At 45.2% G+C, this 61,737-nt stretch overlaps 2 protein-coding genes across 4 annotated transcripts; both read left to right on the top strand.

Annotated features, from left to right (window-relative positions):
* Positions 1-9,000: 9,000 nt before the first annotated feature.
* APOLD1 (apolipoprotein L domain containing 1) lies at positions 9,001-23,915 on the top strand. Of its 3 annotated transcripts, XM_088652013.1 has the most exons (8): positions 9,001-9,174; positions 10,379-10,664; positions 11,550-11,701; positions 12,136-12,421; positions 13,510-13,661; positions 16,661-16,946; positions 18,043-18,194; positions 20,341-23,915. In XM_088652013.1, exons 1-8 carry the CDS (start codon positions 9,096-9,098, stop codon positions 20,385-20,387), a joined length of 1,440 nt encoding a protein of 479 aa, XP_088508139.1. In that variant the 5' UTR covers positions 9,001-9,095; the 3' UTR covers positions 20,388-23,915. The 3 variants fall into 3 exon arrangements, with proteins under 3 accessions (XP_088508139.1, XP_034983713.2, XP_088508140.1); XM_035127822.3 differs by lacking the exons at positions 9,001-9,174; positions 10,379-10,664; positions 11,550-11,701; ... (2 more) ...; positions 16,661-16,946; positions 18,043-18,194 and adding an exon at positions 18,899-18,954; XM_088652014.1 differs by lacking the exons at positions 9,001-9,174; positions 10,379-10,664; positions 11,550-11,701; ... (2 more) ...; positions 16,661-16,946; positions 18,043-18,194 and adding an exon at positions 19,081-19,104.
* A 2,746-nt stretch (positions 23,916-26,661) lies between these two features.
* On the top strand, positions 26,662-36,355 carry DDX47 (DEAD-box helicase 47). The gene is made up of 12 exons (XM_035127803.3): positions 26,662-26,747; positions 28,098-28,191; positions 29,510-29,698; positions 31,162-31,233; positions 31,973-32,091; positions 33,082-33,153; positions 33,262-33,378; positions 33,542-33,688; positions 33,953-34,090; positions 35,058-35,128; positions 35,339-35,468; positions 35,838-36,355. The coding sequence occupies exons 1-12, from the start codon at positions 26,697-26,699 to the stop codon at positions 35,964-35,966; spliced, it is 1,329 nt and encodes a 442-aa protein (XP_034983694.2). The 5' UTR covers positions 26,662-26,696; the 3' UTR covers positions 35,967-36,355.
* Positions 36,356-61,737: the final 25,382 nt, after the last annotated feature.

Below are 61,737 nucleotides of genomic sequence, written 5' to 3' on the forward strand. Positions count from 1 at the left end.
TGGATCACTGCTAGATCACTGGCACCCCCAAAAAAGCTCACCCAAAATTTTCCTCCTCCCTAAAAAAAGTTGAACAACTATGACCTGAAGTCCTAAACAAAAATGGGCCTCCCTCCCTCCTAAAAGAAGCTCAACAAGTTTGACCTAAACACCAAAAAACAGGGCTTCCCTTCCTTAAAAAAAACTCAACAGCTTTGACCTGAACCCCCCCAAAGGGGGTAGATCACTCCCAGTTTTTAACTCTGTGAGTAGATCACAGTCTCTTGGGAGTTGGCCACCCCTGCTGTATATGAATGTACTGTAACAGAGATGTAACACATGAAACCGGAGTGTGGCCCATGGGCTTTGTTTCCATGTAGAACATATATAGGAGAAAACCAGCCATGTTATTCTGGTGTGGAAAACACACACATTTGGCATGCGCAAAATGCTGATTCTGTCTAACAGGTGGGGCAAGAGTGTGGTTGTACCACTGAGCTTGGCTGTGGACCAGACTCTCCTGATTGGGTGTTGTCCAGATGTTGAACTACAACCCCAGGAGCCGCAGTCAGCTTGGTTGGAGGAGGTTACTGTAGGCCAGCGTTTCTCAACCGCTGTTCCGCGGCACACTACTGTGCCGCGAGGCGCTGGCTGGTGTGCCGCGAGCCTCTGGGATTGTTGCTGCTGCTGCTGGCTGCCGGAGGCTCGGGGTGCTCTGCGCGCGCTGCTGGGTGACGACCCAGCAAGCCTCCTCCTCCTCCTGCCAGCTCCCAGAGGCTCGGGGCACTCCACCATGCCTCAGCCCCCACCACACTGAGCGCGCCTCCTTCGCCTCCTCTTCCCCAGCCTGCGCTCGAGGCCGTGACGCCAGGGCCGAGCGTGCACTCCTCTCGCTGCTGCTGCTGTCCGGGAGAGTGACGAAGCTGAGCGAGATCCCCCCCAGTCCCGGTCCCATGGGGAGGCCTGACATCACCGGGGCCGGAATCTGCCCCTTGCTGCCTCCGGCTTCAGCCCCTGTGCGCCTTCTCCCGGGGAGCCTCGGCGCGGCGCTTTGCAGGCGGCCCCCGCGGGAAGCCTGCAGCTACGGCGGCGAAGGCGCCTTGTGTGGAGACCCGACCTAGCGGAGGCAGGCCTCCCGGGCCATTTGCATTTGCACGCGCCGCAGACGGGAGTGCATCAATTCCCGCAGGTTGCGCGTGCTCGCCCTGCCTGCTCTCTCCGCAGCCCAGAACCGGCGGCTGCTGCAGCGCAGAACGCTCGGAGAGCCCAGCAGCGCCGCGGAGCAGAGAGCCTGCGAGGAGGGAGGAGGAAGACTCCTCTGTGATGCTTGGCGGTGGCACATTACCAGTACGGTCATGGACACCCCGGGATAGGAGCCCTTCCTGACAGGGTGGCTGCGGCCCCTCAGCGCAAGCCGAGACCCAGTGTCGACGGGGTGCCCCCTCCCCAGCCCAGCCTGCTCCATCTGAACGCGGGGAGGAAGGGAAGGCATGGGCGTATGTGTGTGTGTGTGCCCGCCACAAGTTGTAATACTGTATTATACAAGTACTGTAATAAAAACAGTAATAAATTTTTTAAAAAGAAGACATCCCCTGACGGTGTCTTAAAAAGGGGGAAACACGGTAGTCAATATAGGGCAGCACAGAGTTAAATTTTTTAACTTTTTTAATGGTGGTGTGCCTCATGATTTTTTTCATGGAACAAGTGTGCCTTGGCCCAAAAAAGGTTGAGAAACACTGCTGTAGGCAATGGATCTTTGAGATCACAGATTGTTCTCTCCCTTCTTCCATTCTGAAGCTCCAGTGATGCCAACAGGATTTCCTAGGGCAGTTCACTGCATGTCGATTGGGGGCCCTGTGTCCACCTACACAATCCATTTGGCAAGAACTGCTGCTGATGTATCCTAGTCTGGTATAAGTTATCCTAGTCTGTCTCATGGGGCTTTTGCAAAGATAAAAAGAGGGGAGGACAAGGTACACAGCCATGAGATCTTGAGCTGAAAAGCAAAATACAAATATACAACAAGAATCAAGAACTATCAACAACAAGAATCAGAACTCTCATGGGGGCAAACACCCCCCACAATTTTGTCAACTTTAATAAACACAAAAAGCAACCTTATGTTAAAGTGCAGCCTATAGAAATTTTAACCTTCTGTAGCTGTAAGATGTGCAATGATTATAGCTGCATTTGCTGATTTTTAAAAATATATTTTACACTTTTAATTTTTGGTTAGTGCATATGAATCAGTAACAGCCCAGTGATGGCAAGCAAATCAGCAGTGGCTGTGTGGCTGACATGAAAAGCCACATTGGGGTGGGGTGGACACTGCAGTATAAAGTCATCATAACAATATCAAGTGAATCATACCCAAACTTTTGCTAGGTAGGAGAGGAGCCTCATTTATTCAAGAGAATTACTTGCAAGTACAGTGCCGTATTTGCTCAAGTCTAATGCGCCAGCGCCATTTTGTTTCAAAATCTTGAAATAAAAAGCTGTGGGAAGTGATCCCTGAGTTTTAATGGCAGAATGGGTGTCTTGTTGGGGAGTTATTTTTAGCTCAGCTTGTCCTTGAGCAAGGTAAGGAATGTTTCCAAAGGAGTGGACTGTAAATGGATAGACAATGAGGGCAGTTAATCTCTTCACACACCAGGTCTGGGAACAGAGTGTCAGAAGGGTTGCATGCGCGAAATGGATTTCTATATGTTTGGGAAACCACAATGGTGCTGACTGTATGGAAATAATAAAGGCCAGCTGTTATGTCGTGAGTGTGATTTCAGCTCTTCATGAAGTCAGCTCAGAATAGTGATTCAGCATACTAGCAAGGAACTGCTAGGAGTCAAGTATAACAAGAACAGTCTTCTTTATTGCAGTAGGAATCTTGACTGACTGGATGGAAAGGGTGAGCTCCTTTTATACTCTCAGGAGCAGGGGTTGGGGAAAGGATACATTTAGATTTTGGTGGGAACCTATCAGCGTGAGGATCCAAATTGTGCTAACAAGTTAACCAATAGCAACTGTCACCGCACCCATTTGAATCGCCCAGGAGCGGGAAAGGTAGTTACAGGACTAGCAGAGAAACTCATGAACACAGATTAAACCAGCGTTTCTCAACTGCTGTTCCGCGGCACACTACTGTGCCGCGAGGCGCTGGCTGGTGTGCCACGAGCCTCTGGGATTGTTGCTGCTGCTGCTGGCTGCTGGAGGCTCGGGGTGCTCTGCGCGCGCTGCTGGGTGACGACCCAGCAAGCCTCCTCCTCCTCCTGCCAGCTCCCAGAGGCTCGGGGCACTCCACCATGCCTCAGCCCCCACCGCACTGAGCGCGCCTCCTTCGCCTCCTCTTCCCCAGCCTGCGCTCGAGGCCGTGACGCCAGGGCCAAGCGTGCACTCCTCTCGCTGCTGCTGCTGTCCGGGAGAGTGACGAAGCTGAGCGAGATCCCCCCCCGGTCCCGGTCCCATGGGGAGGCCTGACATCACCGGGGCCGGAATCTGCCCCTCGCTGCCTCCGGCTTCAGCCCCTGCACGCCTTCTCCCGGGGAGCCTCGGCGCGGCGCTTTGCAGGCGGCCCCCGCGGGAAGCCTGCAGCTACGCCGGTGAAGGCGCCTTGTGTGGAGACCCGACCTAGTGGAGGCAGGCCTCCCGGGCCATTTGAACATGCCGCAGATGGGAGTGCATCAATTCCCGCAGGTTGCGCGTGCTCGCCCTGCCTGCTCTCTCCGCAGCCCAGAACCGGCGGCTGCTGGAGCGCAGAACGCTCGGAGAGCCCAGCAGCGCCGCGGAGCAGAGAGCCTGCGAGGAGGGAGGAAGAGGACTCCTCTGTGCTGCTTGGCGGTGGCACATTAGCAGCACGGTCATGGACACCCCAGGATAGGGGCCCTTCCTGACAGGGTGGCTGCGGCCCCTCAGCGCAAGCTGAGACCCAGTGTCGACGGGGTGCCCCCTCCCCAGCCCAGCCTGCTCCATCTGAACGCGGGGAGGGAGGGAAGGCATGGGCGTATGTGTGTGTGTGCGCGCACACACACACACGGTCCAGCCCGCCACAAGTTGTAATACTGTATTATACAAGTACTGTAATAAAAACAGTAATAAATTTTTAAAAAATAAGACATCCCCTGACGGTGTCTTAAAAAGGGGGAAACACGGTAGTCAATATAGGGCGGCACAGAGTTAAATTTTTTAACTTTTTTAATGGTGGTGTGCCTCGTGATTTTTTTCATGGAACAAGTGTGCCTTGGCCCAAAAAAGGTTGAGAAACACTGGATTAAACCAATACATAACACCAGCTATGACAATGGATTAAAACTTGCAGAAGGACGAGAAGGTGATGAAAAGAAGGAGGAATGTAGCAACAACAGGAGGAATTGGACATATGTTTGTAACACGAGTGTGAAATTATTTAAAAATTTGTATGAAATTTAAATAATTTGGACTCATTTGTTAAAATCTGGAAAACTAATAAAAGAATGAAAATATAAAAAAGAAACAAAAAAAGTATTTGCTGGTGAATGTAACGCGCATCTGCAAAATGTGCACTTTTTACAACAACGGGTTTCAGCCAACCCGCTGCCCGGACTGCATTCCGCCTTTCTTCCTTCTCCTCCTTACCCCGCCCCTCTCAGAACTTGTGCAAGTGGAGGGAGCCAGGTTTTAAAATACACACACACCAACACATTTCTCTCTGCTCCCCTCTGCTGTATCAACATTCCAAAATGGAACGGTGCCTGTAGCTGGCGTTGCCAGTTGCAAATTTTTTGGGGGGACGTGGCTTTTGATCTGTCACGCCTTCACCGCTGCCACCTCTTTTGTAAGCTATTTTTTAGAAAAGGATGGTTGGTTGGTTGTGTATGTATGTTCGTTTTTTTTTTTTTAAATCTCTCTCCATGTGCAATCTCTCTTAAAAACAAAAACATGCTGATGGAGCCAGAAGGGGAAGGTCTTGTGGAGGGGAAAGACGGCTTTCCCTTTCTCACTCTGTCAAAAGTTGTGGGTGCCTTTTTCTCTTCTTCTTTTAAACTTTTAACTAATTATTTAGATTTATTCCTGTTTAGTTTAAATCCTGCTACTTCCCCAAATTCCTGAATTTTCTCTATTACCTTGGGGAGAGAGTTTTTTTGGATCTTCTACTGTAATTACTAAATCATCAGCAAAAGCTTTGTTAACTTTTTTTTGACAAGTCCTCCTTTTCCATAATTTCATCTAAAAATTTTTTCCTTTCAATTGAATTTTGTTGCATAAACAGTCCCCTCATCACCACCTTACTTGCATCCCAGACTGTTTGTAATTTGATCTGACCCTGGAGGTTCATTTCAAAATAATCCCCCAGGGCCTTCTTTGCTTTTACCATGAAATTTTGATCTTCTAATAGGTCTTCATTCAATCTCCATCTAAATGTTGTTTGACTTTCCTTTTGAATTTCCATTATCATGGAATTGTGATCTGACAATGTCCTGGGATTAATTTTGATTTTTTTTTTTTACTTTGGATTCCAACTCTTTGGAAATCCATACAGCATCTATCCGTGAACTGCTATCATGAACATGAGAATAAAAAGTGAACTGTTTATCAAACAAATGTTTTACTCTCCAAATATCGATCAAATTTAGACTTTGGGCCTAGTCAAAAAAAGTTTTTGGTAATCTGCCTTCTTTGGTATCCATTTTCCTAGCTGATCTATCTTTTTCTAACGATGGAACTCCATTTAAGTCTCCCATTATGATTTTTTTTGGTCTGCATATTCCAGTAATTTTGTTTCCAGTGCTTTTTTCTCATTTGGGGCATATATTCCCACCAAAATTATCTTTCCCCCTTGGATTTTAATTTGTACTATTAAAATTCTGCCTTTCTCATCTTTTTGGATCAATTTGGGTTCAAGTGCAGGATTAATGTAGAAAGCAACTTCCCTCTTTTTTGCATTATCTGATGAGATGAAATCCATTCCTAATCTTATGTTAATTAAAACTCTTTTATGCTTGTATTCAGGGGCCTGGTAGGAATTTTTTCCATTTGGCTGATTGGCTGGTGCCATCTGTTTTTTTTGCCTACTGCATAGCAAATAGTCACAACTTGTAAGGTTGGCGGTTAGGCATTGGTTATTTTGGTTGTATTAAAGGATCTAATTGATTATGTTGGCCCCAAGTTTATGCCTGCGTGTTTGGGGAAATCCTGGTCAGGAATACAGGGGCTCTATGCTGTGTCCGTAACCCCAAGGTAGGGGGCCAGGACGACGTATTGAGGCCCCTGGGAGCCTGAAGGGAGAGGGGAGAGTTCATTGCACCCGGGTCCCCATCTCTCCCTGTAGGATTTCCCCATGTTGACAAGGCAAGTTATTATTATTTCTGTCCTTAGGTAACAGTTGAGAACCAATGCCTACGTAACCACTCACATGTTTGGTATTCAATAAAAGTTGTGGCCAAAATTCATGCCAAAAACCATTAAACAAAAATTCTGTCTATGTGGTGAGTTATTTGAGGGGTGGTTTTGGGGACCTCCACGCGCAAATATTTTGACAGCTTCCTTTGTTGGTTTGACTTTGTTGGCTTGCTTAACTTGTTCCAAGCTTTTTCTTTTTGCATTCTTGTAACCACCATACTTCCTATCAGATGGATCTACTTCATTTAATATTTTGAACTGAACTGTAGGGCAGATTCTTTTGCCTTTAATTCCTTTAATTCCTTTCAGCAACTCCCAGCCGAGTTGCTAAACTCCAGGCAGGACAAGTTTTTCTCTTGAGAAAAGCAAATTCGTGCAAGATGTTACAACATTCAACAGCTTTCTTACTTGAAGGAAACGGTAAGTTATAGCAAGAATAGGTAGAGAGTGACACGTCACACCACTCAGTCTCTGTACTCCATAGACAAATGGAGTTTTTATGGGTTTAAAATTCATTAAAACAGACTTCCAGGTGGCGATGATTCATTGGGCTGCAGATTTTGGATATAGTAAAGACCTGGCAGATTGGGAGAAATTATGGAACAATACGATTAAATTTTCAGCATGCTATATATTTGGAGAAAATATACTAAAGATGGTTTTTAGGTGGTACCTGATGCCCAGAAAATTAGTAAAGATAAATAAAGAGCATCTAACCAGTGCTGGATATGTATGGATGCATAAGGCATGTTAATCCACTTATGGTGGCAGTGCAAAAGTGCAAAAGCGTTTTGGGGGATGATTCATGAAGAACTTGCTCAAATGTTCATTCTCCCCAAAACCAGAAGCATTCCTGCTAGCCCTAATAGGACAGAAACTTCCAAACAAACTAAAAACATATTCCTCTATGCAACAGCTGAGGCAAGGATAACATATGTGGAAATGTGAAAAGAAAGAACAATTCTGACAAAAGATCAGTGGATGTTCAAACTAATAGAATTTATAGAATTAGCCAGTGTGACGACGATTACAATAGGGAATATAGAAAAGAAAATAATAATAATAAGTATGGTAAGTGGGAATTGCTATTTTAAAAAGAGCAGAATAATGATAAAAATACAAGCGGGGATAGATTTTTGAACACCAGTTTTAAAAAAGGGTAAAAGGATATGTAGGAAAAAAAGAAAATATAAACTAAGGAGTTGCAGCAAAATGAAAGGAAAATCTAGGATGTCAAGGAAAAATAGGTTGGGAAGTCTTCATATGATAGGATCTGATTGGAGATGTTTCATTGTTGTATTAGATGACTATTATTGTATTAGATGTAGATGTTTAGAAGAGGTGATAAGATAAACTAGAACAACACAGAGAAAGAAATGAATATGTATGTAGCTGAAAAATGCAAAAAGAAAAAGGGGAAAAAACAGACCTCCAGGACAGATGAAATCCAGACTTTTGTCCTCTGGTCTGCATTCTGTAAAATATTGATAAGACAAGTTAAAATCCTATCCACTCGATCCACAGGAGCCTGTCTTCATATGCAAGGGAGTCCCTAACACACCAAGGGTTTGGAACCCATCATCTACCCTCACCTGGTTTAGCCGGCCAGTGAAAACCATTTCCGGGATGTGGCTGCTGTTGCAGGCTGACAGTTTCAGTAACAACAGCTGAAACCCTGAGACAATGCCCCAGCCCAAGAGTCTGTTGAGCAGCCTCAGCTTCTACAGTTGGCATTAGTGCAGGTCCTCCTGTCTCAGGCCAGGTGGAAGAAGGACTGCAAGGCAGAGAGCAGGTCTTCCAATACTCAGAGCCAAGAAGGTCTCTTGGTTGGGAAAGCATGCGATCCTGTTTAGGTAATCTGCCCCAAAGGCTGCTAATGGATTTAAAGGTTAAAAACAGCACTTTGAATTGGGTACTGAAACAGACTGGCAGCCATCATTGACAGTCAATAATTGGTGTGACACGATCAAGATACAGTGGTACCTCTACTCATAGCTGCCAAGTTTTCCCTTTTCTCACGAGGAAGCCTATTCAGCATAATGGAAAATCCCTTTAAAAAAGGGATAACTTGGCAGCTATGCCTCTACTTACGAATTTAATGCGTTCCGAATGCACATTTGTAAGTCGAAAAAAATTGTAAGTCGAATCCCATAGGAATGCATTGGGAGAAAAAATTCGTAAGACGAAGCAACCCTATCTAAAAATTTGTAAGTAGTAAAAATCTAAACTGCATCCAAGATGGCGGACGGAGCTCCATCCGTAGGTAGAAACATTCGTAAGTAGAGTTATTCGTAAGTAGAGGTACCACTGTAGCTAAGAACAGGTGTTAGATCCTTCACATGACACAGCTCTATATAGGTTTGGAGCTGGAGGGATCTTCTTGTGGTGCGATAGTGTTTGTGTAACTTTGCTTTGAAAGAAATAACCAAACTCCTATTTATTTTCATTTAAGACCATGGTTCATGTACTCTTTCTGCTATTTTGTCCCATTTACCTCACACCCTTCCCCTTATCAACCCAATCTCCTCATGTTGTAATAACTGGCAAGAGGTCAAATATTTACTTTGACCACAAAATTGAAAGGAAACTTTGAGTGGTCTTCGTTATGAGTAGTTTTCTGATTGGAGGAGAGCAGCATCCTGGGAAGTTTAATAACTGCCTTCCCACTCTGTTTGGGGCACTCAAGTCAAGAGTGCTTCTCTCTGTGTGTAAGTCTTGTCTCCTGAGCCTTGCCAGAAAAGGACACAATGCTTCGAGGAAGGACTGTGAGATGCTGCCTTCTGCTGATGCTCTTGACCATCCTGCCTACACGGCCTGCATTGAAAGGTGCGTCACCAAGAATTGGGCGTCATTCCTTCCCTTATTTTTCTTTCCCCCCAATATTCACTGGTGCAAAGCCATAGAAGGCTGGCTTAATTCCCACTGGAAAAGAATATGACAAGTTAATTTGATATCCTGTCAATTTCAATAGGGCTTCCTATATGAGTGATCCGGGCCCCTCTTTTGGTTCAGAAATATTTCTTAATAGTAGTTAATCAGACTCTCAAGATAAATTCCTGAAGCGCTGAATCTGTCCTCTTCATTGGAAACTACTGTTGCTCGCCAGCTTTTGCCACCCGGGGCTCGTTGGAATATGGGTTACAGCTTTTCAGCAACAATTCATAATTATGGGAATTAATGGCAGCACTCCTAACCTCTTTACCTCAGAGTAAGTGGTATTGAATTTAATAGGACTCAGAGGGAGATTCTAACCATGTCTGCTCAGGGGTTAGTTTAATTGACAATGGAACTTGCATTAGTCATAACAACTTGTTCCTTTGGTTTCAATGGGGTTTTAGTGCCATTGAAGTAAAGCTCATTGAGTTCAAGGAGATTTACTCCAGGTAAGTGAGTACAAAAATGCAGTCTTTGCTACAACTAACCCCTACCCTTCAACATTCCTCATATGAAAATAGGAACATTTCTCAGTCCCCATAACAATTGACCCCATTCATCCACCCCATGGGGAAACCCTCTCATCCCAATGTTATCTTATTCCATTCTTTGGTAGATTTACAAAAAAATGAAAAACACATACCAATTAATAACTTTTAGAAAGGGGCAAGGTTAGACGTGGATGCACAAAGCATTTTAAAAATCAAGGCTCCTTGCACCCTGCTCCACACCCATGATTTCTAGGCAGAGGTATGTGATTTGTAGGCATGAGTACGAGTGAGTGGGGGTGTGGTCCCACCGCAGGAAACCCATTTGACTTTTGTTCTGATTTAGAGGTAAAGAGTGAGTTTTCCCACTAAAGTGGTGGCAAAATAAAGCCCCGTCTGGACATGTGTCTAGGCAATTGCTGGAAAAACTGGTGTGGATAGGTTAGAATTTATGTGAATGAATTAAGAATTAATTCAGCTCTCTTAGTTTTTCATGCCTTGCAGTTCAGTGGTTTAAGCTCAACAGCAACAAAACTTTCCCCTTTCTTTCTTTCTTTCTTTCTTTCTTTCTTTCTTTCTTTCTTTCTTTCTTTCTTTCTTTCTTTCAGACTCCAATGTGGCCCTCGCTGGAGAGGCTTCACAATCCAGCAACATCCACTCGCTAGGAGCAGCTGGAAATGCCATTGACGGTTCCACATCCAGTGATTTTATACGGGGATCCTGCACCCACACACATTCTGAAAGGAATCCATGGTGGATGGTAGACTTGAACGCACAGTATCAAGTATTCCGTGTCAGCATCACCAACCGGAAAGACTGCTGTGCTCACCGTCTTAATGGGGCTGAAATCCGAGTTGGGGACTCCGCAGAGAGAGGAGGCACCACAAATCCTAGGTACAGTATATGGACCAGATGCTTTGTAGCCAGGGAAGGGGAAGCTGCAACCCTCTAGGTGTTATTGGAGTACCACTCCCATCATCCTTAGCATGTCCATGTTAGTTTGAGCAGGGGGAGGTGGAGTCCAACAATATTTGGAGGGCCATGGGTTCCCCATCCTTTCCTTACATGTAGAGATGTTATAAGGCACGCTTTTCTGTTCTGCCCTGTTTTGGTCACATGCAGGACTGCTTCCGTTCCACTGCAGTTCACTTTCTGCCAAAAGCTATCTAATTCCGTCTTGCTGTCTGCTGTGGCAAAACTACATTAGTTATGTAATTTAGTATGTATATTAGGTAGGTTACATTGTCCTGTTATGCCACGCCAGCATAGCTCCAACAGTTGTACATGAGACTTTTAATCTCAGGGTCATGGCTTCAAGACACATACTGGGCAAAGGATTCCTAAATTGCAGGGGGTTGGACTAGATGATCCTCATAGTCCTTTCCAACTCTACTGTTTTATGATTCTATGATTTCATTGGAATGGAATGGAATGCAAATCGGGGAACATGATGTAATCAATTACATACTGTTTGTAGACTGATCATATCCACTGGATCAATTTCTGTTCCACTCATGGGGTGAATTTGTCAACATTGGCCATTTCCACTTCAGTTTTTGTCAACATTTTCTGGCATCCCTGCTTTACAGGAGTACCTTATGCACAGGGAGGACAATGGAGCGCAAATGTTCCAGACAGATCCCTAGCAATTTGATTTCCCCAAACATAGCAAATATTTGCTTTCTTTTCTTACTTTTTCCATGTGAGTTCAGGTTGTTGAAAAACATTCTTCCATTATTATTTAATGCTTTTTAAAAAAATGATTTGGTTCTTTTCTAGATGTGCTACAATAAGTTCTTTGGGTGCTGGGGAAACAGGCACTTTTAACTGTGAAGCATCGAAAGGGCAGTATGTGACTGTTACCCTACCTAGGAAAGAATACCTCACGCTTTGCGAAGTCCAGGTGTTTGGACAGAAGATAAAGTCCCCTGGTATGTAGGAAAAATGTCATCTATTTGTGTGCAAAGAGACTGAGGCTGTGGACGTACCCTGTATTTAAAGCACATTTAAATGCATGGCTTTCCCCCAAGAATCCTGGGATCTGGAGTTTATAAAAGGGTTTTGGCCACTTTAGCTCTGGGGGTGAATTACAGGTCCCAGGATTATCTACAGGAAGCTATGTCCTTTAAATGAATGTTGTGTACCCAGCGTAATATGCAGGAGAAACAGAGTGTCTATAATGCAGAGTTATTCATTAATGGTTGTTCAAGATGCTGTAGTGATCTCATGTGTTTTTGGACACCTGCTGAGATCATGGCGAGAACATTAATTAAGAATTAATTTAGCTCTCTTAGTTTTTCCTACCTTGCAGTTCAGTGGTTTAAGCTCAACAGCAACAAAATGGAAACTTTCCCCTTTCTTTCAGACTCCAATGTGGCCCTCGCCGGAGAGGCTTCACAATCCAGCAACATCCACCTGCTAGGAGCCGCCAGAAATGCCATTGATGGTTCCACATCCAGTGATTTTATACAAGGATCCTGCACCCACACAGATTCTGAAAGGAATCCATGGTGGATGGTAGACTTGAAGGCACAGTATCAAGTACTCCGTGTCAGCATCACCAATCGGAAAGACTGTTGTGCCCAGCGTCTTAATGGGGCTGAAATCCGAGTTGGGGACTCCGCAGAGAGAGGAGGCACCACAAATCCTAGGTATAGTATATGGACCAGATGCTTTGTAGCCAGAGAAGGGGAAGCTGCAACCCTCTAGGTGTTATTGGAGCACCACTCCCATCATCTTGAGCCATTGTCTATGTTGGTTCAAGCAGGAAGCAGGAGGAGTCCAACAATAATTGGAGGGCCATGGGTTCCCTATCCCTTTCTTTCATGAAGAGAAGATATGATTTTCTGTTCTGCCCTGTTTTTATCACATGCAGTTCATTGTCTGCTGCAGTTCACAGTCTGCCAAAAGCTGTGGCAAAACTCCTGTCATGAACACACCAGCTCCAAGTGTAATCTCGCAGCCAGCTGCAGAATGCAGTCAGGAAGAGGGAGGCTGGGCTTTCATGGCAGCATAGGAGAGCCTGCAGCTGCCAGCATTGAGTCCCCCTGACCTTGGACGTCTGGCTGAAAAAAGAAGAATGGAGAGCAGGCTGGAACACAGCCAAAGCTCCCCGGAAGCCCAAACAGGCGTGGAAAGTCACAGAGACAGCTTTTCAGAACAGGAAGGGGCTGCAGCTGACCAAATAAGTCCAAGATGTAGGCATATAGGAAGGCTGCTAGACAGGAAGCAAAATAAGAAATGTAAAGGTCGAAGGGTCAATCTCTTCTGTTGACACAGGACAAACTCCTCAGAAAGGTCAACTGAGTGATGGGGGCTGGAGGCTTGCTAGAGCCGTCCGGAAATAATTGCTTGTCTTTTTTGCAAAAAAATCCTCCTTTTTAATTACATACACTTACTGTGTTATCAAGCCGGGAACCTGGACTCCTAACTACATAACTTATGTAATTTATATAATTAAGTATGTAAATTATTTAGTTACATTGTTCTGTTATGCCACGCCAGCATTGCTCTTCCAGTAGAGCATGAGACTTTTAATCTCAGGGTCATGGGTTCAAGACCCACACTGGGCAAAAGATTCCTAAATTGCAGAGGGTTGGACTAGATGATCCTCATAGTCTTTTCCAACTCTACTGTTCTATGATTCTATGGCTTTTTTTTTTGCTGAAAAAAATTCTTCCACTATTGTTTAATGCTATTTTACATTATTTTTAAATGATTTTGTCCCCCCCCCCCCTAGATGTGCTACAATAAGTTCTTTGGGTGCTGGGGAAACAGACACTTTTAACTGTGAATCATCAACGGGCCAATTTGTGACAGTTACCCTACCTAGGAAAGATTACCTCACGCTTTGTGAAGTCCAGGTGTTTGGTCAGAAGATAGAGTCCACCGGTAGGTAGAAAATATATTGTCATCTATTTGTGTGCAAAGAGACTGAAGCTGTAGATGCACCCTGCATTTAAAGCACATTTAAATGCACGGCTTTCCCGCAAGAATCCTGGGATCTTTAGTTTATAAAAGGGTTTTGCCAACTGTAGCTCTGTGGGGGCAAATTACAGGTCCTTGGATTACTTACAGGAAGCTGTGAATAGATGGTGTGTAAAGGTAAAGGGTAAAGGGACCCCTGACCATTAGGTTCACTTGTGACCGACTCTGGGGTTGCGGCACTCATCTTGCGTTATTGGCCGAGGAAGCTGGCATACAGCTTCCAGGTCACGTGGCCAGCATGACAAAGCCGCTTCTGGCAAACCAGAGCAGGGCATGGAAACGCCGTTTACCTTCCCGCTGTAGCGGTACCTATTTATCTACTTGCACTTTTATGTGCTTTCGAACTGCTAGGTTGGCAGGAGCAGGGACCAAGCAACGGGAGCTCACCCCGTTGCGGGGATTCGAACTGCTGACCTTCTGATTGGCAAGCCCTAGGCTCTGTGGTTTAACCCACAGTGCCACCCACGCTGTGTGTGTACCCAGCCTCATATGCAGGAGATACAGAGTGTCTATAATACAGACTTATTGTCCTGCTGTGAGTCCTGAAGGCCACTCCCTGCAAGGCCTTTTCCCACCTGGCCTAGAGAGCAGGGACCAGACTCACCCTTCTTTGCTTTAACTCCTGAGAGGCTAGAGGGACAGTTCCCTGCTGCAAGTCCTGAAGAGCCCAGACTCACTGGAACAAATTCTGGGTTTGGGGCAAATGTCAAAAATGCTTTTAAATGCATTTAAATGTTTTCAAATAGTTTTTAATCCATGGCATTTAAATTTTGGTTTTTTGTTTTGTTTTTTGCTCTGTTGAGTGTGGGATAAACATTTAGTTGGGACTGGGGATTAGTTTAATTTTAGTATAATTGCAAAGTGTTTTCATTATTATTATTATTATTATTATTATTATTATTATTATTATTAGTTTCTACTGTTTTATTGGCTTATTGAATAGTTTGTATTCTGTTCTGAAAGCGAGAAGGTATGGGCTGCCTGGGAGTGGCCCTCCGCCAACAGAATGGCTGGGGCAGGTTCCACAGGGGCGGAGGGGATGATGTACTGGGACACCCATTGTCAGTGATGGTAGGTAGGTAGGAGGAATTACGCTAAGACCAGACCATGTCATTACCAAGGAGGCAAGTTTAGTCATTGTTTGAAGTCCATCCCTGCCTCTGGGTCTGGTCTAGACCAGAATACTGGAATCAACATGGGAGACCCATATGACCTTAAGGTGCTGCTGTGCAATGCCAGGTGAAGGATTCACAAGATGGCTATCATCCACAGCTTGGTCGTGGATGAAGGACTTGACCTGCCATGTGTAACAGAGACTTGGTTGGATGAAGCAGATGGGCCTGTCCTTGCCACTGCTTGTCTACCGCACAGCAACTCAGGACATATGGGCAGGCGGGTGCTGCAGTGATATTTAGAAAGTCATTCGCTTACAACAGGCATCCTCAGAAGACTCAGTTTTCTGAGTGCATGTTCTGGAAGGTGGGCAATAGGGGCAGTACAGGATTCCTTTTGGTGTACTGACTTCCCCGCCGCACCAAGGATTCCCTGTCCAAGCTGCTTTAGGTTGTGGTGGATGTTCTCCTGGAGACACCTAGTTTGGTTGTCCTAGGGGATTTTAACATCCATGCCGACACGATCTTACAGAGCTTCATGCAAAGTATGACCTCCATGGGGCTGTCCCTGAATAAGTTTGACCCAACTCATAGTCGCGGACATGCCTTAGACCTAGTGTTCACCTCTATGAATGTGGGTGATCTGACACTAAGGAAAAGCGAAACAAAAGAAGTTCCATGGTTGGATCACTTTCTGGTGCAACTGGACTTCTCCATGACCCTTCCCCTCTGCAGGGAGGTAGGGCCAAGTCATATGGTCCGCCCCCACCACTTAATGGATCCAAATGGTTTCCAGAGAGTGGTAGGGAATGTTTTATTCCATGTTGATGGTCTTTCAGCTGATTCCCTGGTGCCTCACTGGAATGTGGAGTTAACCAGGGCTATTGATTGTCTGGCTCTGAAGCACCCTCTCCGATTGCATGGAGCCTAGACAGCCCCATGGTTTCCCCAGAGTTGAGGGCAATGAAACAATCGCTGAGCTGGCTAGAGTGCTGGTGGCGGAAAACTCATTTTGAATTGGACCAGACATGGGTTAGAGCTGAACGTCGAGCCTACCAAGTGGCAATAGTGACAGCGTAGAGCAAAGGTCGGTGTGATGGCCTGGGACTTGGGCTCGGGCTCGGAGCTGGAGGAATCTCCTTGATCCTTGTCCATCCTGGCTCATAAAAGCGAGCTGGGAAGGGCTGGGTGATGGGCTCTGTGGGGTGGTGACCCAGTGCTGGACCTTGGGCACTCTGAGGTCACCATGCTCACAAGCACCAGAGTGAGAGTCTTTTGGTCTGGCGCTGTGGCACGAGGACTCGCTCCAGAGTGCTGAACCAAAAAAGGAGAGATCCGGCAATCTAACAGAAGCCGTCTTCTGTGATTCCGGAATTTCCAGCTTAAATGGGGCAGTTGACAGGTATAGTATAAAATACAGGCATAAACTCTTACTTTCCATGCTCTGCTGCTACTAAGCCTGCAACTGAAATAACAGCACATCTTCCCCTGATTGCACCCAGGCTCCCCTTCCTCACTTGTAGGGGATTCACCCATTGCTGAGATTTTGTTTCCGCACCAGACAAATACTATACCCTCCAACATGTTGAGTCTGAAAACGGGGATGCACATTTTTGGGCTCTAGGACCTCGCATATGATTGTAATCTCATGTGTTTTTGGGCACCTGCTGAGAGCATGGCGAAAGCATTGATTAAGAATTAATTCAGCTCTCTTAGTTTTTCCTACCTTGCAGTTCAGTGGTTGAAGCACAACAGCAACAAAATGGAAACTTTCCCCTTTCTTTCTTTCAGACTCCAATGTGGCCCTCGCCGGAGAGGCTTCACAATCCAGCAACATCCACTCGCTAGGAGCAGCTGGAAATGCCATTGACGGTTCCACATCCAGTGATTTTATACGGGGATCCTGCACCCGCACAGATTCTGAAAGGAATCCATGGTGGATGGTAGACTTGAATGCACAGTATCAAGTATTCCGTGTCAGCATCACCAACCGGAAAGACTGCTGTGCTCACCGTCTTAATGGGGCTGAAATCCGAGTTGGGGACTCCGCAGAGAGAGGAGGCACCACAAATCCTAGGTACAGTATATGGACCAGATGCTTTGTAGCCAGGGAAGGGGAAGCTGCAACCCTCTAGGTGTTATTGGAGTACCACTCCCATCATCCTTAGCATGTCCATGTTAGTTTGAGCAGGGGGAGGTGGAGTCCAACAATACTTGGAGGGCCATGGGTTCCCCATCCTTTCCTTACATGTAGAGATGTCATGAGGTACGCTTTTCTGTTCTGCCCTGTTTTGGTCACATGCAGGACTGCTTCCGTTCCACTGCAGTTCACTTTCTGCCAAAAGCTATCTAATTTCGTCTTGCTGTCTGCTGTGGCAAAACTACATTAGTTATGTAATTTAGTATGTATATTAGGTAGGTTACATTGTCCTGTTATGCCATGCCAGCATAGCTCCAAGAGTTGTACATGAGACTTTTAATCTCAGGGTCATGGGTTCAAGACACATACTGGGCAAAGGATTCCTAAATTGCAGGGGGTTGGACTAGATGATCCTCATAGTCCTTTCCAACTCTACTGTTCTATGATTCTATGATTTCATTGGAATGGAATGCAATGCAAATCGGGGAACATGATGTAATCAATTACATACTGTTTTTAGACTGATCATATCCACTGGATCAATTTCTGTTCCACTCATAGGGTGAATTTTTCAACATTGTCCATTTCCACTTCGGTTTTTGTCAACATTTTCTGGCATCCCTGCTTTACAGGATTATACACAGGGAGGACAATGGAGCGCAAATGTTCCAGACAGATCTCTAGCAATTTGATTTCCCAAAACATAGCAAATATTTGCTTTTTTTTCTGACTTTTTCCTTGTGGCAAAATAAAAAAATTCCTTCAGTAGCACCTTAAAGACCAACTAACTTTTGATTTTGGTATGAGCTTTCGTGTGCATGCACACTTCTTCAGATACACACACACTTCTTCATGTAAATAAAAACTTAGTTGGTCTTTAAGGTGCTACTGAAGGAATTTTTTTATTTTGCTTCGACTCAGACCAACACAGCTACCTACCTGTAACTTTGTGGGTTCAGGTTGTTGAAAACCATTCTTCCATTATTATTTAATGCTTTTTAAAAATAATAATAATGATTTTGTTCTTTTCTAGATGTGCTACAATAAGTTCTTTGGGTGCTGGGGAAACAGGCACTTTTAACTGTGAAGCATCAAAAGGGCAGTATGTGACTGTTACCCTACCTAGGAAAGAATACCTCACGCTTTGCGAAGTCCAGGTGTTTGGACGGAAGATAGAGTCCCCTGGTACGTAGGAAAAATGTCATCTATTTGTGTGCAAAGACACTGAGGCTGTGGACACAGCATGTATTTAAAGCACATTTAAATGCATGACTTTCCCCCAAGAATCCTGGGATCTGTAGTTTATAAAAGGGTTTGGGCCACTTTAGCTCTGTGGGGGTGAATTTCAGGTCCCAGGATTATCTACAAGAAACTATGTCCTTTAAATGGATATTGTGTACCCAGCCTGCTGTGTGTCCCAGACAATCAGAAAGCAGCAGCTCTATAAAACATTTCATATCCAAAGTAATTGTGATGATTGGCTGAGATCATACCTATTTTCTCTACATTCACATAAGACTCTGAAGATTCAGTCATCTGGCTAGCATAGTGTCACCAGTTATTTCAAGAAGAGGAAGGGTAGTGTATTCCCTTTGGGAGATGACTACATTCCTTTTGAGTCAGGAATTGTGTATGTGTGTGTGTGTGTGTTTGTAAATGTGCTTTGGGAAAAGCGAACTCATAATGTTCACTTGCAAGAATTGTTTCCTGAATACGATACAAGCTGCACTGTCCCCAGTCAGTTTCCAGTGTGTCACATCCTTCTGAATTAGTCGGGCAGGGAGGGGGGGGCGGTGGCAGAGGGAATGTCAGGAAACGACAAATTCCTGGTGTGATGCAGAGCAGTCCCAGGGGGGCAATAGGATTGTAGTAAGTATAAATTGGGCTTGTCCAGAAACAGCCTGAGAGTCATTCTTGGGAACACTGGATTGAACTGAAAACTATGGTAGGTGGGATTATTCCTTTGTCCTCAAAAACTCTGTAGCCATTAATTTAGAAGAGCTTTGTCCTGGTTTCTGCTACCGTAGTTTATAAAATAATGGAGTTTACCAGAAAACAGAGACCCTTTTTCTAATCCCACTGATTTAAGCAGAAGGTAAAGTCAACGATTATAATCCTGCTTTACTTTCTGTCATTCTTATGGGTACCACTTAATTGGTGAAACTTCCAACATGTGTGATATGCTAAAACAAGCAGGTAGATGATACACGGTGCTTGTTTTGAAGAGTATTAAGGACAGGTTTTTATGACTCTGGAAGATACCTCCAGATGGCACCTTGTGTTATTGCACAGCATTAGAAATAAATGAATCCATAAACAAACTAGATAAAGAAGCTAAAATGATTGTATTGTCCTCTTGCCCTTGGAAAAGTCATCCAGAAGTGGAAATGTTAATCCATGGGGAATCAATTAATTACAATTTAAGAATTAGCAAATAAGTCCAGCAAATGAATATGGGATATTAGAGAAGATGGGTTTGCTAGTAAGTGCCAGGAATCTTGCTTTTGAGTGGCTATGTTGTGGAAGTTTCACTCCGAGATGTTTTTTGTCTGGAGAAATAGGTTGTGTGTGTGAATTATCTGGGTGTCCTTCCTTTCTTTTCCCTGTGGGCTGTAGATACTTCTTGTTTGATAAGCCCCAGGGCATCCTGCTCCCTATATCAGCATGCTACAATCTACTGCATGAGTACTTGTCAAACGTGACAGGGTGACATTAGATTAGGGCTGTGGCTGGTAGCGTGCATTTGATAAGACAAGCAATGAGGGCAGATAATTCTTTGGTGTGTGATAGGAAGCACTGAAGTGCATGAAAGAAAGTGACAACCAGGAAAACCTTTTTCAAAAGAAACGATGACATTATTAATAAAGAAAAACATGCAGTTGTGCCCAGGCCTTCGACAGACATAATGGGTTGCATCTAACTTTAATTATACACAGACAATTTTCAGAGGGGTAATTGTGTACTAAATCCGTTGCACCAAGAACAACAAATAAAGGGGTGAGGTGATCATGATCCAGCCTTGCTGGATCACATCAAGGCTTTTCTAGTCCAGCAATCTGTCTCCTACAGTAGCCAACTTGTGCCTATGGGAAGTCAACAAACTTAGTGCTCTCTCACTGTTGTTCCCCAGCAAGTGGTATTCAGAGACATCCTTATCCTTAACTTTAGAGGCAAAGTCTGATAGGATCTGCTCAAAGGAACCACTGGTGCTTATAGGATCTAGCTATACTAGGGGGAAAGGTGGTGTCAGTGTCCCGGGTGCATCTGCAGGTCTGGCATCCAGGGTGTGCTGTTACCTTTCTAAATGCCCTTCTCTCTCCCCTCGCCCCAGCTTCCCATCAAGGTTATGGAGGACAACTTTCCCCCTCGCACTTTTGATCCTACATATCACTTCCATGTCGTACTGCTGGATCAGAGAAGCAGGCTTCGGGGGCACATCAGGAGCCTCCGGGAGATTTCGCGAAGAATCAACAAACTGCACAGACGCTCTCTAATCGCCAATTTCACTGGGAGTTCGTTAAGTGCCGCAGGTGCCATCGTGGCCATCGTGGGGCTGTCCTTGAGCCCTGCAACATTAGGGGCATCCCTTTTGGCTTCCGGGGTGGGCCTAGGAGTGGCGGCTGCAGGAGGGGCCGTCACGGTGACTTCCGACCTCTCCTTAGTCCTCTCTAATTCCAGGGAGGTGAGGAAGGTCAAGGAGATTGCACTGAGCTGCCATGCTCAGATGAGAGAAATCGCGCACTGCCTGGAATTCTTGCACCGCAGTCAGGGCCCGACGGATCCTAGGTTACTGCCGGCTGAGAGAAACGCCTCCGTCACACTGTACAATTCCATCTGCTTCATGGTGTTCTGTGGCTCCCACAGCTTTCTGGTCCCCAAGCACAACGAAGAGGTGACCAAAGTGAGTCATGCTGTGCTCAAGGCAAAAGTCCAGAAGCTGGCAGAAAGCCTAGAAGCCTGTGCAAGGCCCATGGATGAGATCTGCGAACTGTTGGAGAACAGGAAGGAATCCCCCCTGAAGACAAGAAGAATAGCACTCTAGGAGGATGCCCAGGGTCAAAATCACCCACATCCTCTGAAAATGACGACGGGGACCTAAAACACACTGTGCTATTCCTATTAGGACTGTGCCAAATCAGAGTTTTCTCCAGGCATTTCTCAATACTTGCAGCCAACACCCCTCAGGGGCACAGTCTGTATTGCTCTCCTGTTATGTCTGTGCACAGCAAATAGAAATTGTAGCTACACAAGTGCTGGTCTATGCTATCAGCACATCCCAAGATTTGGTGTCTGCGTATGGCTGTCTCACAGCACATCATACCTTGCTTTCTTAGGGGGGGTTGGGGGAGACTTCCACATTTCTAATTTGGTGCTACAACACTGATCTCGATGCAACTATCGCTTCTGCATGCATGTACTCCAGCATTACCCCCCCCCCCAAGGTAATCAGAAGTGGACGGGGACACTTGCCAAAGCTCTGATTAAATTTTTCTCCCACAGCGCTGAGCTAGGTGAAAACTGTGGTCATGAGGGAACCAGAGCCAACCTAGGAAGAAAACGGCTGCAGATTCCAGAACTTGCAGTTTCCAAAGCTCTGCGAGGCAGATAATGAGGGAGTCAAAGGCCAGAGAGCCTGAATGAACCTGAATATTTTCCAGTGATGTTCTTAGTAGCGGATGGGAATTTCACTCGCAAGTGCGGCAGGAGTTTAATCAGTTTGGCTTTGGTTTGTTGCTCGAACTTCACCCGCTCTTTATCATGCATTCTTCCAGTACAGTGGAACCTCGGTTTACGCCTACCTCCGTTTATGAATGCCTCCGTTTACGAACGCTGCAGACCCGAAAGTGTTTACATCCGGGTTCTGCGGCGCTCAGATGCGCAGGAGCGATCTGTGCAGCTCGCGCGTGCGCAGAAGTGCTCTATCGGCACTTCGCGCATGCGCAGAAGTGTGCCTTCGGCGAGCGAACACCTCCGCAGAACGGATTGCGTTCGCAAACTGAGGTACCACTGTACAGGCAGGCAAATTAAGGCACCTGAGGCACTGCTCCACTAACTTCGGTCTTAGAATCATAGAGTGGGAAGGTGCCCAGAGGGTCATCTGGTTCAACACCCTGCAATGTAGGAATCACAGCTAAAGAATCCCCATGATTCCTCTTGATTCCTGTGTGCTTATTCAAACCAGCCATGGGAGGGGGTGCTGCCTGCCTGCTTTCTTCTCCTCGCTCTTGGTTTTGCCCTTGTAGAACTCAACAGGGAGGACGGGGTCAAAGGTAGAATCAGTTCCATGCCTCCACCTGCTATTGGCTGTGGCTCAAATATGGTTGGCCTCCTTGCCTTCTGCCCTACGAACCTAGTAGGCAACAGCTCCCATTCCTAGCTTTAACTATCACCTATCTAAAGTGGGTGCTCCCCCCTTCCACACCACATGCTCAGGGACATGGTGTATCGGTGTATTTTTGTATTTATTTGTTTTGGGTAATTTAAACGTGGATTTGAAGTTTCTATTTAAAGAAATAAGAATATAGCCACTCCAAGATGGAAGAGCTCATTCTACAGAGCCAAAGTTTGTTATATCTGAGGCACAGCAATATCCTTAACTTGTTTGATGTCCCCTTCTCCTTGTCAGTTCCCCACAGACCCCGCCATCAAATGACCTGTGAAAGAAGAGCAGGTGGGACTAGAAATTCATGTGTGAATAAATAATAATAAAAAAAGCCACTTCACCCTTTTTTCAGATTTGAAAAGTGGAGAACTGAACTTACAATTAGAAAAATGAACAACCAGGGGAAACCAAAGCTGACACATTTCCCCATCCCTACTCTAAGACAGAGTTTATGATATGCAAATGTTTGTAAGAATATGCAGATGTGAGGGTGACTTGTGACGTCAGTTTGTGTCTTCGAAACACTGCTGATGAGCAAGAACTAAGCAGAAGAATTAGATAGAAGATGGGACAGCTATTCTTGTTGGCATCAATTTGTCTAGAGAGACAATGGAATAGTGTGCCATCGGGGATACAGTCAAAACATTGGAGAGTTACAGCGCCTGCTGTGGCTGTAGAGACCAATATGGGAGAGACATGTTTTATTGCAGCTGGGGCAGATGAAAGCATTTGGTTGTGCTGTTACAGGTACACTATGGCATTTCCTCTCTCCACCTTCCTCCCAGCGGTCATTTCTCCTCTGGTCACTTCTCCTCTGCAGGATGCTACCCCTAGGAAAACAGCTATGAAAAGTTGGAAGAAAGAAGAGGTAGAACTGGGCAGTGGGTACGTTGCTTATGAGGGCAAAACAGCTTTACATAAGTAGTGGGGGGGACACTGCATAATGAATGGTACGGGTGGCCTGTGAAGATAAGGAGATGGTTTGAAAGATGAATGTAAGCTCAGACGCAGGTTTACCAACTTGGTGAGAACTAGGCCATAGATAACACACAGTGATGCTATACTTCAAAGACCTGTTTGATGCTCTTTATTTCCTCGCTTGTGGCTCAGGTGAAAGGAGATACATTATAATATTAAAGTGTGGAATGGTGGGCAAGAGACAAGATTTAAATGTACTGGATCCTAAGGAATTTGGGTATGGGGTGAGCTTCCTCTAAACCAGGCATCCCCAAACTGCGGCCCTCCAGGTGTTTTTGGCCTACAACTCCCATGATCCCTAGCTAACAGGACCAGTGGTCAGGGAAGATGGGAATTGCAGTCCAAAACATCTGGAGGGCCGAAGTCTGGGGATGCCTGCTCTAAACTGATCCTTGACTTTCTGCTCTTTGGGGAAAGGGACAAGAGAAGTGGCCAAAATGATCTGCTTGCTATTTTGGGTATTTGTAAAACCAAGGAACAACTTGCACAGATAACTAACTCTGATCCAATACAAAATACAGATTAAATGAATGAGCACAAAGTAACCTTGTGTCTGCGTCTATTTGTATATATCGTTTACTCACAAAATTGCTTCTTCAAGGAATGGGAATGTCACAGCAACTTTAGTGGAGGCAGGCTGCTTTGAATATAGTTAATGGAGACTTAAGGTGCATTCGTAATAATGCATTTATTTTCAAACATGCGAGTAGTGTAGGTATTAAGGGGTGCAAAAATAAGCACACTGGCCGTCTCTTTAAATCAAAACAGAATCAATCTTCTTCTTTACAAGTTCTTCTCGTGAGGGAGCTTTGGGCTTCTGGACTCGCTAATGCTATCTGTCATACAGAGTCCTTGTTTAGATTTCCTGCCTATTGCCTATTGTTATATAAGGACAGGATGTAGCATAGTTGGACTCCAGTAACTGAGGGCTCAGGGACATCATCATTTCCACAGTGCTCACGCACGTAGCCAGGAGTTTTTGCAATCATGCCACTTGGGTATCGGAGGTCCTTCAGTATCCAGAATGAGTCCCTGGGGATACTTTGCTGTGACTTTCTGAAAACCACTGTCAATCAACTGCTAGGTTTAGGTTCGGCAAACAGTCCATATCCAAAGAAGAACTGCTTCTGATTTTATTTGGTATTAATCATAAGGATTTATACCAGCCCTTCAACAAGTTTCCTTTTGCAAGATTTGCAGGCAGGCACATCTTAGACTCATTTATTGAATCTAATATCAAAGGGCTGGTGCTGGGTAAGATGTTGCTGCGTGTCTGTGAAGAACCCTCTACTTTCATACAGTTTGTGACTTTTAGTCCCTTCCCTGCTATTTTGTTAAAACATATGTACAATTGAGGATCGCTGCCATATTTTTAAAAAGACACTTGGGAGGTGCACAAAGGGAATGCTTCATTGTCAATCCAGAAACCATCAAACTCAGCTATGTGATTTAGTGTCCTTTGCTAGCCTGACCCAGCAGTGGCTAGAGGGCTAAGAGTATACCTTGGAGGACAGGGTTCAAATGGCCCCTTACCCACAAAACTTTGCTGCATGACTTTGAGCCAGTCACCCTTCCTCAGCCTAGCCAACAGGGTTGCTATGGGGCCTCTTTTGTGCTGCCCTCTTTTTGTGCAACTTAAGAAAATAATAAAAAAGGATTTAAAAAACAAACAAATGCAAGCCAATTAAAATACAGCATCAGCTTCAGAAGATGTACCGTAATTAAAAACTTCATTTTAAAAAAACGCTTTCAGCAGCTTTGCCGTTTCTATGATAATAAAAGATAGGGGACTATAGCTGCTTTTCGACTCCCCCTGTGGTGCCCCAATGGACCATTACAGATCCCAAAACATCAAAACTAGTTTATGTTTTATATTTAGGTTTGATTGTAAGCCGCTTTGGATTGTCCTGAACAAGATAAAGTAACTACCGGTAACAAGTTCAACAAACAAACTTAAATTGTAAATCACTTACAAGTTCTATCAAGCAGGACATGCGGTATATGTTGTTGAATAAATTTTGTTAAATAAATATATGGATTTTGTTTTCCTTCCTCCACCCCTCGGGATCTCCTAACATTTATTTATTACACAGCAAAAATGCTCCCTTTTCTTTCCGAACCCGTCATCCCTGCAGCTATTTTTTGCCTCTTGTTAGTTGCCGACCTCGCTTGCCCTCCAGAGGTGAACTGCAAGTCCCAGAACCTTCCGCGCGGACAACAGCCCTCGCGGCTTTTGGAACTACAGAGATAATAGAATGAATGAAGAGTACCACATCTCTCATTATCTAATGTATATAAACTTTTGAGCGCTACATTGGAATTCATTTTTAAATCTCACTAGGGGAGGAAGTCAGCGCTGTCCATAAAAAGTAATGGAGAAACCCGGGATTTTACTAGGCATCAGCGCGCCCACATCCGAACAAAAAGGAGCAGTAAAAAGCAGCAGCTCGTGGCTTTTCTAACGAAGTTCTTACATCATCAGAGTGCTTACTTATTTTTATAAAAGAACGCTTTAACAAATTTGCTTAACTAATGCCAGTTCCCCGATATGACCCCCATATTGCAGGTGGTGGGGGACGTGGCTGACAACCCTGCAGAGGAGTCCACTATTAAAATTGCAGTTCACATACCAGGCCGAAGGTGCGTTTGATTCCCTGGCTAAACCTTCCGCATAGAAAATGCACTTTTAAAACACAGCAAAGGTCAGTTTTGCTTGCACAGCACTTCAGCCAGCCAGTGTCCTTCCTCCCGGCATGTCACACGGATGGAAGCGCCGTGCTTCCTTGACTTGCACGTGGACGACTTAAGCTTTTATTTACTTCTTTTTAATTGCATCGACACCTTTTTCTCCCGATAAGCTCGAGGAAGGGTAATGGGGTATGCATGGCTCCATATTACACTCATGATGACGACAACCCTGCGAGATGCGTTGACTTATCCAAGATCAGCCAGCGAACTTCGTGGCCGAGTAGGGATTTGAACTCAGATCTCTTCCTATGTGCTGGCCTACACATTCTCACCACTACACCAGAGACGTGATGTTTTAGTTTTGTTTTTAAGTGCTTCAAAACAATTACATTCACCGCGTGAAAATAACACCCGAGGTATAAGGCGCTGCACAGGCTTCTTTCCCCGTTAAGCGCCTACAAATTCCGGCACAAGTGAAGACGGCTAAACTGCAACCGGAAGTTGGTGTCGCGTGTAACTCTAACCCCTTTCCTATCTCTGCGGCTCAGAGGCTCGTTCCGAACGCGCTGGGACTACGAGTCCCAGGGTACCCCGCGGCAACCCGGAAAGCGAAGTGGGAGCCGAACGTGGCGGCCGGCATGGAGGGCGAGGGCGCAGTCGAGGAGACCGCGAAGACCTTCAAAGAACTGGTGAGGGGGAGGGGCTCGTTTCTCTTTGCTCCCGACGACCCTTTACTTGCCCAGCGGTTTGCCTTTTAAATTTTATTTTAAAACCAAATCCAGCCATTGCACCTGAGTAGACGGAGCTGCCCCTCCGCCGCGCACTGCTAAGTTCTACCCCTACGGAGCTGGTATGATGGGGATCGCATTTCCGTAACCAGCCAGGCAACAGCAGCGCTCAAGGCTGGTGTCGCCCAGCTAGGTAGTGCTGTACAGCGTGGCAGTCATTTCCCACTAGTTGCTTATACTAGCTTGCTTTCTCCACTGAGAAAATGCTCCGTTGAAACCATGGGAAAGCGGCTGTGCAAAGAAAGCTAGCGGGGTTTTATTATACTTTGGTTGGTGAGGGTGTTTATGGCCTGGTTGGCCCAGCTCTCAGAATTGCTTAGTGGGTTTGCGTTCTGTATTACTTTGAAACCGACAGTGTCCTACCTAAGGCACCACAGTGGACAAAACGAAAGGAGAAATATAAATGTGCTTTCTTGTGTAAAGGGATATTTTGCTACCGTGTGCTGCCGTCCTGCTAAGGAACTAAAATACGATCTCTCAGTTTTACCATGACTCAATAGATCTGGGTAAGGTCAGGTGTTTGGAGCAGGTGGTGCTGTGGTCTACTCTAAACCACTGAGCATCTTGGGCTTGCTGATCAGAAGGTCAGCGGTTCAAATCCACGCAACAGGCTGAGCTCCCATTGCTCTGTCCCAGCTTCTGCCAACCTAGCAGTTTGAAAGCATGCCAGTGCAAGTAGATAAATAGGTACCGCTGCAGTGGGAAGGTAAATGGTGTTTCTGTGCACTCTGGTGTTTCCATGCGTCACAGTGTTCCATTGCGCCAGAAGCGGTTTAGTCATGGTGGCCACATGACCCGGAAAGCTGTCTGTGGACAAACACCGGCTACCTCGGCCTGAAGTGAGATCAGCGCCACACTCCGTAGTTACCTTTGATTGGACTTAACCATCCAGGGGTCCTTTAAACTTTTACCTTTTGGGTGAGGAGAAGCTTGGCCTATCCAGCGCACCAGTGTCCCTTTCCTTATTTTGCTTGTTTTTGTTTTTTTAAGTGTCCCATGTTTTCAAGTTATCAAAGTTTTGAGATGAAAATAAGACTTTTAGCTAATCGAAAAGACCATGGTCAGGTTCACATTTAACAACCAAAGCATGGCTTAGCCCAAACATGCAGGCTCCCAGGGAGGAGATCTCAGGCAAACTTTGGTTTAGGTGGCATGCTGTTGGCTTACCGAGTTGTGTGAACCAGGACTTACTGGATTCTGAAGATTGGGGTCCCTTGCTAATTATGGTTTCTTTTCTCTTTGGAATAATAGGGAGTGACCGATGTGCTGTGTGAATCTTGTGATCAGTTGGGATGGAAGACACCAACAAAGATCCAAGTGGAGGCCGTTCCAGTTGCACTCCAAGGTGAGACTGGGAGCTGAAATTCAGGAAAAAGAGAAATATCTTTGTGGGAATAAGAAGAGGTTCTCCTGTGTTTCTTGTATTATAAAACTGGTATTGCCAGACATTTGTATTACATAGACTTGGATACATATGGAGTCTCTCAGCCCCACTCACCTCACAGAGTGTTTGTTGTGGGGGGGGGGGGAAGGAGATTGTAAGCCGCTTTGAGACTCCTTCGGGTAGTGATAAAGCGGGATATCAAATCCAAACTCTTCTTCTCTTCTTCCTCTCACCTTGGACTATGAAGCAATACAGCTTCCTGGTCTGTCCTGCGGCAGAAGTGTAAGTCTCCCCAACTCCACAAGTCTTCTAGCAGGGGAGCTGTACCATTTGTGGGGAAGCCCCATCAGCAAGAAGTCTAGTGGGACATGGGCTTTTTTACAAAGTGAGATAGCCAAGTTTGTTCAAACCAAAACAAGAGACTGAGAAGAGATATGATAGGCATCTTCAAATATCTAAAGGGCTGCCACATGCAAGATGGCGCAAGCTTTTTTCTCATGCTTTGGAAGGTAGGAGCTGAAGCAATGGATTCAAGTTATAAGAATGGAGATTGCAACTGAACATCAGGAATAACTTTCTGACAATAAGAGCTGTTGAGCTCCCACAAGGCATAGTTGGCTGTTCTTCCTTAGAGGTTTTTAAGCAGAGGTTGGGTGGCCATCGGTCATGGAAGCTTTAGTTGAGATTCCTGCATTGCAGGGGGTTGGACTCAATAACCCTCAGGGCCCCTTCCAACTCTACAATTCTATGACTGAATTATTATTATTATTATTATTTGTACCACCCATCTCACTTGGTTGAAAATGCTTTAATATTACTTTTCTCGGTGGTGAATTCAACTATGTTATTTGTCAGGAGAGACTTCCATTTTCATTAACTGCCCTCCAAAATATCACCTGTACAATAAGACAATTAAACAGAGAGGGGAAATGTCTTTTGAAACTCTTCATGGAGTGTTTAGTAGTGCAGATATCCACTGCTGCTAGTCTTCCAGTGCCAGCTTCTTTTCCTTCCCTTGGTAAGAGCCAAGGTTGAGGAGCTGTTAGAACAGGGGTCTTGTACAAACCTTCCATGGCCTGTACTCTGTATCTTCAAATAATACGCTTATTACATTGGTTGTTGTTTCTTAAGTTATGTTAGCTGATTTCAAGCTGTCACTGGTGCAAAGATTTCTGTTCTAGTGCTACTCTTGTTATTTTCCAGGATGGCTTTTGAATTTCCTCCATCTGTGCTGTTGTATTCCTTCAGCCCTGCATGTGACACACCTCTTTTCTTGTAGGCCGTGACATCATTGGCTTAGCCGAGACTGGATCTGGAAAAACGGGGGCTTTTGCCTTGCCCATCCTTCAGGCACTGCTAGAGACACCTCAGCGCTTCTTTGCTTTGGTCCTTACCCCGACCCGGGAGTTAGCCTTTCAGATCTCGGAGCAGTTTGAGGCCCTTGGATCTTCCATTGGTGTCCAGAGTGGTGAGTGGCCTTGCTGGAGTGCTAAGAATTAGCAGGAGACAAAATGAAATTTGTAAGGAGAGGAAGCAGTTGCATGCTTTTCAAAATAAGAATAGTTAAATATCAGATTCAAGAAATGGGACTATATTCCACTTCAAAGTGTGAATCTTAGTATGCCTCCAGTAGGGGTGGATGGAGCAGCCTATTTCAATTCCTCATCAGTTTTGCATGCATTCAATCCATAAATTTGTTCTTTCCTGTTTTTAAAAATGATACAAAAATACTTACATTTGTGTGTGCTCTCCCCCAAAATACACATATTACAAGCATGTCCTCCCAAACGTTTGTGTGTGTGTGTGTGTGTGTGTGTGTGTGTGTGTGTAGGTAGGTAGGTAGGTATTTCTTTTTACACAGTTTTGAAGCCAAAACTGCTTTGCAAAATTTGAGGAAGTTCGCAACCTGGTTGTTAAATTGTGTTCTGGTCTGCATATAAATGAAGGAACTGCTAAAACACACCGATGCCTGCCTTATGATTGAAAAATTAAGACTGGAAGTTTCTGGCAGTTTCTCTTAAAAATAAAGAGGCAAGCAGAGAGAGATTTAATTAGGTGGGACTTATTTCACTCTCAGGGACGCGGGTGGCGCTGTGGGTTAAACCACAGAGCCTAGGGCTTGCTGATCAGAAGGTTGGCAGTTCGAATCCCTGTGACGGGGTGAGCTCCCGTTGCTCGGTCGCAGCTCCTGCCAACCTAGCAGTTCGAAGGCACGTCAAAGTGCAAGTAGATAAATAGGGACCGCTCCAGCCGGAAGGTAAACGGCGTTTCCGTGTCCTGCTCTGGTTTGCCAGAAGCGGCTTAGTCATGCTGGCCACATGACCTGGAAGCTGTATGCTGGCTCCCTCGGACAATAATGCAAGATGAGCGCCGCAACCCCAGAGTTGGTTACGACCTTTACCTTTACCTATTTCACTCTCACAGTTGCTGTTTCTCCATGTGTATCCCCCCTACTAAATTGTGTAAGCCGTGCAAATGAAGTGTGCTTGGTTTGCATAATTTATTCCAGTTTCGGAATCTAATTGCCTTTTAAGCATCAAACCTGTTTACTTTGGATACATTATTTACCTCTTGCAGTTTGTTTTCTGGATATGTAGCAGTTGATTGTTTTGGTTGAAGCTGTTTACACTAGTCCATATGAAATAGAATGGAAGCTTGGCTAGACTTACTTCCTGAAGCTAATGCAGGGTTCTTTTTTATAATATGTATTTGTCAGTGTTGGGATGTCTTCTTCGAAGAACTCCTCTTACCATCTAAACATAGCAATCCAGTTCCAATATTAGGCCATGCCTATGAGCAAGCTTGGCAATGGATGAGGGGCCTGAATTTTGCCTTTATTTTCTTGTAAAGGAGGTGATGGGGAGGGCAGTTGTGAACTGGCTCAATTTCAATGGGCTTCATTTAACTTTTCTTTTCTTTCTTCCCCCAAAGCTGTTATTGTGGGAGGAATTGACATGATGGCTCAGTCTCTTGCCCTAGCCAAGAAACCACATGTAATAATTGGTAAGAAAGAGGCAGCATCAATGATTCAAATGATTGTAATGAGATCTTAATAATTCATATGAATGAGGCCTATTGCACATCTGTGTCTTTTACATATGCATAAACGAGGTAATGAAAAGCCGTAGGCCAGCAAACATAGCCTTTATTCACACTTCTGATACCTTTCCAGTTTAATGCTAAACATCAGCCACGGGTCTTGTACTTTAATTTGAAACAGGAGCAGACAAGGGAACTCTCCCCACCCCCAACTTCATTCTAGGGTCCACATGGCTCAGGCAGAGCATTTGCCTTTGAGCCACAAGTTTACTAATTTATCTTTTCTGATAAATTAATGTATCTCTCATAAATGTTAACTGATGTGTGCTGCTTGACTGGAACTGCTAGAGTATTTGTCATCTGGCTTGAGAGTGAAAAACTATTAGGTTGACCAGACTTGACTGCAACCTCCATAGAGCAAATCTCTCAAAATAACGTCAAGCCTCCTCCACACACACACACCCCAACTGGGATACAACTAGCCATGCCATTTTAAATCTGCATAAAGTTCTGACTTGATCCATTCTCCAGTGACTGTGCTTACAAAGGCTTTTGGCAGAAGGAAGTCATGGCACTCTGAGATTTGGCAAACTGGAGTGAAAGGGGGGATACACGGCAAGAGTACTTTGTGTGTTGTGTTTAGTGTTTCTTTTTGAATGCTCTGTTTGGTAAAGTGGAAAGTTTGTTTGGTTTTCTCCTGTAGCTACACCTGGCCGCCTTATTGACCACCTTGAGAACACAAAGGGCTTCAATTTGAGAGCTCTGAAGTATTTAGTTATGGATGAAGCCGACCGGATCCTCAACATGGACTTTGAGACAGAGGTGAGCACTGTCAACTCTTGTCGCCTTAAAAGGGTCCTTTGCAACATCATGGAGATGGTGCTTTTCAAAACTGTTTAACGTGTACTTCAATCACCGTCAACATTTAATAGAAAAAAACCACGCACAAGGCGGCTTACACGACAAGAATTAAAAACATAGCTTATTCATTAACCAATAATTAAACACATAAAAAGTACACAACCAAATTGAAACAATGTCCACATAAATCATAATAAGATCAAAAAATAAAGATACAAAATCTAATATCGGTAGCAACAACAAATCCCAACCAAACTCCCTAAACAACACCACAGCCCAAGGGTCTGTTCAGCAGCTTTGGCAGCTGGAGTCAGTCCTGGCCCTGCCCTCTCAAGCCAGGTGGGAAAAGGTCAAGGCAGGGAGCAGGTCTTCCTGAGCTCACAGCCAAGATGGGCTATAGGACCTGCAGGTCAATGGAACCTGCCTCTGTTTGATTCCCTAATATGGAACACGCAGCCTCTGTTGTCTCCACCGCTTAGCAGCTGGCAGTATGGTGTCATGTTTCCTGTGTTTCCCTCTCCAGTGGATCCTTGTTGACTGCTGGGATCTGAAACATTCTCAGATACTAGGTTTGAAGATGTAGCAAGGCATTTGGATACTAGACTTGTAGTCTTATTATCTACTATTACTCAGGTTGCTGTCCAGAGATTCTTCCCTTCCAGGTTCATGTGTAGTAATCTGTAGTTGTAGCCCAAGTAGCAAGACCTTGTCTGAAGGCATTGGGATGCTTTCTTCCCCCATGCTGCCTCAGTCCCCCTCAATGCTAACAGCACCACTCTCTCCTTTCTATGGAGCGGTAGAGTGCCTTGGTTTTTAAAGGAGGCGCTTCCAGTGCTGCTTTCATCAGACTGGATTGTGATGCCACGCCCACAGGGATGATTGGCTTTCGTCTACATGCACATTAATGACCTTCCTAGTTATTTCACTTTCACTTGCCTTCTCTTTTCGCAGGTAGACAAGATCCTGAAAGTGATTCCCAGAGACAGGAAGACATTTCTCTTTTCTGCTACCATGACTAAAAAGGTATGGAAAGGTGTGGCATTTTGCATGAGATCAGCTGAGGTGGTGGTAGAAATTAACAGGTCATATCAGCTAAATTCGTGACTGAAAACATCAATTATGTTTGTTCAGGTGCAAAAACTCCAGCGTGCAGCTCTTAAGGACCCTGTCAAATGTGCCGTTTCAACTAAGTACCAGACGGTTGAAAAACTGCAGCAATACTATGTCTTCATCCCTTCCAAGTTCAAGGTAACTTATTTATTTTTTCAGCTGTTTTTTTTCCTTTACAGTAACTTATTTTGTGACTGCACACTAGGGTTTTCTTTGTCCCTTTGTGCTTTTTGAATGTGTTTTCCTTTCATCTAATCTCCATTAGTTTCCTTTCTGATTTCGATTTCTTTTCTCTTTTTAGGACAGCTACCTCGTCTATATTCTGAATGAACTTGCTGGGAACTCATTCATGATATTTTGCAGCACCTGCAACAACACTCAGAGGACAGCCCTCCTCCTTAGAAACCTGGGCTTCACTGCCATTCCCCTCCACGGTCAGATGAGCCAGGTAGAGGCTGACTTGAACGCAAAGTATTCATTTCTGGACTACCACACTGAAATAATGATAATATTTTAAGGGCAAATATGATTTGTATGTGTCACCAAGCTTGCTTTCCCTTTTGTTAGCCTGTCTTTTACAGACTTGCATTTCTGTAGAACAACAGACTGTAACGGCGGAACGATTCACAGAACCTGACTCATTTCACTTTTCCACGCTGCAAAAATCTAAAGCATGTTCACTTGCCCTTTCTATCTCTCTCACTCCCCCCAGAATAAGCGATTAGGGTCACTGAACAAGTTCAAGGCTAAAGCACGTTCCATTCTACTGGCTACCGATGTCGCTAGCAGAGGCCTGGACATCCCCCATGTGGATGTTGTCGTGAACTTTGACATTCCCACCCATTCCAAGGTGAGTTCCAAAGGCAGGGTGCTGGGTTACAATTGTGCAGCCCCTAATTTGAGATGTCCCAGTGGAGTTTGCAGAAAGAAATGGCCCTCTTCTTCCATAGTTGCAACATAGGATTCCATAGTGATCATAGGATTCTATAGCGATGGAATAGCTAAAGTAAACCCCCCCACCTCCATGTGAGCCCTCATTAAGTGGCAAAAAGCTGATAGTTGAAAAGATGGGGAACCATTAATACACCAATAAGACAGTGGGGGTTAGACGGGTCTTTAGATCAGAGAGCTGGCAAATGTCCTGCTCTGGATGTGACTACACTCCCCGGAAGGCTCAGGCTTGCAACTTGAGGGTGTTCTGCAATAGGTCTTTGCTGCTTGGTTCTTGGATGAACAGTTGTGGCCAGGAGTGCCTTCTTAGTTTTGCTTGGTGCATTGCCCCAGTTGTAGAACTGCCTGCCTAGGAAGTTTTGCTTGTCTCCTTTCTTTACTGGCCTTCAGAAAGCAAGAGAAGATGACTCTTATTTAAAGCAACCTGTTCAGAGCTTTAATCTGAATTGTTCATTTTAATCTAGAGAATTGCTAGGTTTCATATTTGTCTTCTGCGATTCTTTATGAATACGGGTTTACAAACTGTTTCATGGATGTTGCGTATGGTTGCTGTATTTTGTTTATTAAACTGCCTGTGAAGCCTTTCTATGGAGTGGTATAGAATCTAAAAATAAAAAATATTATTGTGAAGATACAATGCCTGCAGCTGTATGGGGGAGGCGGGTGGCTACAGCCACGTGGTCAAGCCCATCTTTTTCACCTCCTTAGACACTCTTGAAACATACTGAATACATATTTAAAAGGAGCTGCGTCTGATGAGCGTTGTGGGGTCTCTTGCATAACTGCTTCGGATTACACTTTCTTTTTAAATGGTGTTTTGCCTTGCTTTGCCTTGCGTTCTGTGGCTTATTCTGGATCCCTTTCAGGATTACATTCATCGTGTAGGGAGAACGGCTCGAGCTGGGCGCTCTGGAAAATCCATCACGTTCGTCACACAGTAAGTCGTGCCCTCTGCTCCTTCCGCTTGGCAACAACCTGCACCCCTCTCCTCTTCTCTGAATGAGTGGGGAAGCAGCTTTCTTAAGTGCAAAAGCAACTGAGTTGGGGGAAGAGGCTTTTTTTTAGGGGGTGGGCTCTTAACTAGTTTATGGGTCACTAGTTAAAGAGGACCCATTCGGATGAGAGAATTTTGGCTCCCTTCCCCCAGGTACGATGTGGAGCTCTTCCAGCGCATTGAGCACCTGATAGGAAAGAAGCTGCCTGCCTTCCCCACGCAAGAGGAGGAGGTCATGATGCTGACCGAACGTGTGGCTGAAGCACAACGATTTGCTCGGATGGTAGGTTGAACTTCAGGCTACGTTTGCGCTTCTGCAGACCCATGTGGGTCCGTTCTCCATGGACATGCATGCGCAACAAATCAGTGGGGTTCTGTTGCGCAGAGGTGTGGCTGAAACATTAGGATTTGCACTGCATTGAGAGTATCATTAGCTAATTCTGCACAAGGCCATTCCTGGTTACAAGGGGTGCTGCATTCTTTCATGCACCCTTGCAAGCTGGGTCTCGGCTCTATTTGTTTGTGCAATGTTTACCGGCCACCCTGCATGGTGACTGAAGGTATCACGCTTTCAGCTCTTGAGCTTCTTGATTGCTTCTGTGCCTCCATGCTTCGAATGCTCAAGCAACTTGCTGTCTGGCTTTCCTTGCAGGAGTTGCGGCAGCAGGGGGAAAAGAAGAAGCGTTCCCGCGAAGAGGAAAAGGAAGAGGATGACACCGAGGGAGCAATGGGGGTCAGGAACAAAGTGGCTGGTGGGAAAAGGAAGAAATGGAAAGCCTGAGAAAGGAAGACACCCGGAACTATTTTTTCCATGTTTTTAAGCTGCTTGGCTTTCCGAGAGTCACCAGTATCGGACTTGACCTTTCAGCATATCCCAGAGAGCAAAAGGTTTCCTGATCCACTAGCACCTTTTGTAAACTTCTTTAATCCAGAAGCAATTCTCCTGCAAGCCTGGGAAATCTCTTTTAATGCTATGGGGAGACCTAGTACTTCTGCTGCCAACAGTTGCTCCTGTCTACCAGCAGGCCACAGTGGATTCCCTAAGCTACATGAAATGGATATATGGCAGAACCTTTTCAAGCTGCTACTACCAAAGTCAGTGGAGAGAGACATTTGCACCCCTAATTTTATAAGAAAATTGTCCAAAATAAAAACAAAGTAAAAAAAAAATTGCATGCTGTGCTGGTTCCAAGACGTGCAGGCAAAGAAGATGGAATAGGTAACTTGCACCTTAAAGTTACTTAATTTATGTAATCACAGCTTTGTGCAGGTGTTTGTGGGCAAATAAATAAGTGAGAGCAGCAGAAACCTGCTCTCCATTTATTTATTTATTTCCCACCCACGTGCACAAAGTGGACTTACTCGGCTCAGGGAAGGCAGTGCTTGGGCTCTGGCAGCATCCCAGAATCCCTGTGTTACCTTCTCAAAGCTGGGTAAGTGGGGTGCTGGGCTTTGGGAAGGAGGCACAAGAGCTCTGGCAGGGTCCTAGAGCCCTTGAGTCTCCTTCCGCAGCTGGCCAAACACTTGCAGGACTTCGAGAAGGAGGGCTCTAGGACCCTGCCAGAGCCCTCATGCTGCCTTCTCAAATTTGGGTAAGCGGCTTTTCACCTTGTGGGGTGGGGCAGTTCCAGGGGTTCCTGTTATTTTTGCATATACACTTGGACTTCCAGAACCAAACCCCTGTGTAAGATGCAAGCCACCTGTATTTGTGATAGCATCCCTCGATTGGGAATGGCTTTATGTACAATGCTGCCTAGTAACCTCCCTAGACCAGCGTTTTTTTTAAAGAAAAGATTGATCCCCCAAACAGGGGGAAACCTGGCAGCATGCTTGGCTGTTTGCCTGTGAGTGCAGAATGCTCTTGAAGTGGGTTTTTCTTCCCTCATTATCTCAGCCTTGAGGCCATTCTACCTGAACGCTGAAGCTGAGAGGCAGTGTTGATTTAGTCGAGGTGTTTGGCAAGGTGGATTGTCTGTCGCTGAGATCCTGCCCATCTGTAGTGTTGAGGTTGGTGGAATGAGAGAGCTTTAATGAAAGGCCTTCCATCCTCTTCCCCTTTAGCTGTCTCTCTTTCATTGTGGTTCTTTCACAGTCTGTGAACGTTAAAGGTGACATTGCTCAAGCAGGATCCGTCCAGTCAGGGGACTGGCTGATTATCTGGTGCTTCTAAGTTGTTTCTATTTTGAACACACCCTGTTTTTTAGAATATAGCTGTGAGCAGTAGTAGAACTCTGTTCTACCTGCTACTTACCAGGCACCTTTGATTTTCAGCCATGCATTCTGACAGACTTAACCTGAAGAGACCAGTTTTCGTCTTTGGTACTTGTGCAATGCCTGTTTGTCATCATGGGTGGAAATGTGGGTGTGCAGGGTGTGGGGACTTATATATAGCAAGGATCTGTGTTTGTGTGTGTGTTTGTGAACACCTGTGCAGCAGCCCAGTAGAAAACACTTCTCTGTACGAATGGATGACAGCTCTTCTCTGTAGGAGAAAAGAAAACCAAGCACCTAAGAGGCAGAACTTGCCTTGCAGGGTTAAACCTGCCTCCTGTTTTTGCCGACCTCAGTAGCAGGAATGAGAAGCAAGCTTTGCCTCTTCGCAGTTGTATCCTAAAATTGCAGTCTGTTTCAGAGAGCCTACCCCCAACTGAGCAAGTCGGCTATCTGCATGCTCTGTTGCAGCCACAGTGTCATTTTAAGTACAACACCCACTTATTGTGGGGAAGGAAGGAAGCCCTTTTGCGGACACATTTAGATATAGTAGCCAGGAAAATGTCAAACTTGAAAGCAATCCTTTCAGATACTTTTCAGAACTGGCCAGTGTGCCGTTCCACACATTTCCCTCCCTCAACTGCTATTTGTTTATTCATGTGATAAATCTCAGTTAACCAGTGATAGGTAAGGGGCATGCCCATTTTGACCAACAGTCCTTCCCAAAGTAGACCTGCTGAAATCAATAGTCCTAGAACCATAGAACTGTAGAGCTGGAAGGGACCACAAGGCCCATCTAGTCCAACCTCCTGTGATTCTGGAATCTTCTTGCCCAGCGTGGGGTTCGAACCCACAACCCTGAGATTAAGAGTCTCCTGCTACATGACTGACTTGCGTCCATTAATGTCAAGGGATCTATCCTGAGTGCAACTTAGTTGGCTATCGCCTTCTGTTGGGAAGTATTCTGGCCTATGCATGGGTTTTGAAAAGTGTATTCATGGTCTTTTCATGGTCATTTTGTACAGGAGAAGCAAAGGCTATGGAAGGGAGTCATCATCCCTGGCTTAAGGCCCTCTGCTATTAAACCAGCGGGCTGCACGCTCCCCCCTCCTTTGCCTTATTTTTAAACTTATACCCTCCTCCCAGGCCAATTTAACACGCAGCTATGAAAACCAAACATTAGAAAACCAACACAGTTGCTACACCCACATTCTTCACACCAGCCTCACCTGCCAAAGGTATGCACATCCAGTTTTGCTATTAAAAAAAAATCCCAAAAACCACCCTCCTCCGAGTTTCAGTGCTAAGAAGTGGCTTCTTTGTTTGATCACGATGACTGCAAGAAAGATGCTTATATAAACAAAACAAGTGTGTGTGAGGTAGCGTGCAAGACTTGATCATAGCCCTACTCTGAGAACTTAGGGGCATGCATGGAAACAGCTGAGTTGCTCTTGAATTCAGCACAAGGGAAGCACTTGAATTCAGGGTTCAGTTTCTGGGCGAGGCTGTCAACATGTCTACAGGGAACTGATACCATTCAAGAACAAGGATGGGCTAACTGGCCCTCGGGCTAATTTTGTGCGGCCCTCAGTCAGATTTCATAAGCCCTCTGCGGGCGATCAGTTCAAGTCTCAGGCAAGAATGAGATGTCCCTTTCCCAGAAGTTTGCTGGGGAGGAGGAAAAAAGGTGGTGTTGTATATAAGAAAAGGGGGAAGCCCCACCCACTACTGGGTTTGGCCCCACCCACAGTTGACATGTCTCCCCCTCCCCTTGGGCCAAAACGATTTTTTTCTCCCGGGGGGGAGGGGACTTGCCCATCCCTGCTCTAGGAAAAGTTTAAGACTTACCAGGTCTTGACCACCTGAGACCACCTGCGTATAATTTAAAGGCAGCTTTTCAAGCCTCTGCCAAATGCATCTGCCCTATTCCATGTCCCTATTCCATCTCTCTCTCTGCCTTTGTTACTAGTTCTGGGTCATTGTAACGGTGAGTCCAGCTGATTAAAAGCAGTCTGGCTTAGCCCTATTGATTTCCAGGAGGCTCAATGCACTTTACAGACACACAGGGTGGGTATGGTTAATTCATTGGTTTCTAGAGAGTTTCTGGGAAACTGGTTGTGAAAGTAGGCATGAGAAGCAATGTGATCTCTGTGGACTAGGGCTTGCCAATGTGGCACCCATGGGTGCGCATGAATTCCCAGGGGTCTTCCCTAGTATCTAAGGTTCCCCTGCCCAGTGAAATCAGACATGAAATAAGCATTCTAGTGTAACCAAATAATACATTGGTGTGTGTGGTACCCAGGACAGTTTCTGCAGTTTGCAAACACTGGCCCAGAAACTCCGGTGACCCTTGCTTGAAACTCCTGAGTCCCTTTAAATACAGTGGTACCTCTACTTACGAATTTAATGCGTTCCGAACGCACATTCGCAAGTAGAAAAAAATTGTAAGTAGAATCCCATAGGAATGCATTGGGAGAAAAAAATCGTAAGTCGAAGCAACCCTATCTAAAAATTTGTAAGTAGAAAAAATCCTATCTAAACCGCATCCAAGATGGCGGACGGAGCTCCGTTCGTAAGTAGAAACATTTGTAAGTAGAGTTATTCGTAAGTAGAGGTACCACTGTATTAAGCTGAGCTGTGGCCATGAGAGGAAAGGGGGGGTGTAGGGGGGCTCCCAGAGATACCGTGATGCTTGCCTTGTTCTTCCAAAAGAGTTGTTGCAGGGAGGTCAAAGACACACCTTAATTTTTCTCCTAATAAATTGCACACTGCAACCACTTGGTCTGCATTTGCCAGGAGTTTTAGCCAGGTCTTTATCTACACAACTATGTGTTCTCTGATAAAGATTCCTTTTTTCTTACAAAATGTTCTTCGGACATTCCACTTTCTACTGTTTCCAGCGTTGGCTGAGTGTCCTTGCAGTGAAGCGAGAAGGTCAGCATCTACAAAGGAATCTTCCCTGAAAATACCTCATATCTCTTCATCTTACACCTGTTAACCTTTCCCTTCGCCTGGTCTGTAAGGAAGGATGTGGAGCTAAGGCACATGGCAGCATATGTGGTGGTATTACGTAACGGTGTCAGGTATTGGGGAGACAATATTTCTAGAGATACATATTATCACTGGTCAACAAATAACTCAGTCCCTTGTGTTAACTTTACTGAATTTTACTGAATACACAGGGTCAGAATACAGGTATTTCATTTAGAAATCTTGGTTATTGTTAGTAATTAGATTTATTATAGCCTGTTTGGGGGGAGACTTGGCAGGGGCATCCTTATCCAATTGGCTATAACAGAGTTTGGCAATTGCCCTTAATAGATAAATTGACCCATCAAAATAGGACTGGCCAAAGGACAGAGACACCAAGACTCATTTACAACTGGCTGGATTACATGAATAAGAAAAACAAAAGCAACATTGAACTTTCAAAGACATCCAGATATTTTTGGTTGCTCTAGATTAAATCATATTCTATGCTGTGGACTGATGACTGGGTATTCTTATGCCATATCTTTATTGTATACCTTGCAATTTCTTTTATGTGTGTGTGTGTGTGTGTGTGTGTGTGTGGTTTTAAAGTATATATCCTAATGAAGCTATTTGAAAAAGAAGGTCATGCTTGCATAATGCTTCATCTCTTGATTAGTACAGCCTTCCTTCCCTATCCAGCTACCTTCCTGATGTTTTGAACTCGGTTCCTGTCTGTTCTAGCCAGCATTGCAAATGGCCAGGCAATGCAGCACCAAACATGGGAGGGCACCAGGTAGGAGGAGGCTGGATCAGTGAGCATGTTTAGTTGCTAAAACCTATCGCAAGTAAATTTAGTTTTGCGCCCCATAGGGTTGGCGTTTGACAGGTCAAACAAAAATGGGATCACTGGTTGAAAGGCCATCCAATAATTCTCGAGGATCTAAGGAGCTGACTTTGCATGAAATGTTCATAGCACAGGTGTGTGCACTCATGCTACAAACGCAGGCTCCCACCCATGCAAAACCTTGTTAGATATGTGTGCAAGAGGTTGCTGCGCAAGAATAACAAAATGGGCTTGGCTTCCATTTGTTTCTGGCTTCTCTTGCTTCCCGGTTCTGGCAAATGGCCCAGAGATTTGGCTGGCTGCTTAGATCTCTGGTGCTGCCCTGGCTGTTTTTGTGTTCGCCTCATGCTGCATCCCAGCAATAAACTCAAGGCGGGAGTTTGGAGCCGAGATCCAGGAAGTCACTCGACAGAAAAATACTTACCCTTCCCTGAAATGCAGCACAGCTGGCTTACCACATTTGGAAACATGCGAATAAAGACGCTATCCTCTAAAGACACCCCCTCCACACAATAAGTCAATTACATCCAGAATTTTAGGCTCACTGCTGCTTCCTTCCAAATCCAAATCTGGCCTCCCTGTCGGAGGATGCCTGCAGTTGCACATAGAGCCAGCAGAAGGAGCTGTGGCTTCACTGGGACAGGAAAGGGCTGCTTCTTGAGAAAGGAAGAGAGACCTTATTTGCAGGGCTGCCTCCTCCATGAGGAATGTGTGTGATCCTGACTCCTGGCAGCCCCAGCTGGCCCTGCTTTTATTCAGTGCTTGCCTCCAGCAGCACATTTCTGAAAGGTTGCAAATTGTCAATGATTTTGTTTATTATACAGTATTTATATTTTTTACTGCTGTGATAAGGTAGGGAGAGAGATGGAGATTTTCCGCCTCAGGCGTCACACACTCGGGTCTGCATTGCTTCCAATAAGCCTGAGGTGCAAGGGCTTCTCTCTCAGAGGAGGATATTCTTACTTAGACGTATAGATGCAAATGCAGAAATAGTAAGTAGTATAATCTAAATAGGAACACAGTGCATCTCGCCATCATGGGGAAGGTTGGGATTGGACGGTCTGCTCATGGCTGCTGTCCAGGTGCTTAACAGATTTCAAACAGAAATCAAGCATTGCTCTGTCTTTCTTGGTTCCTAGCTTTCTGCTTTGCTTCTACCTCACATCACTCTTGCCTTTGCCTTTTTTCTAACCACCAGCTAGTTGAGGGAGTGGGGGCACCCGTTTGCCATCTCGCACAGATCCACATCCTTTGCTCTCTTAATGGTCCATCATTCAGGCTATTGTCTTAACAGAAAGCTAGCCTGACTTATATTTTAACACTTGCCAGAACCAGGGATTAGAAGGCTCTTGGCATAGAGTAGACCTCTCCAGACTCGGCCCTCCAGCCAGGGCCAGCTCTAAGACAAGGCTGGGGGGGCGCCGGGCGGCCAGGGGGCGCCGCACGGCTGCAGCGCCCGCCAGACAGCCACGGTGGGAAACGGGGTGGGGGGGTGGGCGCCGGAGTGATCTTCGCACCACGGCGCCCGGGCGCCCGATATGCTTAAGACTGCCCTGCCTCCAGCTGTTTTGGGACTACAACCCCCATCATCCCTGACCACTGGTCCTGTTAGCTGGGGATGATGGGAGTTGTAGTCCCAAAACAGCTGGAGGGCCAAGTTCGGGGAAGCCTGGCATACAGCCTGCCCGCCCCCTCCCCCAAGTGCATGACACTATCCTAAGCAGCAGCAGAACCAAAACCTTGTTTGAAGAATAATATTTTCAATAGCTGGTGGAACATGGCACCTAGCCAGCAATGTTGTTTATTGCTGATTTTTCACTCATGTAGGCAGCCAGCTCAGGGGTAGGGGACCTCTGATATGCATGGCAAACACATCTGATGGACTTCCAATCAGTTTTTAAAAAAATGAAAACCAGCCCTGGGAGGCAGCCATTTTGATTAAGCACATGGAGGGGATTAATCCTTTCCTTGTCAGTCATTTTCCTGCTCAGAACCATCCCTTCCTTCCGAGCTGTTTATCCCACTGTTCTTTATCGGGTTACAGGTGTGTCTACAATATAAACTTTGGATTTGGCAGTTTGCCTCAAAATTTGCGGCTTGGCACTTCTTGATGGATTTTATATTCTCAGGTGTCCTGTGTGAAATATTTTAAGCTGTCATCTGCATGTGATCTAACACATACCATATTTGCACTGGGTTATCCCATTAGCGGGGACCCAGGTGGCGCTGTGGGGTAAACCACAGAGTCTAGGGCTTGCTGATCAGAAGGTCGGCGGTTCGAATCCCTGCAACGGGGTGAGTTCCCGTTGCTCGGTCCCAGCTCCTGCCCACCTAACAGTTCGAAAGCACATCAAAGTGCAAGTAGATAAATAGGGACCGCTCCGGTGGGAAGATAAACGGCGTTTCCGTGTACTGCTCTGGTTCGCCAGAAGCAGCTTTGTCATGCTGGCCACATGACCTGGAAGCTGTCTGCAGACAAACACCAGCTCCCTCGGCCTATAGAGCGAGATGAGCGCTGCAACCCCAGAGTCGGACACGACTGGACCTGATGGTCAGGGGCCCCTTTACCTTTATCCCATTAGCAAAGAGCTTTGCTACCAGGGTGTTTCTTTGTCTTACTGCCTCAAATGTCCCTCATTTCAGAGACTATAACACGTATCAGGATTTTATAGTTGGTGAAACCATTCTGCTTCAACAACTTCCTCATTGCTCCTCTAGCCTGAACACAGAAAGCAAGCGACCAGGTTTTTAAAAATACACACAGCTCCCATATACTCTGTACATCAGGGATGGGGGGGTCCCTGGCCCTCTAGATTTTGTTGTTGGATTCTAACTCCTATCAACCCCAGTGATCATAGTCAGTGGCCAAGGATGATGGGAGTTGTAGTCCAACAACATACGGAGGGCTGTACCTTATCTATTCCTGCTCCACAAAGATAACAGTCCTCTTCTTAGTCACAGCAAGACTACTGATTTCCAGCCCATAATAAATGATGTTGGGCCAAGGCAGCAGAATTCACAGTTCATGGTTCATCACTCTGGGTTCCTGAAGCACGTACTCAGGGTGGCTTTTCATATGGGGAGGCAGGAAGAAACATCATTGAATCTGCACCCTGGACTGCTGCACACTTTGTAAAATAATGCAAGAAACTTGGGCTTGGTCCATTGGCTGAGGGGCAGCCAGCGCAAGCTTTAAGCCCTGGAGATACGTGTTGGCTGTATTCTCTCCTCCTGGCACAGCGCTGGAGAGCAGACTGACTAGGCACTCAGGTCACAGTCCTGCCCGCTATGATGAGATGAACTGTATTTCTATTTAAACTATAGTCATTATTTCAAAATGTCCATCTGTACATATACATGAGCATATGCAAACCAGTGTCCTCTTTTGCCCTCTGTTTTGGTGAGGCCTAGCAGAAGGGGACATGTCCTCTAGAACTCCCTTCAATGCTTAACATGGCCTATGAACGTTAGGTTTGATGTTATGCAAATAATGGCATTGCCCAGAGGCTCCTCTTCCCTTGCATTTGATTCTAAACATTTGTATCCCTGTGATATTCTGCGGTTACGGAAGTGTAGTGGCAACACCATAACATTGCACTTTTTGACATTTCTCTGCTCTTGCCAATCACGCTCCATCCTAAGGACTGGCAGACACTGGCTGTCAGAAGCAATACTTCGCTCCAGAGTCAAACACTGACCATTTACTTGCATGTAACTATGAGGATATAAACCTTTCCATGTTGATTTTAGCATGGAGAGGTTTTGTGAATATTTTTCTTATAACACCCAACAACAGAAGCAAAATGGGGGAGTGTCAAGTTCTAACTAACAGTTGTGCCATGTGTAATCACAAGTTTTCTGTAAATTATGTTACTTGGAAGCTGGTGTTGACAGAATGATTTGTTAGCTTACCCTATATTTGACATTCATATTATCATAGGATGATTCCCCCTGTTTCAGTTTATACCCCTGAAACCCAGCGGTGTTTAGCGTTGCTTTCCATCTTAAGATGCTAATGAGCATGTGTTAATGAACCTGGATCGTGCACCCTTTAAAAGTGGCTCCATTTGGAACATGCATGCCGTCTCTCCCTCCTCAAAAAATGTGGAAAAGCAGTGTGGTTCTTTCTGTCATATACTAACGGGAAACCAAGGTGTGTATGAACTTCAAACATTATTGAGTACACAGCAGGGTGCTTTCACTTGTATCTGTTAAAACCATAATGCAAGCAGGAGAGCTGCAGCATGCAGTCCACTCCATGTTGCTGTTATATTGCCTTTTCTTATTTCAATAGATTTTACATAGCTACAATGCAGCGACAGTTCTGAACGGAATCCCGTCCTGGGTGTGTGGTCTTCCTGTATTAATGAAGGCACTTTTGCTCTGCTCCAGGAAGGAAATTTTGCATGCATAAGCAGCCTTCTGAGTGTGTTGCCAATTTGGTAGTCTTGTTTGAGTGTAATGCTAAGTTATGGTCAGTGCCGTCTTAAGCATATGCGGCGCCGGGGTGCAAAGATCTGCCCAGAACCACCTGCCCACCCAGGTTGCCCAGTCCAGGCGTAGGAGGGCAGAGCTGGCTGGCCGCCTCGGCGTCTTGCTGGCTCGGTTGCCCCCGAACTTGCAGAAGTCTTGTTCTTGGCATGATAGCTCCGACCAACGGGTGGGCTCTTCCCTGGACTCAACTCTCAGGCCCCCGACTCCCGGCCTGGCGCCCCTGAGAGCCCAGCGCCTGGGTGCCCCACACACCTGGTGCCTATGGGTAAGACGGCCCTGGCTATGGTTTAGAGCAGGGGTCGGCAAGCTTTTCCGGCCGTGGGCTGGATCATTCCCACGGACAATTGTCCGTGGGCCGGACATGTGCAGTGCGATGCCGGAAATCACATCTGTGCATGTCCGTGGCACTGGAAATCACTTCTGCACATGCCCAGAAGCCGAAAATCGTGCTTGCGCAGAAGCGATTTTCAGTGTCTGGGCAGACATGGTTTTTGGTGTCTGCACATGCGCAGATGCAATTTCCGGCACCACTCGGTGAGTCCCTGCGCCAGTTTAGTGCAGCACGGAAGGGACTTACCGAGCGGCTCGTGGGCCGGTTAAACGGCCTCCGTGGGCCGGAGGTTTCCGATGCCTGGTTTAGAGTTACATGGGCGAGTCTTGGGCTTAGGAGTTCCTCTCCTCCTTTTCCTCCTTCTCCTCCTCCTCCTCCTCCTGGTGTGGCTGTGAAGAGACAGGAAGCTTCCACTTCCATCTGTAACTAATTGTTATCATACTGTCTCAAACCAGTCAAACTGTGGTTAGCCTTAACTAGGCCCATGCAGAGGGGTGAGGGAAGCCAGGTGCACTTGCCTTGGGCTTTGGAGGGCTAGGCTGGCCAGAGGGCCCTGCCAGGGCCCTGCCGGACTTACACTGTCATGCGAAGAACAAGACTTCCGCCCTGGGCCTCAGACAAGCTCTGCACAGGCCTGGCCTTAACTATGATTTATGATTGAAATGAGCCAACTTCAGACTATGGTTTATAAAGTTGGCTTAGTTCCCTAAACTATGGAAGGGAAACGTGTAGTTCTCCAGATGTTAGACTCCAGTCCCTGCATTGCCAGTGGCCAGAGATGATGGAAGATGCCATCCAGCAGCATCTACAGGCTGCCGGTTCATCATTCTGGTCCTTAATTTTAGACATGGTTCATCATAGTTTACGATTTGCAGTTAAATGAAAATGGAAGCAAATGCTCCCAACACATGAGGTCAGAGAGCATTTCCTTTAACCTGAAATAACCACCTCATGCGGTTAAACATATGGATTGATGTGGGGTAGGCGGGGGCAGAGCTTATTTCAAATGATGTAGATTCCAGGCAAATCTGAGCCCCAGATCTCCCCTTCACAGAAATTAAACACTGCCAAGCAAATCTCCTTCTTCACCTGCAGCGAGAGTTTCTTTTGGTTAAAGTCCACATAGCAAGCATGCGATGAGTGAATACCACACATGCTTTCATTGTTGAGAGAGCTATTCCAGCACAATCCCCTGTGCTCAAAGGGAGACTTCAAAATGTGTCTGGTTTAGCGGGTCTTTTGATTCACTTTTGAAAGCTCGAGAACAAAGGCAGCACTCGCAAAAGCACATCAGGAAGCGTGTACAGCGTTTCACCAGAACAAGGAGAGAGGACACTCTTCCTTTTAGCCAAGGAAGATTGTGGAATCACTCCCGAAAGGGTGTCTGTGTGTGTTGCTGTTGTTGACAAGGTGAACTTAATGAGGAGAGGGAGGGAGGGAGCACGCACACAGATGGAAAGGAAATCTTGAAGCAGGAGTCCAGCTCCTTACCTACACTTTTGCTGTTGTTTTGCTAACAATTAGAATTAACCAGTGTTTAATCCTTTCAAGTTCCATGGAACCCTTTAAGTCAAAGAAGAGATAGGGCAAAGCAAATAGACCATGTTCATGTAAGCATGTCATGTACTTGCTCTCTGCAGAGAGAGTAAGATAGTGAACTCTTGCGTGTTCCTTCCTCCTGTTGTAAAAAGAGCTTTAACAATCAAGGTCACATACACTAGGCCAGAATGTCTGTGGCCAATAAGCGAAAACAATGTACAGTGGGACCTCGACTTACAAGCTACTCGACATCCGATGTTTTCGACTTACGAGCGGAAAAAGTGGCCGCGCGCTTACGATTTTTTTTTTGACAACCCGTTCGCAGCTAGATGCGGTTTCCTCGACTTACGAATTTTTAGATGCGGTTTCCTCGATTTACGAATTTTTCCTTTTCCAATGCATTCCTATGGGAAAGTGCTTTTCCTATGGGAAACTCGACTTACAAAGTTTTCGACCTACGAGTGTTCATTCGGAACGGATTAAATTCGTAAGTCAAGGTCCCACTGTATTTTCATTATTGGGTTTTTGTGTGTGTGCCATAACAATGTTATGAGGTCTATGTCTGAACCCACATGCCTGTCCACCCCCTGTGTGCTCCCTACACACACTTCTAGGAAGTTTAGGATCTTTTGCTGGAGTCAGTATGCACACCCGTTGCCCCATAAAGAAGGTGCATATCTCAGTAAGTACTATAAGTAAGTAAATAAGTAAATATTTGTTTGTTTGTTTGTTTTTTCTACCCTGCCCTTCTGGTTGGGTTTCCCCAAAGCACTCTGGGCGCCTTCCAACAAAACATTAAAATACAATAATTCATCAGATATTAAAAGCTTCCCTAAACAGGGCTGCCTTCAGATGTCTTCTAAAAGTCAGATAGTTGTTAATTTCTTTGACATCTGGTGGGAGGGCGTTCCACAAGGCGCGTGCCACTACCGAGAAGGCCCTCTGCCTGGTTCCCTGTAACTTTGCTTCTCGCAGTGAGGGAACCTCCAGAAAGCCCTCGGCGCTGGACCTCAGTATCTGGGCAGAATGATGGGGGTGGAGATGCTCCTTCAGAAAGCTTGGTTTATTATGCAAAAAGAAAGAAACAAGAGTTTATGGGTTACAGTCAGGTTCAGATATGCAGGCAGCAAATCATGCAGCACAGACACGTCTTGATCTGAAAGGGTTAAAGAACCCCTACCTACCCCCAAAGCCTAGAGAGTGGGTGTAGCAATGTGCCACAGAGCCATGCTAAAAAGAGAAGAGAAGAGGAATATACCTGATATTGAAGGAACACAAAGTCAGGGATCAGAGATCAGTGCAAGAGTTAAGCTCTTCCTTTAAAATCCTGCACTATCCAGGCAGCAAGAATCTCACCCATTCCTTTGCTCTGTGGCCAGCAAAGCATAGGGCTGATCCTTGATCTATTTGAGGAGCAAAGAGGGGGGTTCCGCTGCAGCTTGTGAGTTACCCCACCATTAAAAATCAGGGGTTTACATTTGGTTTAGAGCCAATTATTCCCTTTGGAGAGGGGAGGGAGTGTTAACATAACTTTACTCCTTTGTACTGTTGTTTATTTCCTGCACTGTTCCTGTGTGTTTACTATTCTGTTGACTTCACCAAGTTTGAAGTTGAAAGGAAATGACCCAAGTAAGAAATGACTAACTGGTTATCTGCATGTTTCCTGAATCGTGAGTTTACCTTGGGATGAAGATCCTTTTGTCTATGTGGAACCCAATTCTTTCTTACAGGAGGTGATAATTAAACTCTGCTGGTAACATAGGATTAGTGTGTTGATCTCCACATTAAGAATTAGAAGGTGAGGATATTTACTCATGCCTTCCGTGTCACATTTGAGACAAATATAGTTTATTGAGGGGTATCTTTTTAATATGAAGTTATGCCAACTGCACTGGTTCCAGGATCGACCAGATTACAACATGACACTGGCTCTGCCTTCAGATTTATGGTTTAGACATTGCACAAAAGGAAACGGGTCCAGGGAGGAAAGAGTAAAACAAGCAAGTTCAGTACCAAAATGTTTCAGATGCACAACAACCAGGTAGAATGGGCCTGGGAAGATGGTTCTAGGAGAGGAGGAGTCAAAAGGCAGCTGGTCCCACCGGAGCTGCTTCACCTTTCCCTCGGCTGCAGTAAAGTACAGTAGTTTTAAAAGTGTGCATTTTGTTAAAGCAATCACTGAGTCCTATAAAATATGCCCTTTCCTTTTGTGTGTGCGGCTTGTCTCACCTATTACCGGTAACTCATTGTGTTCCTTTTTTGGGGCTACTGAAAGTGTAGGAAGAGCACCTGTAGTTCTGTGGCAGAGGCAACGTTCCTGACATTGCAGTAATAATAATAGGGTTTCTGTGGTACCTTGGAAAGACATCTACCAGAGTGCCTGGAGCCAGGGCCGGATCTAGGTTTGATGAGGCCCTAAGCTACTGAAGGTAATAGGGCCCTTTATATGTCCAGCTGTCCTTTGTCAACAACAAATTGCCACTGTTTTGTGTGTTGAATATATGCTATCTGGTAATTTATGGACCTAATAGGTATCTCAAGCCATTTGCACATAACAAAACATGTATTTTATCAAAGTTATTGTTGAACTGAAATATAATTAAGAAGAAGTATATTAATAGTGAAATTCAATGAAGAAGAAGTATATCAATAGTGAAATAATTATTAATACATACTGTTGCTGTATGTAGGTTTTATTTTATTTGTTTTTTTATCTTATATTTTGGAAATGTACATTCAGGTTTTTTCCTTTAAATTTTTTTGGGGCCCCCAAGAAAGTGGGGTCCTAAGCTATAGCTTGTTTAGCTTATACATAGTAAATCTGGCCCTGCCTGGAGCAGAAGTGTGTTGCATGCACCCCTGCTCTAGCTCACTGGAAAGCGATGCCCTCAGCAACACCCTCTTCACCTCTTCAGGTGTCCTTTCCTGCGGCCAGGACCACTTTGCTGATAGCAGGAAGTTTCTCTGGCAAGCTGTTGCCCTTTGGGCAGAGGGCTGAGTAAGGATGTAAGCAGCCCTCCATTTCTGTTCCGAGACGTATTTGCTGTAGGCAGTGCTGCTTCTGTTCTGCCGCAGTTTGGCTTCCAACAAAAACACACATTCATGTTGCTGTCTGTCATGGTGAAATTTGGCACAATTCATTGATTCCCCAGCATTCATTCCTATGCAAAGGAAACACAGTGCTTACTGACAGCAGTAACAAAAACAGCGAATACTGATTGCATTTGCCAGATCCATATCTCTTCTGGACATGGATTGAAGAAGTGAACGTCAGCAATTTCTGCTCCGATTTCCATTTTTGCATGAATTCTCTGACATCCCGAGGGTGGAAGAGGAAGAGTGCAGTCTGAAGGCTCAGTATACACGTCCCATTCTGTCATGCCAGCAGAGCTGCAAAAACAAATCCTCTGTGTTCGTTACAGTATAGGAATCATCCATCAAGCTATCACCTTCCTGGAATCCATTTATTATTGGAGGCTGGATTCTGTTGATAAGAACAACAGTAATGTTGACATTCGCAACACAGAGAACAAATTCAGAGAAAGAGAGTGTCTTGGTAAAATCTGTTCCCGGCATCAGGTGAGGCTTGACTGAGTGCCGGCCATTGCTGTCAACAGTGGGAAGGTATCCTGTGTTTTCAGTTATTGGAGTCTTAGCCTCTTAGCAAACCATTTCCGCAAAGTGCACGAAGTCCATTTCATCACCAGAAAGAAGCTCATTATCTGTCTACTTGATACTAGGGGGAGACCCTCTTCCTGCTGGCTAAAACCACCTGTGGTGTGCCTCAGATTCTCTCCCCGCATTCCTCCTCCCTTCCTGACTTGGTTGGGTTTTCTTTAGAAGGTTTTGATTCAGCTTTCCAGTTGCCTCTTGCACGAGCAGGTTAAAATATTGCTGGTACTTCTTTGAGACATCAAGGAAAGTATCAGATTTACTGCATTTTCTGGGAGGTGACGAGGATGACGAGTGACCAGAGCAGGGCTAGCAACTCAAAGAAGGATGTCTATTCACCTTCCCAAGCTCTTTTTGTTCCTGACATCCCTTTCACCCATGTCATGTGTCTGGTGGAACTCCCTGTTTCTGACCCGGGCACTTGTCAAAAGAAGCCTAGCAATTAGAGATGAGAAATCCATTACGGAGATCATATATCTTTTCTCCCTGTCATTTCTCAGCGATTTTAACCAGTGTTTAATCGCTCTCGTGGGGGGATATTAATCACAGGAGTTGACCTAATTGAGGAAACTGAGAGATCTCATTGTTAGCACATGGGGGGGGGTGATGTATTTTCCATAACCTTTAGGTAGCAAATTAATTATCCATAAAGATTCTAGAATCACTGAAGAAATCACTTCCATATACTGCAGCCATCATGAAAACAAGCAACGCTAGGGGCTTTTTTATATTGGGAAGGGTACAAATGGAAACTGTGGCATTCAGAATTTTTACCCACCTTTGCCAAGTCCCTTCATTACATTTCTCCTTCCTGTCTGGTTTTCTGTGCACCTGCCCCAACAGTATCCCATTCTCATTGGACATGCTCAGTCCCCAATGAACTGTTTTAATGTCCCTCCTGTTTACTTGCCCCCTTAAAGAGTTAGTATGCTTCTGCAAAACTTTGGTTTCCCCAAGGCTGTTGTGCATAGGTGGTGCATTTTGGATGTATAAGGCTCCACACTCATAGAATGGATGGCTCAGTGAAGAGAGCATGAGGTTCTTAACCTCAGGGTTGTGGGTTCGAGCCCCGTGTTGGGCAAATGATTCCTGCATTGCAGGGGGTTGGACTAGATGTCCCTTGGGGTCCCTTCCAACTGTATGGTTCTATGGAATTCACTATTGGTATATAAGATTCATAGCTAGAATAATACCCTCCCTCCCATTGAAATAATTAGTGCAGCTACATTGAAAAATACTGACATGCTTTCCCTGCAACTTCGATACAATACAATACAATTTGCCCAACACTTTATGTAGGAATAAATTTAACACTGAATAAAGACATTGGATTCTTATCTCATTATACATGATAAAGCTATCTTTAGCCATTTCAACCCTTCATTTTTCTTGTAAGACCAATTGCAGTCATTAACAGTCATCAACGGGTTTTCACACCTATCAGTCAATCACCCATTCCCACCACCCTTCTGAGTAATACCCCTCCCCACCATCTCACTTTATATAAGGGACTGGTGATTTCTGTTTCAGTGTATCTGAAGAAGTGTGCATGCACACGAAAGTTCATACCAATGACAAACATAGTTGGTCTCTAAGGTGCTACTAAGGTGCTAAGACACGGGTGGCGCTGTGGGTTAAACCACTGAGCCTAGGGTTTGCCGATCAGAAGGTCGGCGGTTCAAATCCCTGCAATGGGGTGAGCTCCTGTTGCTCGGTCCCAGCACCTGCCAACCTAGCAGTTCGAAAACACATCAAAGTGCAAGTAGATAAATAGGTACCGGTACAGTGGGAAGGTAAACGGCATTTCTGTGTGCTGCTCTGGTTCGCCAAAAGCGGCTTTGCCACGCTGGCCACATGACCTGGAAGCTGTACGCCAGCTCCCTCAGTCAATAACGCGAAATGAGTGCTGCAACCCCAGAGTCGGTCACGACTGAACCTAGTGGTCAGGGGTCCCTTTACCTTTTTATTCTAGGCTGCATCAACAGAAGTCTAGTGTCCAGATCAAGGGAAGTAATAGTCATGCTCTATTCTGCGTTGGTCAGGCCACACCTGGATTAATGTGTCCAATTCTGGGTGCCCCAATTTAAGAAGGATATTGACAAGCTGGAACGTGTGCAGAGGAGGAGGACCAAGATGATCAAGGGTCTGGAAACCAAGCCTTATGAGGAATGGTTGAGGGAGGTGGGCACTTTTAGCCTGGAAAAGAGGACACCAAGAGGAGATATAATAGACATCTTCAAATATCTAATGGGCTGTTGCATGAAGATTGAGCAAGCTTGTTTTCTCCTGCTCCAGAGGGCAGGACCTGAACCAAGGGTTTCAAGTTACAAGAAGGGAGATTCCGTCTAAACATCACGAAGAACTTTCTGATGGTAAGAGCTGTTTGACAGTGGAACAGACTCCCACATGAAGTGGTAGACTCTCCTTCCTTGGATATTTTAAAGCAGAGCTTGGATGGCCATCTGTCAGGGATGCTTTAGCTATAAGGGTAAGCTGAGCATGCATGTCCCATTTTGGCTTGATGCACATAAAGACAAATGGCAAAACTTATCAAGTGCCAAAAGAATAACAAGTGCCTACCGTAAATCTGAGGCCAAGGCAGGTCCACCCATGAGATGGATTGAGGCAGCCACCTTGAATGGCAAAATCCCATGGGGCATTTGCCCCCACAGGCGCCAACCCCACCCCTGCTGCCTCCACCAGAGAAGTAAGGAGACCCAGTGGGGGCTTCTGGCAAGTGGTTTCAATGATTGGGGGGGGGCAGCACCTTCCTGTTTTGCCTTAAACACTGGAAGAGAATGAGTCACCTATGTCTGAGGCCCTCTTTGAGCTAAGGCCCTTACTCCTTCTCTAATGAGCTATGGTTCTGGGTGGTGAAGGGATTTAAATTCCCATACCTAGTACTGTAGCAGAGTTTGGGAGCAGCAAGCATCTAAAGTGGAGGACCCATTTGACCTTTAAGTCCTGAATTTAACATTTCCTAAGAGGGCCTTCTTGGTAGTAGTGGCGCCCTCCCTGCGGAATGCTCTCCCTTCAGATGTCAAGGAGATAAAGAACTACCCAACTTTTAGAAGACATCTGAAGGCAGCCCTGTATTGGGAAGCTTTCAACATTTAATGTTTTATTATGTTTTTATATATGCTGTAAACTGCCCAGAATGGCTGGGGAAACCCAGCCAGATGGGCGGGGTATAAATAATAAAAGTATTATTATTGTTATTGTTATTATTATTGACAGATCTTTTCCAAAATAAAACCAAATAAACCTGGCCTAGCTAGTTTCCCTGATTTGAAGAATCACAACACTTCCTGCAGCAAAACATAGTGGAGACTTGCAGACTTGCACCAATAGTATTAATAATACCCCCCCCCCCAACAGAATAACAAAGCTAGACATTTGTGACCAGTGCAAAATGTGCAAATTAAGCAAACCTGAAACCTTTGTTGATTCTCAACCATTTATATCAGTTTATGCTGATATAAATTTGTACAGTACAGTACTTGAAATTTAAGAGGAGATTCCAAGAACCCTGAATTCTGTGCCCAGTGTCAGTTTCTACTCTTGAAGCTGTAGCATCAAAAAACGCCAGCAGCTCTATTGATAGGGCAGGTAGTGCCTTCCTCTTTCCCTCCCTCTTTCTGCCTGTTTCCTACTCCAGCTGCACTTGCCAACCATGTCTGTCGTTTGTATTGAATTGGGATTGCTTTCCACCTCTCACAGGCAGCAAAATTGCTGGTTAAACATTCATTAAACCTTTCCCTGGGGCATGGCCTGTGACCCACACATTTTGCTTCTGTTTACCAAACAAGTGGAGGAATGTGCCCACAGGCTAACAGCTCCTCCAGAGTGGGCAAGGAGCCCACAAATGTGATCTAAACCCTGACAGGGACTAAGAAGGAAAGGCAAGACCTTTTTGTTGTTGTTCGGCTTCTGTCCCTGGGAAAATGCAAGCTTTGCAGTGAAGCAATACTGTATAGCAAAGTATTAGAACCTTGCTTTTAGGCATCAGAGAGTTTCTCTCTCTCTTCTCCCCCCCAATGTGTGTGTGTGTGTGCGTGTGTGTGTGTGCGCGTGTGTGTGTGTGTGTGTGTGTGTGTGTGTGTGTGTGAGAGAGAGAGAGAGAGAACAATTTCACTTACATACAAAATACCAATAGTGATACAACCAGTTGCAGATTTATGGTCTGTGGGGTCCTGTGTGCTGCCCTTTCGGGGAGCTCTATTCATTCATCTGTATCAGAGGGGTGGCCAATTCCCAAAAGACTGTGCTCTACTTACAGAATTCAAAACTGGCAGTGATCTGCCCCCATTTTTGGGGGGTTCAAGTCAAAGTTGTTGAGCTTTGTTTTGGGAGGAAGAAAGCCTCAATTTTAAGGGTTTTGGGGGGAGAAGGAGGGACAGACACTGACCAACAAATTGCTGGGGGGAAAAAACAAACAATGGAGGGCGGGGCGATGGGGTGGGACTGGATTCAATATTACCAACGCTAAGGAAAGGAGATTTTACTTTCTTGGGTTCCATGATCAATGCAGATGGTGACAGCAGCCACAAAATTAAAAGATGCCTGCTTCTTGGGAGAAAAGCAATGACAAACCTAGACAGCATCTTAAAAAGCAGAGACATCACCTTGCCGACAAAGGTCCATATAGTTAAAGCTATGGTTTTCCCAGTAGTGATGTATGGAAGTGAGAGCTGGACCATAAAGAAGGCTGATCGCTGAAGAATTGATGCTTTTGAATTATGGTGCTGGAGGAGACTCTTGAGAGTCCCATGGACTGCAAGAAGATCAAACCTATCCATTCTGAAGGAAATCAGCCCTGAGTGCTCACTGGAAGGACAGATCCTGAAGCTGAGGCTCCAATGCTTTGGCCACCTCATGAGAAGAGAAGACTCCCTGGAAAAGACCCTGATGTTGGGAAAGTTGGAGGGCACAAGGAGAAGGGGACGACAGAGGATGAGATGGTTGGACAGTGTTCTCAAAGCTACAAACATGAGTCTGACCAAACTGTGGGAGGCAGTGCAAGACAGGAGTGCCTGGCGTGCTATGGTCCATGGGGTCACGAAGAGTCGGACACGACTAAACAACTAAACAACAACAACAACAAGGAAAGGAACCCAGCAATCAACTGCGATCTACCAAAACCTCCCAGGGATCTACCAGTAGATCATGATCAACCTGTTGGACATCCCTGATCTATATCATCCAGACTTTTAGAAGACATCTGAAGGCAGTCCTGTTTAGGGAAGCTTTTAATGTTTAATAGATAATTGCATTTTAATGTTCTGTTGGAAGCCGCCCAGAGTGGCTGGGGAAACTCAGCCAGATGGGCGGGGTATAATGAATATATTATTATTATTATTATTATTATTATTATTATTATTATTATTAGCATGACTTTGTCAAAATTAGAGTTGTATGAGGAGTTGGTAACAATAATGTTTCTGCTTTTTGCACTGTGCTTCCTCCTCCTCAGACAACTTGGGAACAATCTCTGCTGTGAGTCAGGAAGGAAGAAAAGGTGATGAGAATCACGAGGCTCTGAAATGGGTGCTGCTCCCTGTCCCCCAGGGAACAATGGGGGGGGGATGGATAATAGTGAGGATGATATTGCCTTTGCTCCTTCCCACCACCAAACAATTTGGGAACAACCTGGGAAACACCTGGCTGCTGGTGTAGCAGAGTGCAGAGAGTGTGGGACTTGGACTGGCAAGCCCTGGGTTTCCTGCTTTGCCACGAAGCACACAGAGTGAGCCAGTCAAGATTTCTCAGCATAACCTACATAACAAATTAGCTTTTTTTTTTGGTCCTGGAAAAACTATTAGGTGGAGCAAACCAGAATACCAGGTGAGGTGATGCACCCAAGGGTCCTATCCTGGCTCTGCAACCCTTCATGATCCTTGCCATATGGTTTCTTCACCCACCGTTCCTTGTCATCCCCCTGCAAGATGCTTGATGTACCTTTGGTGCTGCACTTGGTTTATGATTCCATGGAAACTGCACCCTGTGCAATGTTCTGGGCTGAGCAGTACTTTACTTTCATGGCTTCTGAATTGCAGGCAAAGTGGTTTCTTTTTAACTGTTGTAAACAGAGCTTAAGAACATAAGGAGAGCTCTCTGCAGGACAGGTGAAAGGTCTGTCTGGTCCAGCGTGCTGCTCCCTGCATTAAGATATATACTAAGATCAAATGTGAGGCATCAATGTGGCATAGTGGTTAGAGTGTTGGGCTAGGAGTAGGGAGACCCAGGTTCAATCCCCACATAACTACAAAACTCAGCGGGTGACGTCGGGCTAGCTGCTACCTCCCTCAGTTTAGTTTACCTCACAGAGTTGAGGGATAAAATGAGGAGGAGTGGCCATGTATGCTACCTTCAGCTCTCTGGAAGAATGGCGGAATAAAAAGGAAATAAATAAGCTCTTTTTAAAAATAAATGTTTTTATTGAAACTTATCAGCACAGAATACAATAAAAACAGATCCATCTGAATAAAAATGAAAAAAGAAAAGAACATAACAGAAAAGAAAAAGAAAAGAACGGGGAAAAGAAGGAAAAAGAAGAAATACAAAGCTCTCTATCAGAGGTAGATCTTAGCCCTTGTCTCACACAGTAAGGTGTGGACCATCCCAGCTCTCACCTGGTTGCTTCTCTTTCTTCTTCTGGCCTCCCATCCTGGAAGATCTTCCCTTCCCTCCCTCTCACAGAAGGTTTTTTTTACCTCCCACCCATCATTTTCCTGTGATGGTCATCTCATCCTGTTTCATATCAACTTCTTGCATCCCATTTGCCATGTTTCTTTCTTAGTCTCCACTATACATAAAGGGCAATCATAGGTTATGTTTTAAAATGTGTGTACAATAAACTGGACTTATTTGGGCAACAATGGGAGCACATGATATACCTTCTCCTTTTAATTATGTTTTATTTGTGCTTTTTGAAATAGATTTTTTTTTTAAAAAAAGGAGGGGTAGTCCAGCAATATCTGGAGAGCCACTGGGTCACCATCTTTGATTTACAGATTGCAGTCGACGGAGTTACCTGGACGCTTGCCAAGTGAGATCTTGTTTCTTTGGTAGGAAACTCTGGGTGGCTCCCCTTGAATGATCTGATCAAAGGGCTGGCTTTGCTCAGATACCAGAACACATTGCAGCCAGTTATGTACAGAGCAAACAAAGCTTGGCTTCTAAAGTGCTACTGGAGTATCAGCCAAGGTATTTTATATGATCTATACAGGTCTTGTCGACTCAGATTGTTGTGGAATTCAAGAAGGCAACTCCCATCCACCCATCTGTAGGAGGAAACACCAGAGGAAGGGCATTTTGGTGTCTCTGCCATGCCAAACGTGGCACAACAGGAGGACCGTCATTCTCGTGCTGGCCCCAATGTCCCGGTGAAGCTGTGACCACAATGGGCTGCTGATATTTTAACAGTAAAAGCTTACCGCTCTATAGTATATCCCACCCAGATGCGAGTCCAGCACATCTCTGTCTTACAGCATCATATGTGATGTCAAGTGTGGGGCAGGTAAAGATGGAGCTGGATCCAAAAGGGGTTCATGGCTGGCCTGCAAGGCCACCTGCAAAGCACTGACAATAAGTGGATTGTTCATAAAGGTAAAGGGACCCCTGACCATGAGGTCCAGTCGTGACTGACTCTGGGGTTGCGGCGCTCATCTCGCATTATTGGCCGAGGGAGCCGGTGTACAGCTTCCAGGTCATGTGGCCAGCATGACAAAGCCGCTTCTGGCAAACCAGAGCAGCGCACGGAAACGCCATTTACCTTCCCGCCGGAGCGGTCCCTATTTATCTACTTGCACTTTGATGTGCTTTCGAACTGCTAGGTTGGCAGGAGCTGGGACCGAGCAACAGGAGCTCACCCCGTTGCGGGGATTCGGATTGCCGACCTTCTGATCGGCAAGCCCTAGGCTCTGTGGTTTAAACAGCAGTGCCACCCGTGCTATGTTCATATGTTCATAGCGCTATGCAAAAAACAGGTCCCCTGGTGTGTTTGTGACATCAGCTGATTGACAGGAGGACAGCCCTGCCCATGTAGCAAATTTTACCTTTGGGTGGTGCAGGAGGTAAGGATCTGGCCCACTTGCCAGATCCAGTGCCTTACCCCCTGCTATAATTGTTCTAGGCACTCCCTGTCTGCCCCCTGCCCCCAGGCCACCTGTGCTTCTGGCCCTGATATTAGGATGTGAGCCAAGAGGAACGGGTACAAGGTGTGGAGATCTGACGAAAGGTGGATGAGGGGGGGGGGTAAGGGAACCAGTGTGTGTGTGCGTGTGTAATTTTTATTGATCTTGGGGGAGAATTATAAAAGTGAATTCGCATTTATAATACTCAAAACAGAAACAGTCTTTCAACATTACGGTACATAGTTCAACCCAAAGAAAGAAAAATAAAGGAAAATTAATCATTGGAGTCCTTTTAAACTGTCTCAACTTTTTTCTTTGCAGGGTTTAGCAAATGCAGCTGGAGATGCTTAAGACATGGAAGATCTATTATTATTATTATTATTATTATTATTATTATTATTATTATTATTATTCACATCCTGCCTTTTTTCTGTGAGAGGGACTCAGGGTGGCTTACGGTTCAAATAGAAGCAGTTATAAAGAATTCTATATACCCACCTGTGTAGCTGAGGTTACTGGAGCCTCAATCACTTCATTAATAATTTTTTTAAAAAATCACACCATGTCAAACAAAATTTATTTTTGTTATACTTTTTGTATCTTTTGGGTTAGCTTTTCAGATAAAGCAAAACAAGAATATACCAGTATTTTAAAGCGACATTTTCTAAATGTTTCCAGAACCTTGAAGTACAGTAGTTAATCTAGCCACTGATAAAAGGAAGCTGATTAAGTCTTTATTCTTGCCGTCAAGATTTTGCCCATCCCAGATATTTGAAAATGCTAGGGATGGAAACGGAAAAACATCTGGGTGAGTAATCTTCTGTATTTTCTCAGAACCCTTCCAAAGTGGAACATGTCCCCCATGTGCAGCAAGAGAGAGAGAGAGAGAGAGAGAGAGAGAGAGAGAGAGAGAGAGAGAGAGAGAGAGAGAGGGAAGCTTTTGAGGCCTTGCATCTCCAACAGCTTGGGGACAACATATGTGTGAAATGTGACAATCTGGTAAATGTCAGGTGCCATCTAAAAATAAACACGAGGCTTATTTCCTTATTTCTGCAATGGTGAAATTGAATGCGTGAGGGTTTTTAAACGATAAAACAATTTTAAAGGGCGTGTTTAACATCGATTGCTATTTGGCCCAAAGTCTTACGAAATCAAAGTGCTAAGAAACAGTGACTAAAAAATGCTCAAAGATTCAAGGTTGCCCTATGTCTTGAATAGCTAAGGAGGAATGTAGAAAAATTAAAGACACATCTGTTCATTAATGGAGCTGCGGGGTGGAGATAAGAGAGAAAACAAGGCACACAAGAGAACTTAATATAGGCCTCCACACTCTGTGACCTGCCAGTCAAAGCACAGTTCAGCAACCGGGTCTGGCAGCCCACAAGGGGCTAAATAAACCTCCTTTCAAAAAGGCCGGACTGGGATTGCAGAAGAGTGTAGGAAGTGACAGGCTGTGGCGACTGTTGGTCTGTATTCAACATGGTGGGTCATAAGTTGTGCACGCCTAGTTTAAATATACACAAGGAGACATGATACTCAGTGCTCTGGAATGAATCTGAATAATGTGCTTTTTGGCCTGTTGGCTGCCTACCAAAAATGCCTGCTTCTTGCTGCTTAGCTACGTACAAAAATATGTATTAATGACATCAAGGAAACTCCCTTTATATTCAGGTTTACTAAGGGAAAACACACATACACGGCAGGTTTTACGTGCTACCAAAAATCCACAAAGCCAAACAGCCTTGAACATTCCTTTGTCTCAGCCAACAACACAGCTACTGAAAAGATTGATTTCTATATTGACTTAAACTTACAAAACGTGGTGCAAAGCCTCTCCCATCACATAGCAGAGACACTACAGTCATACCTTGGTTTAAGTACGCTTCGGTTTGAGTACTTTCAGTTTAAGTACTCTGCGGACCTGTCTGGAACGGATTAATCCACTTTCCAGTACTTTCAATGGGGAAGTTCGCTTCAGGTTAAGTACGCTTCAGGTTAAGTACAGACTTCCAGAACCAATTGTGTACTTAAACCGAGGGCACCACTGTTAATGCCCACATCTGTCTATGCTAGAAATCCTGCTATCCAAAACATGTATTTTTTAAAAAAGTGTCTACACCTTGGCTTTCAGGAGCAAATTCATTTGCTGCAATGAAGATAAATATCAATGAAGGATCAGAGAGCTGAAAGAACACATTCTGCAAAGAGGGCATCCTCTACTACTACATCCACCAAGCTTTCATTTTGTTTAGAGAAAGCCTCCTGCATCAAATGAGGTGTCAAGTAACAAAGAGCAATATACTGTATCTCATTTGTGGTAGATTTCCATCCGGCATCTCCTACCTATCACCTG

Source organism: Zootoca vivipara, chromosome 9 (assembly GCF_965207765.1).
Source record: "Zootoca vivipara chromosome 9, rZooViv2.hap1.1, whole genome shotgun sequence".
In the NCBI taxonomy this organism is placed as follows: domain Eukaryota; kingdom Metazoa; phylum Chordata; class Lepidosauria; order Squamata; family Lacertidae; genus Zootoca; species Zootoca vivipara.

Coding starts and splice junctions, on each gene's coding strand:
- APOLD1 (XM_088652013.1), top strand. CDS start 9,096: ATGCTTCGAGGAAGGACTGTGAGATGCTGCCTTCTGCTGATGCTCTTG. Junction 9,175..10,378: donor TACACGGCCTGCATTGAAAG/GTGCGTCACCAA, acceptor TCTTTCTTTCAG/ACTCCAATGTGGCCCTCGCT. Junction 10,665..11,549: donor GGAGGCACCACAAATCCTAG/GTACAGTATATG, acceptor GTTCTTTTCTAG/ATGTGCTACAATAAGTTCTT.
- DDX47 (XM_035127803.3), top strand. CDS start 26,697: ATGGAGGGCGAGGGCGCAGTCGAGGAGACCGCGAAGACCTTCAAAGAA. Junction 32,092..33,081: donor ACATGGACTTTGAGACAGAG/GTGAGCACTGTC, acceptor CTCTTTTCGCAG/GTAGACAAGATCCTGAAAGT. Junction 35,129..35,338: donor TCCATCACGTTCGTCACACA/GTAAGTCGTGCC, acceptor CCCTTCCCCCAG/GTACGATGTGGAGCTCTTCC.